Genomic DNA, 69,388 nt, shown 5'->3' with positions numbered 1-69,388 from the left:
GGTTCACCATGGCATGTTGGAACCGACGGGCAATGAGTTGAGCATCCCTGAATACTTCTAAGTGCCCGTCACATTCTTCCTCATCTGAACAGATCCTGTGTATGCGTAGGGCTTGTCCATAAGGGGATGGCTGTTTTGGGTGGAAGCTGGAGAAGTGTAGCATCGTGAGGTTATGCGTGGTTTTGAGGTTGTGTGTGGTGCTGAGTTGCTGCCCATCCTTGATGGAGATGCAGGTGTCCAAGAATGAGACAGATAGTAGAGAATAGTCCAAGATGAGTTTGACGATGGGATGGAACATGTTGATATCACTGTATAGCTTTTTCCGTGACTCCTCTCCATGCATCCAGAAGAAGAAAATGTCGTCAATGTACCTGGTGTATAGTGTTGGTTTGAGGCCCTGCGTAGAGAAGTCGTCTTGTTTGAACCAATGCGTGAAAATGTTGGCATATTGGGGTGCAAATTTGGTCCCATGGCTGTTCTGTGTGTCTGGATGAAGAACTGGTTGTCAAAGGTGAAGATGTTGAGATCGAGGATAAAGTGGATGAGTTGTAGGATGGTGGTCAGAGATTGGCAATTGTTGGTGTTAAGTAATGAGGCTGTTGCCGTGATGCTGACATTGAGACTACTGGTCTGTGGGTGCTGAGTTTCTGTAAGAAATCTGTAGTGTCGTGACAGAAGCTAGGGGTTCCATGAATGATGGGTTTCAAGATGCCTTTGACATAGTTGGAGAGATTCTCACACAGTCCTATTGTCAGGGATGTGCAAGTTAGGATGGATTAGCCATGGGAAATACAGAGTAAGGGGGTAGGTATGGGTGGGATGCAAAATAGAGGGCCAGAATGGGCCGAACGACCTGCTTCCAAGTTGTCAGGATTCTATGACGCCCCCAACGAAGGAGAATTGTATCTGCATCTATCCTGTTAAACCCCTTTCAGAATTCTACTAGTTTGAATAAGATGACTTCTGGTTCATAGAGGTATACAGCACGGTCCAACCCCTTCATGCTGACCAGGATTCCCAAATTAAACTCGTCCCATTTGCCTGCATTTGGCCCATATCGCTCTAAACCTTTCTCTTCATGTACCCATCTAAATGTCATTTAAATGTTGTAGCTGTACCTGCATCTACCATATCCTCAGCAAATTCATTCCACATGCAAGCAACATTCTGTCAAAACGTTGCCTTTCAGGTTCCTTTTAAATCTCCCTCCTCTCACGTTAAAACAATATGCCCCTCAATTTTGAGCACCCCGACGTGAAGGAACAGCCCTTTGCTATAATCCTTACCTGCACGCATCAGATTTTATAAATCTCAATGAGGTCACCCCAAAATTTCCTGTGCTCCACCCTCTCCTTATAACTCAAACCCTCCAGTCCTGGTAACTTTCTGGTAAATCTTTACCGAACCCCCTCTAATAGAGTTCTTCCTATAACAGGGTCACCAGAACTGTACTCAGTATTCTAAAATGGCCTCACCAACATTCTGTACAACCTCAACATGATGTCTCAACTTGGAAACTCAACAGCGTGAACAATGAAGGCATTTGTGCGAAATGCCTTCTTAACCACCCAACCTACCAGTGATGCAACTTTCAAAGAACTGTGTACCTGAACTCCTACTCCTCCATGTCTCTCTGTTTTACAACATGACCCAGCAATCCCTCACTTTTATTCATAACACACACACAAACACCCCAACACTCCATCACACAAACTTTACCAAGCATGTGCACATGCTTGCATGCACTCTCCACACAAATCCACACGCATACAGAGTCTCTCATGCATGCGCACACAAACTCAACTCTGTGGAGTGACTTTGTATTGGCAGAATTATATTTGCAGATTCATTCAATTTTGCTCAAAAAGCACACAATTTGCAGGCAGTCAATCCATGTAATTTTTATAAATTCCTATTTTGGAAATAGAACCACTCTGATTCAAGATTGGAATACTGACAGACTCGAGCACTTTTCATGGATTGTTTGAACTGAGATCCCACCTTTTTTTAAAATAAAACCTTATGTCATCTAGAGAACGTGACTTAAAAGAGAAGCGAGTCAAACAGTCAGGGCAGGCAGGGACAAGGTAGGACTAATAAATTAAACTGCATTTATTTTAATGCAAGGGGCCTAACAGGGAACGCAGATGAACTCCGGGCATGGTTAGGAACATGGGACTGGGATATCATAGCAATTACAGAAACATGGCTCAGGGATGGGCAGGACCAGCAGCTTAATGTTCCAGGATACAAGTGCTACAGGAAGGATAGGAGCGGAGGCAAGAGAGGAGGGGGGCGGTGGTAGGGGGTGGCATTTTTGATAAGGGATAGCATTACAGCTGTGCTGAGGGAGGATATTACCAGAAATATATCCAGGGAAGCTATTTGGGTGGAACTGAGAAATAAGAAAGGGAGTATAACCTTATTGGGATTGTATTATAGACCCTCTAATAGTCAGAGGGAAATTGAGAAACAAACTTGTAAGCAGATCTTAGTTATGTGTAAGAAAAATAGGGTGGTAATAATAGGGGATTTTAACTTTCCAAACATAGACTGGGACTGCCATCGTGTTAAGTGTTTAGATGGAGAGGAATTTGTCAAGTGTGTACAAGACAATTTTCTGGTTCAGTATGCAGATGTACCTACTAGAGAAGGTGCAAAACTTGACTTACTCTTGGGAAATAAGGCAGGGTAGATGACTGAGGTGTTAGTGGGGGAGCACTTTGGAGCCAGCGACCATAATTCTATTGGATTTAAAATAATGATGGAAAAGGATCGACCAGGTTGTAAATTGGAGAAAGGCCAATTGTGACGGTATTAGGCAAGAACTTTTGAAAGCTGGTTGGGGGCAAATGTTCGCAGGTAAAGGGATGGCTGGAAAATGGGAAGCCTTCAGAAATGTGGTAAAGAGAATCCAGAGAGAGTATATTCCTGTTAGGGTGAAAGAAAGGCTGGTAGATATAAGGAATGCTAGATGACGAAAGAAATTGAGGGTTTGGTTAAGAAAAAGGAAGCATACGTTGTGCATAGTGAATCTTTAGAGTATAAAGGAAGTAGGAATATACTTAAGTGGTAAATCAGGAGGGCAAAAAGTGGACATGAGGTAGCTTCGGCAAGTAGAATTAAGGAGAATCCAAAGAGTTTTTACATACATATTAAGGACAAAAGGGTAACTAGGGAGAGAATAGGGCCCCTCAAAGATCAGCAAGGCGGTCTTTGTGTGGAGCTGCAGAAAATGAGGGAGATACTAAATTAGTATTTTCCATCAGTATTTACTGTGGAAAAGGAAATGGAAGGTATAGATTGTAGGGAAATAGATGGTGACATCTTGCAAAATGTCCATATTACAGAGGAAGAATTTATCCTAACAGTGGATAAATTCCCAGGACCTGATCAGGTGTACCCTCAACTCTGTGGGAAGCTGGAGAAGTGATTGCTGGCCCTCTTGCTGAGATTTGTATCATTGATAGTCAACAGGTGAGGTGCTGGAAGACTGGAGGTTGGCTAACGTGTTGCCACTGTTTATGAAGGGTGGTAAGGACAAGCCAGCAAACTATAGACCAGTGAGCCTGACCTCTGAGGTGGGCAAGTTGTTGGAGGGAATCCTGAGGGACAGGATGTACATGTACTTGGAAAGGCAAGGACTGATTAGGGATAGTCAGATTGGGGTTTTTTGAGGAAGTAACAAAGAAGATTGATGAGGACAGAGTGGTAGATGTGATGTGTATGGAATTCAGTAAGGCATTCGACAAGGTTGCCCATGGGAGACTGATTAGCAAGGTTAGATCTCATGGAATACAGCGAGAACTAGCCATTTGGATACATAACTAGCTCAAAAGGTAGAAGACGGAGGGTGGTGGTGGAGGGTTGTTTTTCAGACTGGAGGCCTGTGACCAGTGGAGTGTCACAAGGATCAGTGCTGGGTCCTCTACTTTTTGTCGTTTACATAAATGGTTTGGATGTAACCATAAGAGGAACAGTTAGTAAGTTTGCAGATGCCTCCAAAATTGGGAGTGTAGTGTACAGCGGAAGAGGGTTACCTCCGATTACAATAGGATCTTGACCAGATGGGCCAATGGGCTGAGAAGTGGCAGATGTCGTTGAATTCAGATAAATCTGAGGTGCTGCATTTTGGGAAAGCAAATCTTAGTGGGACTAATACACTTCATTGTAAGGATCAACCAGGCAAAAGTGAGGACTGCAGATGCTGGAAACCAGAGTTTCGATCAGAGTGGTGCTGGAAAAGAGCTCTATTCCTGATGAAGGGCTTTTGCCCGAAATGTCGATTTTCCTGTTCCTTGGATGCTACCTGACCTGCTGTGCTTTTCCAGCACCACTCTGATCTAAAGACTTAATGGTAAGGTCCTAGGGAGTGTTGCTGAACAAAGAAACCTCGGAGTGCAGGTTCATAGCTCCTTGAAAGTGGAGTTGCAGGTAGATAGGATAGTGAAGAGAGCTTTTGGTATGCTTTCTTTTATTGGTCAGAGTATTGAGTACAGGAGTTGTGAGGTCATGTTGCGGCTGTACAGAACATTGGTAGGGCATTGTTGGAATATTATGTGCAATTCTGGTCTCCTTCCTATCGGGAAGATGTTGTGAAACTTGAAAGGGTTCAGAAAAGATTTACAAGGATGTTGCCAAAGTTGGAGGATTTGAGCTATGGGGAGAGGCTGAACAGGCTGGGGCTGTTTTCCCTGGAGAGTCGGAGGTTGAGGGGTGACCTCATAAGAGGTTGACAAATTTATGAGGGGCATGGATAGGGTAAATAGACTAAGTCTTTTCCCTGGGGTCAGGGTGTCCAAATCTAGAGGGCATAGGTTTAGGGTGAGAGGGGAAAGATATAAAAGAGACCTAAGGGGCAACTTTTTGACTCAGAGGGTGGTGCATGTATGGAATGAGCTGCCAGAGGAAGTGGTGGAGGCTGGTACAATTGCAACATTTAAGAGGCATTTGGATGGATACATGAATAGGAAGGGTTTGGTGGGATATGGGCCAGGTGCTGGCAAGTGGGACTTGATTTGGTTAGGATATCTGGTCGCTGTGGACAAGTTGGACCGAAGGGTCTGTTTCCATGCTGTACATCCCTATGACTCTATGTTCTGGGATTTACATATTAATGATCTGAAACCTGCAACCCGTTTTAAAAGAGGAAAGACTGAATAGCAACCTTAGGTTGTTCAATATATCCTATCAGTTGCATGACACTGTGATCTTTTGCTATAAAATCTCTGTCTTATGCTCATGCACCACAGCTCCCCAATGAAGGAGCAGTGCTCAAAAAGCTAGTGCTTCCAAATAAACCTGTTGGACTGTAACCTGGTGTTGTGTGATTTTTAACTTTACCCACCCCAGTCCAATACCGGCACCTCCACAACATTTTTAGTGAACACAGCCCACACCTCCTGGTGCTGCCAGGAAACATTACAATGCTGATGAAGCGAAGCACTCTGCACTCCTGAAAAACTTAGAATTTCAAATAATACTAGCTACTCATTCACTGCTTCTGCTGATACATGACATTGGAAACTCTGTGCAAGGAGGCTGAAAGAAAGGAGCAGCTTTAAAACAAATCCTCTTGGAGTTCAAATCTTTCAATGAGAGTCTAAGCCAGTTGATAAGTTCAGGTAACCTTTCTTGCGAACCAACTTTGTTACAGCTTCAAATCCCCTCAGCAAAAAGGCACAGAAAAGATAGCTGTTTTTAATCAGCTCAAGGTCAAAGCTCACACACTCCCCATTCCACTTTCTTTACTATTGGTCGCCACCGAGTTGTCCCTTTGTAATCGGATCCTTGGTACAGCCGTAACCCGGAGGAGGTGTTGCCTCATTCAGCAATTTCACCCCATACACTGCATCTAAGTCAGTTTCTTCCCACTCGTTTGCCCAAATGGGACAGTGTTGAGTCATCCATATTGCTGTGGGTTGGCAGGGCACAGGCAAGGGTAAAGCCCTTACCGCACTCTGAGCAGCTGAAGGCCTCTCCCTGGCGTGGACCCACTGGTGCCTCAGCAGAACGCATAACTCGCTGAAGGCCTTCCCACACTCTGTGCAGAGGAACAGCCTTTCCTGCAGTCTCCACACTTCCATGGTTTGTCCATAGGGCAGGATTCCTCTGGTTTCTCCATGGCCAAAGCTGTAGCCGCACACAAGTGAGTGAGTGTATAGCAACTTCGTGCCATGAATTCCTCTTTCCAGGCTGTTTCAGGTTCCACACTCCAAGGTCATGTTGCGGCTGTACAGGACATTGGTTAGGCCACTGTTGGAATATTGCATGCAGTTCTGGTCTCCTTCCTATCGGGAAGATGTTGTGAAACTTGAAAGGATCCAGAGAAGATTTACAAGGGTTGGAGGATTTGAGCTATGGGGAGAGGCTGAACAGGCTGGGGCTGTTTTCCCTGGAGCATCGGAGGTTGAGGGGTGAGGTGTACAAAATCATGAGGGGCATGGATAGAATTAATAGACAGTCTTTTCCTTGGGGTTGGGGAGTCCAAAACTAGAGGGTGTAGGTTTAGGGTGAGAGGGGAAGGATATGAACGAGACCTAAGGGGCAACCTTTTCACACAGGGTGGTACGTGTATGGAATGAACTGCCAGAGGAAGTGGTGGAGGCTGATATAATTGTAACATTTAAAAGGCATTTGGATGAATAGGAAAGGTTTGGAGGGATATGGGCCAGTGCTGGTAGGTGGGACTCGATTGTGTTGAGATATCCGGTCAGCATGGGCGGGTTGGACTGAAGGGTCTGTTTCCATGCTGTACATCTGTCTCTTATGATAATTGGTAAACAAGTTAAGTCATAAAGGTTAGGTCATCTTTATCTTGAGATACAAAGGACTTGCAGCTTGCAGAATGTGGTTAGTACTTTCTCATCGGTCTACTTCTGCATTCTAATGGTTTTAGTAGTTATTTATACAGCTATAGACACAAACAGCAGCTCGTCACGTAGCAATGCAGAAGCAATCTTGTGCAGCTCCTTCAGCCATTTTATCCTACCTTCCAGAGGCCCCATATCCTCTCACTCTCCCTCCATTCTCACTTTGTTGAACCTAATCCCATCTCATCCTGAAGTGTCTGGTTCATGCTGATTAACAGGTGTTACAAAGCTAGTACCTTTTTTTCCTGAAAGATGTTCCTTGGCTCAAGGAGACTGTGTCTTTGATTTTTTTTTCCCCCAGAGGGATAATAAACTGGGTCAATCTCCGATCAGTCTGCTTTGGTACAGAGATGAAAAGGATTTTAAGATGCCTTTTGTTTATATGTAAACTGATGAGATTTCAGGCCAAAGTGGTCATATTTTAGAAGTGGCCTGTATATTTAAAAAAAAGGGGGCGTAGTCAGCTCTTGAGCTGAGCAGTTTTAGTTCATCTTGAACTGGTTGGAAGCTGTGTGGCATTGCTCTCTCGCGCGCTCTCTACTTCAATCTGTAGGCATGTGTTCTATTTATACTGATTTTCAGATTGAGTTTGCTTATTGGGACTGTTGTATATATTCAAACAGCATAATTACTTTCTAGTTGGATAGGCTGACCTCTGTAGGTGTTCTTTATTCTGATCTTTGTGTTTAATGATGTAATTTTATGAATAATTCTCCGTTTTAAAATCTAGTCATCAACCAAGCAAACTTATTCCAGGTAATTTTTACTGTACACTTACCAAAACAAATTGCAAAGTCATGGTGTGGGGCTGCCTGCTTAAGAATGTTTTGCATGGTCTGGTTTAGTCCATAACACAGGCCCACACACAGGGAGATCTAATTGAAAAATACCGAACACTGAATGGCCTGGGCAGAGTGGACGTTGGAAGATGCTTCCACTGACAGAAGAGACTAGGAACCGAGGCCACAGCCTTCGAGTAAAGGGAAGACCTCTTAGAACAGAGATAAGGAGGAACCTTTCAGCCAGAGAGTGGCGAATCTATTGAATTCATTGCCACTGATGGCTGTGCAGGCCAGGTCACTGAGGATATTTAAGACCGAGATAGATAGGCTCTCGAGTATCAAGGGGATCGAGAGTTACGGGGAGAAAGCGGGAGAATGGGATTGAGAAACTTATCAGCCATGATTGAATGGTATGAAGATACCTGATGGCTGAATAGCCTAATTTTGTGCTCCAATGTTTCATGGTCTCTTGCTGTCCTTAGACTCATGAGGGTGAGAATTGGGAGCAGGATGCCATTTGGTCTTTCGGGCCTGCACCAGCATTGAACAGATCATAACTGGATATGAATATACCTGCATAGGTAGATATGCTGGGACATTTTTCACTGCAGCACAGGAGGTTGAGAGGTGACCTTAGTTTATAAAGTCAAGAAGGGATATTGATGAGGTGCGTGGCAGATGCTGTTTCCTTCGTGTGGGGGTTTCAGGATTAGGGAGTACATTTTTAAGGTGAGAGGAGAAAGATTTAAAAAAAAAAGACATGAAGAGTACTTTTTTCTTTTGATTCCACACACAAACCACTCTCTTTCAATGTCCTGAGGAAATGGTGGATGCAGGAATAGTGATAACATTTAAAAGACATTTGGATAAGTGCATTAATAGGAAAGGTTTGAAGGGATATAGGCCAAACTAGATGGGATTAGTTTAGTTTGTGAATATAGTCAGCATGAATTAATTGGACTGAAGGGTCTGTTTCTGTTCTGTATTACTCTGCAACTGTTCTGTACTGGTCTTCAAAACTTTTTTTTTAATTTCCCCCATCACCATACACTTTGTTGTTCAAAAATCCGATGAACTCAGCCTTGAATATATTCAATGACCCCCTAACTGCAGGAAGACATTCCTACTTCTGAACTCAACTCCACTTGCTAATATACCACTTGCCTTGCTGAATGCTTGTTTCACCTCTCTGACAATTGGCATTGACTAGTGTAGAAGGACGCTGAGCCTCCTTTGTACATCCACACATCATTCCTGTTGAAGGGCCCATGTCTGAAACGTCGACTCTCCTGGTCCTCGGATACTGTCTGACCTGCTGTGCTTTTCCAGCGCCACACTTTGACTCTTAATGTCTAGCATCTACAGTCCTCACTTCCTTCACATCCCAATGTGTCACTTTTAAACAATGCAACTCCTTTCTGATTTTTATTCCACATTAAAGGCTACATTATCACATTGTGGTAATGCAATTGCCATGTGTTTGCCAACTGAGAACAGACCTGGACCAACGTTTCCATAGTCCGTCCTGCATTCACTCCCTTTCCTTTCACTTGCTGTAAGTCAATAATTGAAGCCCAGAATGCAAAACAAGAAATGGAAATGAGAGTGTGTACCTCACAGATATTGGACAGAGGAATGAAGTTGCAGTCTGGGGTCGCAGCTCAACCATTCAGAGATGAGCAGCTTCCAAAGCTCATGGTCCGACTTCCGCATTCAGAGAATGGGGAGCTCTGACTGGCAGGAGGTCCAGTCTCTTTCCGATCCTCCAGGGCGCTCTATTGGTCCATCAAAAGAAGGTCGCAAACCGTTTGTGCGGAAATCTAGGAGTATACGCAGATTTTTGCTGACACCGAAGAGCATAAGCAGTCCTTTGCTGCCCCTGACTCTTGTCCGACATAGTTGGAACCTATATCACAAGACTAGGAATACACCACTCACCCATTACAGCCTATACCTAACTGCACATATTTCAGTGCAGATTCAGAAAAGTGCCTGCAGCTTTTTAATAAAATTGAAGATGCTTTAATGATGTTTCTGAATATATCACTGTAGCTATTCTTCATTTTAAAGATCAGCCATTTCTCATGCACCCCCATCTCTCATATAGACTCATCAACATCCATTCTCTCTCTTTCTCTTTAGAAAGTCTTGATACAGCAATCAAAGAAGTCTTGAGCCACGAGAAATAACAGGTACTAGGGGGAAAAGGGAAAGAGAATGGTTGGGGGTCTAGAGAGAGAAAATTGACAGGGGTTGGGGGGACAGGAAGAGAATGGACAGCGGGCAGCGACAGCACAAATCCCACCTTTCCCAGGACCTCAGCAGTTACTTCTCAATATACACATGGCCATGGCAGCAGAATCATATAATCCCTGCAGGCTATTTGGCCCATCTAATTCACAGGAGAAAGTGAGGTCTGCAGATGCTGGAGATCAGAGCTGAATTCCTGATGAAGGGCTTATGCCCAAAACATTGAATTTCTTGTTCCTTGGATACTGCCTGACCTGCTGCGCTTTTCCGGCAACACATTTTCAGCCATCTAATTCACACCAAACTTCCAAACAGCATCCCACCAGACCAACTCACCTACCATATAGCTCTGCAGCTCCCCATGGCTTACCCACCCTAAACTGCAGATTGTTGGACTGTGGGTAGAAACCGCAGCACCCAGAGCTAAACCATGCACAAAGTCCACACAGACAGTCCCCAAAGGCTGGAATCAAACCCAGGTCCCTGGCGATGTGAGGCAGCAGCACTAGCCACAGAGTCACTGTGCTGCCCATAGCTTTGGGGTTCTGCTTTGTCTTTGTAGCTTCTGACTGGCTGTCTCCTCCTGACATTGTTGGACCACACCCACTGCAGCCTCCCTTTCCCACCTCTCCAGCCCTAAGCATGTTGGTTCCTGAATCCTGGTGCCATCTGGCCTCCTGCTGCCAACTGCAGAGAACAGAGACGATTGTCACTATTCTGTCCCTTACCGTCACCTTTCTCTCCTCCCCCCCCCCCCCCCCCAACTTTGTTCTTCCTCCCACCACCCAGCCAGTTAACTTCTCCCCCCCCCCCCCTGCAGCCCTCTCTCAAATCCCCTTTACCTGCGTGATTCACACTCACACCCACCTGATCCTGTCCACTGACCCAATGAGAAGGCTCTGTCTGGAGATGAATGACCATTACCCGGAATAAAATGCTGGTTAACTTTTCCCCCTGATGTGTATGCAGCCTGGCTTCCAGCTCCAATTCTGAGCCGAAGGTCCTCCAGCATGTGTTTGCTCTCATCCAGAGCCTCCCACCTTCTGCAAAACAAAACACAAGTCCCACCCTGTACTGTCCAATGCGTGTTGTGTAACTGCTCAATTGTTTTTAGTGGCTGAGCAGAGGCTGATAGCCAAGTTCGGAACCCATGAGGATGGTCTCAACAGGGACTTTGGGTGACCCCACTACATTATACACACTCTCTCTCACACAGTCACACAGACCCTCTCATATACACATGGTCTCTCAGACACACACATACAAACACACCCCACTCACACCCATGCACACGCCTTCTCAGAGGCTTATACTCCATCACACAGACAAACTTTACCAAGCATGCACACATGCAAACACATACACATGGGTCTATGGGGTGAATTTACATTTGCAGATACATTCAATGTGCACTTTCTGAGCAGAAATCGGCAGGTAGTCAATCCATGTATTATTTTCTAAATTCCTACTTTGATAATAGAACCAGTCTGATTCAAGATTCGGATACAGACACACTCAAACTTCACACCTTTCATACATTGTGAGAGCTGAGCTGTCACCTATTTTTATAAAACCTTAAGTCATCTCGAGACTGTGACTTAAAAAGTGCTCTGGGATTTATACATTAATGAATCAAAACCTGCAACCCATTCTAAAAGATGAAAGACTTAACAGCAATCCAGGTTTTTTTCAATATATACTTTCTGTTCTATGACACTGATCTTTCGCTATAAATTCTGTGTCTTATGATCCTGCTCCACAGCTACCCGATGAAGGAGCAGCGCTCTGAAAGCTAGTGCGTCCAAATAAACCTATTGGACTATAACCTGGTGCTTTTTAACTTAACTATGATTTTTAATTTTACCCACCCCAGTCCAACACCGGCTCCTCCACATCGTTTTTAGTGAACACGGCCCACACCCTTTACTGCTGCCAGTAAACTTTACAATGCTGATGAAATGGTGCAGTAGCTGCACTCCTGAAAAATTTACAATTTTTAACGATAGTAGCTACTCATTCACTGCTCCATCTGATACACAACATTGGAAACTTAGTGCAGGAGGCTGAAAGAAATGAGCAGCTTTAAAACAAAAACCATTTGGAGCTCAAAGCTGGTGCTTCAGCAGGTCAGAGGATTTGCTGAAGGCCTTCCCGCAGTCGGGACAGCTGAAGGGCCTTTCCCCTGTATGGACCCGCCGGTGGGTCAGCAGGGCAGAGGAATCACCGAAGGCCTGCCCGCAGTCAGGGCAGGAGAATGGCCTCTCCCCTGTGTGGACCCGCTGGTGCTTCAGCAGGTCGGAGGAATTGCTGAAGGCCTTCCCACACTCTGAGCAGCTGAAGGGCCTCTCCCCCGCCCGGACCCGCTTGCGGGTCAACAGAGTGGTGGAATTGCTGAAGGCCTTGCCGCACTCGGGGCAGCTGAATGGCCTCTCCCCAGTGTGGCTGCGCCGATAAGTCTCCAGGACAGACGGGGCATGAAAGCCTTTCCCACAATTATCACACTTCCATGGTTTCTCCACAGGGCAGGATTCCTCCGGTTTCTCCATGGCTGAAGCTTCAGCTGTACACAAATACGTGTACAACCCCCTTCCCGCTGTGAATTCCTGTTTTCAGGCCATATAGCTGTTACACACTCCACGCTCAGTGCGCTGCGACACTAGGGTCTCTCATCTAGTCCCACTGATGCTGAAATAGTACTCAAACAAGAACCAAAAAGCTTGTTTCCTTCTCACAGAATCATAGTTGAAAATTGTTGTGGTCCTGATGGATTGGGTGACTGTCAGACATTGATGTCAAAGTGAGGACTGCAGTCGCTGGAGAGTCAGAGTCAAAAAGTGCAGCGCTGGAAAGGCACAGCAGGTCAGGCAGCATCCGAGGAGCAGGAGAGTCAATGTTTCCGGCATAACACTTACACCTGTTCATTTTGAAACTTCTGTCTTCAGATCTGCAAAAAGAAATTATAAAATTCATCACTGTCAGTGCAGGGTAGAAATTCAGAACAAGCAATTCTACTTTCTGCAGAATATTCTTTTCTTATTCCACAAAATTGAAAACACCATCCCACTCTGTCTCCCCCTCTGTTCTCACTCCGCTCTAACTAATTCTTACGGGGCAACCAACAAGGTGACTTTGTCACTGTATGAGTTCAAAATTAATATGAAAGAAGTCTTCGATAAGTTGTTGGCACTGAGAAGATGACAAGGCACTGGGACTCAATGAAATGTATCCAAGGATCTTGAAGAAAAGGACGACAGAAATTGTGGGAGCACTCACCATAATTCAACAGTCTTCCATGGAATTGGAGGAAGTGACTGGAAAACTGCAAACATTATAGCCTTATTTAAGGAAGGTTGTAAAGATATACTCAGCAATTATAGGGCAGCCAGTTTAAATTTGGTGGAAAAGCAGAAATAGTTATTCTGGTCAAAATTAGTAGTCACATGGAGAAAGGTGGATTGATTAGGAAGAGTCAGCTTGGGATTGCTGAAGGGAACATTGCATTTCACTAACATGATGGTGTTTTTTGCAAAGTTACAGGCTTGACGAGGATAACACTTCAGCTCTCCTCTTTGTTATCTATCCTGGCTGTCCTAGTGAGTCTGGTACCCCTACAGCCTTGACGTTAGGCTGAATTTGAGGGGTTTAAAGCACCAAAGTGTGACTTCAAATTACTTGGCTGCACGGGTGTCTCAGTTTTGCTATCGTATCTCTCCCATAAAGGCTGACAGAACAGGCTGTGTACAGGAGTCTGCTGCGCACCACCTTCATTAATCAAAAGGGAAAGAGCTAATGATTCAGCACCTCAGTAAATCTTGAGGCAGTCTTAGCTCCTATGCACATGTTGGGATGCATGTAAGGAGATGTTTATATTTTGCTTCTGTACTGAGAATTCATAAATTGAAGCCAGTGTACATTTTAAAAATATTCAAGATTAAAAGAGGAGATCAACATTATACAACAATCCAACAACCCCGTCCCAAGACAACATGTGCCTGACTCTCACAAAGCTGGCGGCCGGTTGCCCGGGAAACCCGAGAGCTCCTTCGCCGGTGAAGTAAACACTGGGCCTGTGGGGCTTTTATTCGCGGCCTGCGGCCTCCCCCTAGGAGTTTATAAACTCCCCAGTCTCCCTCCTCCCGCGGTTCCCAATCCTACCCTGTCTCACTGTCTCCTCTCCCCGGGGGCAGGAGCCAGGTCTTGGCGCTCGGGCCTGGCGACCTCCCCGGGATGTTTCTGAAACCCGGTCCTGTTCTGAAGAAGGATCCCCGGACCCGAAACACGTCCTCACATTTCTCTCAACACGAGCTGCCGGACCTGCTCAGCTTTTCCAGCGGTTTCTGTTCTTGTTCCTTCAGCCGCCGGCGCCATTCCTCTCCCACACTCAGTAACACTGTCTTTGTCCCATTGCACATGCGCCAACTGACAGGGGAAGGGCGTCCCATCTGGTGACGTCATCACCCGCCGAGGGGGCGCGGTTGGAGGAATCCTCCAAGAATTCGGAGACAATGGGGGCGGGGCGATCATTTTCCCCGCCCCCAGCCACTTGAAAGGTGGGTTTCTTTAAAGTTTGAATGTAGTTTTCTTTCAATTTTCAGAAATGTTATTCCAGACCTCTGGAAGGCTGAAGCATTGAGAAACTTGCAAACATAAACAAAAGGATACGAATAAAATTCATAAAAATAGGTAAGGCAAATTACGAAATAATTCCAGCACAAAATATCAAACAGAATAGCAAGAGCTTCTATTGGTGTGCTGAAGGGAACAAAATCGCTGAAACCGCTGAGTTAATAGGGGAACACTGAAATAGCAGAGCTGCTAAATCAAAACTTTCATCAGCTTTCACATTGGAGGACAGCAATACTATCCTTATTGGAACAGGCAAGTCAGAGGCTGTAGAAAGGGTAGAACTTAAACAACCAACGTTGACATGTACACTATCAGGATTGAGGGCGGACAGGTCCCCTGAGCCTAATGGCCCACATTCTAATGTACTAAAGCAAGTGGCGGCAGAGATAGTGGCTTCGTTAGTTACAATATTCCAAAATTCCTTGGACATAAGAAAGATTAATTGACTTTATTTAAGACTGAGATGGGTAGATTCTTGATTGTCAAGGTGATCAATGGTTACGGGGAGAAAGCGCCAGACAGGAGTTGACTTCAGCCGTGATTGGATGATGGAGCAGACTTGCTGGGCTGAATGGCCTCATTTCTGCTCTGATATCTTATGATTCCACTGGAGTGGAAAAATGCTAATGTAACACCTGTATTCAAAAAGGGAGCGAGGCAATATGTGAGAAATTGCAGACCAGTTAGTTCAACATGTGTTGATGGGAAGTTGTTAGGATCAATTATCAAGGAAGCAATATCAGGATGTTTGGAAAGTCAAAACTCTTCAGATAGCTCCTTTCAAACTACTACCGTTAAGAAGGTCAAGAGCAGCAGTTACATGGCAGACCATTACCTGCAAGTTCTCTTCAAAGACACTCACCGTTGGAGCAGCACACACATTTCAACACATGGAGATTACAAAGATAAAGATGGGAGAAACCATTGGAGAGATTTGAAGACTAAAATGAGAATTTTAAAATTTGGTTGTTGCTTGAATGAGCCACAATGACCACCACCACACTCCCGCCCCGCCACACCCACCCTTCCCCCCCCCCCCGGAGCTTGACATCTTAACATGTGCGCCTTGCTATTTTTGCTAATCACTTTACTCCACCTCTCATGATTTTATATATCTCATTAAGGTCACCCCTCAACCTCCTCTGCTCTAGTGAAAGAAGTCTCAGCCTCTCCTTATAACTCAAACCCTCCAGTCCTGGCAAATCTTTTCCGAACCCTCTCCAATAGTATTCTTCCTATAACAGGACAAACTGTACTCAGTACTCCAATAGTGGCCTCACCATCATCCTGTATAACCTCAACATTATGTCCCAACTCCTATACTCAATGGTGTGAACAATGAAGGCAAGTGTGCTAAATGCCTTCTTAGCCACCCAGTCTACCAATGGTGCAACTTTCAAACTACGATGTACCTGAACACCCCCAGATCTCTCTGTTCCACAATACAACCCAGGGCTCTCCCATTAACTGTACAAGTCCTGCACTGCTTTGTTTTAGCAAAATGCAAACTCACTTTTATCCATACCTCTCAAACACACACTGTCAGACATACACACACCCCAACACTCTCCACTCCTGAGGCTTATACTCCAACACACCCACACTTTACGAAGCATGGTACACGCACTCTGATGCACAAGGTCACATGCATGCATACACAGATATATATAAAATCTATGGGGTGAATTTGCATTTGCAGAATTACATTTGCAGATACATGCAATTTTGCTCAAAAAGCACATAATTTGCAGACAGTTAATGCAGGCAGCCAATCCATGTAGTATTTTATAAATTCCTACTTTAGAAATGATACCACTCTGATTCAAGATTGGGATACAGACAGACTCAAACCTCACATCTGACATGCATTGTCTGAGCTGAGAAGTCACCTATTTTTATAAAACCTTATGTCATCATGAGATTGTAACTTAAAAGAAATTCTGGAATTTATACATTAAGGAAACCTGCAACCCATTCGAAAAGATGAAAGACTTAACAGCAATCTATGTTTGTTCAATATAGCCTATCAGTTGCATGACTCTGTGATCCTTTCCTATAAAATCTGTGTGTTATGATCCTGCTCCACAGCTACCTGATGATGGAGCAGCGCTCCGAAAGCTAGTGCTTTCAAATAAATGTGTTGGACTATAACCTGGTGTTGCGTGATTTTTAACTTTATCCACCCCAGTCCAAGACCGGCTCCTCAAAACAGTTTCTAGCGAACGCATCCCACACCTCCCAGTGCTGCCAGTAAACGTTACAATGCTGATGAAATGATACAGTACCTGCACTCCTGAAAAATTTACAATTTTTAATGATACAAGCTCCTCATTCACTGCTCCATCTGATACACAACATTGGAAACTTAGTGAAGCTGAAAGAAATGAGCAGCTTTAAAACAAAAATCACTTGGAGCTCACAGCTTTCAATGTGAGTCTGAGCCCGATGGTAAGTTCAGGTAACCTTTATTGTGACCCAAGTTTGTTACAGCTTCAGATCCCCTCAGCAAAATGGCATAGAAAAAAGTAACTGATATGTTTTTAAACAGCTCAAGGTCAAAACCCACACACTTCCTCCCACGTTCTTTACTATTGGTCAGCACCTAGTTATCCCTTTGTAACTGGAAAAAGTGAGGACTGCAGATGCTGGAGACCAGAGCTGAAAACATGTTGCTGGAAAAGCGCAACAGTTCAGGCAGCATCCAAGGAGCAGGAGAGTCGACATTTCGGACATGAGTCCTTCTTCAGGAATTCCTGAGTTTTGGTTTTCTTCACCACCAAAAATGGTTTCATCGTTAAATACTGAACTCCAGGTTTCTGACCGAATTCCAATTCCGCCATCTTCCGTGGCAGGATTTGCCGGAACTCGGTTGTGAGTCCAGTTGATAATGGCACTAGGCCATCGTTCCTTCAAACCCCTGCGATGACAAATGAACTCGCTGGTGCCTCCGCAGGAGGGAGGAGCAGGTAAAGGCCTTCCTGCACTTGAGGCAACTGAAGGGCCTCTCCCCCGTGTGAACCCGCCGGTGGGTCTGAAGATTAGAGGAATCGCTGAAGGCCTTCCCGCACTCGGGACAACTGAAGGGTCTCTCCCCCGTGTGGACCCGCCGGTGGGTCTGGAGATTAGAGGAATCGCTAAAGCCCTTCCCGCACTCGGGGGACCTGAAAGGCCACTCCCCGGTATGGACTAGCTGATGCCTCAGCAGGGCAGAGGAATCGCTGAAAGCTTTCCAGCACTCGGGGCAGCTGAAGGGCCTCTCCCCAGCATGGAGCAGCTGGTGCTTCCGCAAGGTGCCCACTTGACTGAATCTCTTCCCACACTCGGGACAGCTGAAGGGCCTCTCCCGCGTGTGGACACGCCGGTGGATCAGAAGGTGGGAGGAATTGCTGAAGGCCTTCCCGCATTCTGGGCAGGGGAATGGCCTCTCTCCAGTGTGGACCCGCTGGTGAGTCAGCAGGATGGAGGCCCGGGTAAAGCCCTTCCCACACTCAGGGCACCTGAATGGCCTCTCCCCCGTATGGCGCCGCTGGTGCCTCAGCATGGAGGAAGCCTGGGTAAAACCCTTCCTGCACTCGGGGCAGGAGAATGGCCTCTCCCCCGTGTGGACCTGCTGGTGCCTCAGCAGGGTGGAGGCCTGGGTAAAACCCTTTCTGCACTCTGTGCAGGAGAATGGCCTCTCCCTGGTGTGACTGCGCTGATGAGTCTCCAGGGCAGACGGGACACGGAAGCCTTTTCCACAGTCGCCACACTTCCACGGTTTCTCCACAGGGCGAGATTCCTCGGGATTCTCCATGGCCAAAGCTTCACCTGCACACAAACATGTGTATAGCCCCTCCCCGCCGTGAATTCCTCGTTCCAGGCCGTATCACTCATCCATGCTCCACACTCAGTGCGGTTCAACAGTCGGGTCTCTCATCCAGTCCCACTGATGCTGAAAATGTACTGAAACAGGAACCAAAAAGCTTTGCTCCTTCTCACAGAATCTAAGTTGAAAATTGCTGAGGTCCTGATGGATTGAGTGACTGTCAGATATTGATGTCAAAGCAAGGATTGCAGATGCTGTACAGTGAGTCGAGAAGTGTGCTGGAAAAGCACATCAGGTCAGGCAGCATCTGAGGAGCAGGAGTGTTGATGTTTTGGGCAGAAGTCCTTCATTTGTTGATTTGAAACTTCTATCTTCAAATACTCTGTGAAAAGATTATAAATGTCATCACTGTCAGTCCAGAGTAGAAACTCAGAACAAGCAATTCTACTTTCTGCAGAATATTATTTTCTTTTACTATTCCACAAAATTGAAAGCACCATCCCACTCTCTCCCTCTGTTCTCACTCCATTCTAACTAATTCTCCTGAAGGTACTGATTCAGGATCTTACAGGGGCAGAGAAGCAAAAATATCAAGACTGACATCTCTCTGAAGTTTGGATGACTCCAGCTGAAAGCTAATATCTTCCACGACATTGGGATGCTGCTGAGAGCGAGCAGGTCTAATTTTGGGAAGCAAATAAAAATGTTAATTCAGGGTTAACCCGCCATGCAGCTTCTTGAGGAACAACCAGACACGAAATGGTTAACGCCCCCAGGAAGAGGGGAACAAAATGAGACATCAAGGCATTAACACTGACACCAGAGAGAAACTGAACATACAGATGTGGCAAACATTAGTGGCAAGCCAGAGTCATAGAGATATACAGCACAGAAACAGACCCTTCAGCCAAACTCTTCCAGATATCCTAAATTAATTGAGTTGCATTTGCCAGCACTTGGCCCATAAGCCTCTGAACCCTTTCTATTCATACACCCATCCAGATGTCTTTTACATGCTGTAATTGTACCAACCTCCATCACTTCCTCTAGCAACTCATTCCAAACATGACCAGGCTCTGTGTGAAAAATTTGCCCCTTCTTATGCTTTTAAATGTCCACCCCACCCTCACCCTAAACCTTGGTACTATCTAGTCCTGGACTCCCCGTCCCACGTAAAAGACCTTGTCTATTTACCCGATCCACATCACTGATGATTTTATACAAGTCTATAAGGTCACCCCTCAGACTCTGCCGCACTAGGGAAAACAACCCCATCCTATACTTCCATCTTCACTCACCCGAGCAATTAAGATTCACACTTGAGTTTGCTCCCTCCCTGGATTCACTCCAGTTGCTCAAGTGAACAAAGGTTCTCTCTCTCGCCCCCAGGATGAAGAGTTGCCCAGACGGAAAGAGTTTCACTCTGAAACTGACAGGGCCACTTCCGCGTTGTGACATCAATAGTGATTCACAAGGACGGACCCAGGCCAACACTCAGCCCCCGCACTGCACCGGCTCCGGACGCCGGCGTGGGACTGACCTGCATTACGCCTGCTCCGGAGGGACGGCAGCATCCGGCTGACCCTTACTGCGCCTGCTCCGGATGGACAGCATCCGGCTGGCCCTCACTGCGCCTACTCCAGACAGCCGGCGTCCGGCTGACCCTCACTGCGCCTACTCCAGACAGCCAGCGTCCGGCTGGCCCTCACTGCGCCTGCTGCGGTCGGACGGCATGCGGCTGGCCCTCACTGCGCCTGCTGCGGTCGGTGTCAGACTGATCCGCATTACGCCCGCTCCAGACGGCCGCCGCAGGACCTGCGCTGCCCTGCACAGTTGGGAAAATCTCTTCCCTTCAACAAATCCCCATAGTGTGGAATCAGGCAATTCGGCCCAACGAGTCCACACCCATTCCTCTACATTCACCCTCTGACTAATCCACCCGAACCGGAGGGCAGAACTAGAAGGCATAGGTTTAGGGTGAGAGGGGAAAGATATAAAAGAGACCTAAGGGCAACCTTTTCACAAAGAGGGTGGTATGTGTATGGAATGAGCTGCAAGAGGAAGAGGTGGAGGCTAGTACAATTGCAACTTTTGAAAGGGATCTGGATGGAATATATGAATAGCAAGGGTTTGGAGGGATATGGGCTGGGTGTGGGAAGGTGGGATTAGATAGATTGGGATATCTAGTCAGCATGGACAAGTTGGATCGCAGGGTCTGTTTCTGTGCTGTACATCTCTATGACTCTATTTCAGCTCAGACAATACATGAAAGGTGTGAGATCAGAGCCTGTCTATCCTAACCTTGAGTCAGGCTGGTTCTATTTTCAAAGTTGAATTTACATAATACTACATGTATTGATTGCCTGGAGATTGTTCATTTTAGGAGCAAAATAGAATGTATCGGCAAATATAATGCTGCAAACACAAATTCACTGCCATGGACTTGTGTCTACACACACACGCACGAGAGAAATAAAAAGTCTATTTCTGTGCTGCATATCACACAGACATTGAGATAACAGATGCTTTATTTCTGTGGTTGTAAATGTTGTTGTAATTTATAGCTGGGTACTAATAGTATATGTAAGGGACAGAATTCCTCAAAATAGGGCACTATAAGAAACCTGGGAGAACCCTATTCTGGTTTACTTACTAGTGAAAAACATTAAGCACAAGTATCTATTTATTTCTAATTTTGTTTCGTTTTTCTTGTTTGATTCCCTGCTCTGACAACACTGTATCTGAATGGTTGACAGGTTGAGATGGTGGGTTGGGTCTCGATTGACTTCAATGTTTTGTTGTTCCAAATGGTGTAAAATGGGTGTCAAAGCTTCAGCAGAAATCCAGCAGAGCTGACAGACCGACATCTTATTCTTAGCGAACAGGGAGATCAACAGAGGAGAGAGAAATCAGGACCTGAAATCTGAGCTGACACCAGACTACCCTGGGATCAATGCTTTGATTAGCAGTGCCAACCCTCAACCTTTACCTAGCTTCCCATTTGACTAACCCCTCAATATTAAGGATACAATCCTTGTCATCCTGAAGCTGGGTTAGCCATGGGAAATGCAGGGTTATAGTTCCATAGTAATAAAAGCAGGAGTAGACCATTTGTCCTGTCAGGCCTGCTCTGCCATTCATTAAGATCATGGCTGATCGGTTCACCATCGCTATTCCTCCTCCCTGCATTGTCAAAGCTACCCTTAATTCACCAGCCATGCAAAAACCCATCCAACTGTGTCTTGAATATACTGAAGTGGCCTCTACTGCTTCACTGGGCAGAGAATTCCATAGATTTGCTACTCTCCAGGAAAAATAGTTCCTCCTCATCTTTGTTTGAAAGCTACTCCCCCTAATCTTGAGGTCTAGTCTCACCCAATAGCAACGAATTCCCACTTTCCACCAAAATCTGGGATAGACAGACTCACTCAGTTGTTTGCTCTTAAATGAAAGATTTCACTGTTACAACTTCTGCTCCCAGTCAGGGCAAAACATCTTTGACAGCTGCTCTGAAAGTCCAGTCTTCACAACCACACTTGTGAATCATTCTTCTCTCACCTCAAATATGCACCGTCTAGTTTTGGACCGCACCATCCTGGGGTAAAGATCTTGGGTATTCAGCCTATTCATGCCCGTTACAAACGTCAATAAGGTCACCCCTCAGTCTCAGATGCTCCAGGGAAAATATCCCTGGCCTATTCTGCCTCTCCCAGTAGGTCAAACCCTCCAACTCTGGCAACAGCCTTGTAAATCTTTTCAAACCTCTTTCAAAGTTTCACAACATCTTTCCTATATCAAGGAGACCAGAATTGAATGCAGTGTTCCAAAAGTGGCCCAACCAATTTCGTGTACAGCGGCCACATGACCTCCCAACTCCCATACTCAATGTTCTGACCAATAAAGGAAAGCATACCGAACGCCTTCTTTACTATCCTAGCTACCCAAGACTCCACTTTCAAGGAATTATGAACCTGCACTCCAAGGTGTTTGTTCAGCAACACTCCCCTTAACTGTGTCAGTTCTGCCTGGATTGCTTGACCAAAATGCAACTCCTCACATTTGTCTGAATTAAACTCCATCTCCCACTCCTCGGCCCAATGACCCATCTGCTCAATTCCCATTTATAGCAAACTCTCTTTCCTCTCTTATTGCCTCGAAGCTGAAAATCTCCATCTCACACACTCCCTCCATTCTCACTTTGCTGAACCTAATTCCTGCTGCATCTCATCCTGAAGGATCTGGTTCATGCTGATACACAGACCCACACTCTAATTGAAACATACAGAATACTGAATGGCCTGGACAGACTGGACATTGGGAAGATGTTTCCATTGGTAGGAGAGACAAGAACCTGAAGGCACAGCCTTAGAGTAAAGGGAAGGCCTATTGGAACAGAGATAAGGAGAAACTTCTTCAACCAGAAAGTGGTGAATCTTTGGAATTCATTGTCACAGCAGCCTGTAAAGGACAGGTCATTGAAAATATTTAAGATGGAGATAGACAGGTTCTTGAGTATCAAGGGGATCAAGGGTTATGGGGAGAAAGCGGGAGAATGGGGCTGAGAAACTTATCAGCTGCGATTGTGTGCTATCAGCAGACCTGATGGGCTGAATGGTCTAATATCAGCTCCTATGTCTTATGGTCTCTTGCTGTCCTGGACACAGAGGGTGAGAATTGGAGCAGGACTAGGACATTTGGTCTTTCGAGCCTGAACCAGTATTGCACCGATCATAACTGGATATGAAAATACCTACATTTTGGTGGATAGGCTGGGACATTTTTCAGTGGAATATAGGAGGTTAAGAGGTGACCTTACTGAGGTTGATTAAATCATGACAGATATAGCTAACGTGAATGGCAGGTGTCCTTTCCCTTGGGTGGGTGTTTCAAGATGAGGGAGCAAATTTTGAAGGAGAGAGGAGAAAGATTTGAAAGACATGAGGGACACTATTTTTCATTTTACACAGAGAGTGGTTCATGTGTGGAATCAATGTTCAGAGGAAGTGGTGGATGCAGGTGCAATTATAGCATTTAAAGGACATTTGGATCAGTATCTGAATAGGAAAAATTCAGAGGATATGGACCAAATACTGGCAGTTGGGACTAGTTTAGTTTGAGAACATAGTCAGCATGGACTAGTTGGACTGAAGGGGCTGTTTCTGTGCTGTCTGACACTATAACAGTTCTATACTGGTCTTGAAACCATTTTCTTGACATTCCCCATAAACATCCATTTCATTGTTGTTCAAAATATCAGATGAACTCAGCAGTGAATACGTTCAATGACCCCCTAACTGCAGGAAGACATCCCCACTTCTGAACTCAATTCCTCTTGCTAATATACCACTTGCCTTGCTGATTGCTTGCTGCACCTGTCTGACAACTGGCAGTGACTGGTGCAGAAGGACACTGAGGTCCCATTGTACATCTACACATCATCCTTCATGAAGGGCTCGTGCCCAAAACATCAACTCTCATGCTGCCTGACTAGCTGTACTTTTCCGATGCCACACTGCGACTCTGATCTTCAGATTCTGCAATCCTCACCTTCTCCACATCCCAATGTATCACATTTAAAAACGCACCTCCCTTCTGCTTTTTTTTTGCCACAACAAAGGCTATAGCTTCACATTGAGGTACTGCATTTGCCATGTGTTTGCCAACTGTGACACTGACCCTGTCCAACATTTCCAAAGTCTGTCTGCACCCCAGAGAATCACTCCCTTTCCTTTCAGCTGCTGCAAATCGACACTACATGAACAGGGATATCGGCTGGGTGCTGGCAAGCAGGACTAGATTCGGTTGCAATATCTGACCGACATGGACGAGTTGGACCGAAGGGTCTGTTTCCGTACTGTCCATCTCTTTGACTATAAATGAACACCAAAATGAAAACTAAATGGAAAAGGGGGTGAGAAAAGAAAGTGCTGTACTCACAGATATTAAACACAAGGAAGTTACAGTCTGGGGTGAAGCTCAATCTTCACAGCAGCGACAAAAGCTTATGCTCCTCCTTCTGCATTCAGACAATAGGGCTGCTCTAACTGGCAGGAGGACCAATCTCCATCCGGTCCTCCAGGCTTTACCATTGGTCCATCTACAGGAAGTCGCGTGCCATTCTTCGGACTTCGAGGAGCATGCGTACTACTTTGCTGACACCGGTGAGCATGCGCCTTTCTCGCTGACACCTCGGAGCATGCGCAGTGTGCGCTTTGGTGTCTACAGTAACTGACAGATGTCAAGAATGTAAAGGCCAAAAGGAGAAAAAACGGCTGGAGCCACAATTTTATTTTTCCCTGTGGCTCGATGTTGTATTCTTTTTGCATTTTGTCTGGCTGCTCAACTTTTGTAAGTCTATTCACCAGGGCAGATGAAGTTGTAAACTGGAGGGCATCGGTTTAAGGTGAGGTGACAAAGATTTAAAATGGTCTGAAGAGGCAACTTTTTCGCACAGAGGGTGGTGTGTGTACGGAATGAACTGCCAGGCGAAGTGGTGGAGGCTGGTGCATTTACAATGTTTAATAGGAATCTGGATAGGTATATGAACAGGAAGGGTTTAGAGGAATATGGTTAAGTTCGGATATGGTTAGATTAGTTAAATTCCCTACAGTGTGTAAACAGGCCCTTCAGCGCAACCAGTCCACACCAACCCTCCGAAGAGTAACCCACCCAGACCCATTTCTGTCTGACTAATGCACCTAACACAATAGGCAACTTAACACGGACAATTCACCTGACCTGCACATTCTTGTACTGTGGGAGGAAACCGGAGCACTCTGAGGAAACCCACGCAGACATGGAGAACGTGCAAATTCCACACTGACAGTCACCTGAGGCTGGAATCGAACCTGAAAACTTTGGTGCTGTGAAGCAGCAGTGGTAACTACTGAGCCACCGTGCTGTCATTCAAGTACATTTCTCCCCAGGGGGAGGAGGGACAATCAAGAGTCAACCATACTGCTGTGGGTCTGAAGTCACATGTAGGCCAGACTGGGTAAAGAATGCAGCTAGGACAACTGAGTGAATCCTTTCCCACAACGGCAATTTCCTTCCCTAAAAAGGATATGAGTGAATCAGATGTCTTTTACCCCCACCAATTCAAAAGATCACATTTAGTTTTGATTCCTTCATATGTAAATCCCACAACTTTTTAAAAGTTACATTCTCAAGATAGCTTTAACAATAGGTGCCATCTCAGCTCAGATAATGCATTGAAAGTATGAGGTTAAAGTCCGTGTTCCAATATTTCTATCCTACCCATGCCCCTTATTTTATAATCCCCTATAAGGTCACCCCACAGCCTCCTACGCTGCAGGGAAAACAGCCCCAGACATTTCAGCCTTTCAATATAGCTCAAATCCTCCAACCTTGGCAACATTCTTGTAAACCTTTTCTGCACCCTTTCAATTTTTATAACATTCTTCCAATAGGAAGGAGACCAGAATTGCATGCAATATTCCAAAAGTGGCCTAACCAACGTCCTTTACAGCCGCAACACGACCTCCCGACCCCTACACTGAATGCTCTGACCAAAAAAGGAAGGCATACCAAACGTGTTCTTCACTATCTTATCTACCTGTTTCAAAGGGAGACTCCCTCCCTCTGGGCAAGATCTGGGAACAAAGCAATGTCTCCCTCTTTCCATTCCTTATCTGGGGGCGGGGGGGGGGGGGTGGGTTTGGACTTGCCCAACACTGGGGAAACAACATCAGTATTCACCCTATCCATACCATTCATGATTTTTTAACCTCTATAAGGTCACCCCTCAACTTTTGATGCTTCAGAGAAAACCAGTCCCAGCCTATTCATCCTCTCTCTTTACCTCAAACCCTTCAACCCTGGCAACAGCCTTGTAACTTTTTCTGAATCGTTTAAGTGTTAAATCCTTCCCAAAGCAGAGAGACTCGAGCTGAACATAGTGTTCCAGAAATGGCCTCATCAATTTGGGACATCTGGTCAGCATGGACGTGTTGGTCTGAAAGGTCTGTTTCTGTGCAGTGGAGTTTTATGGCTCTATGGTCGCGACATAACCCATGTCTACATTCCCCCCTCCATCCTGCCACTTGTTGTGTGGTTCAAACCATGGATCTCAGTTGGTCACCAGACTCTGACAATGTCCAAATACCTTGAGGCATTTCTCACATACGCTACCAGGATTGTAGCCGCAGTAAGAAACTTTATTTTTCCTAATTTTAATTTTGCAAACTTCAATACTGGAAGAGCTCTCTCTTTTACCCATGTAATCATCCTGACAGCCTCACTGGGAATGGAGAAAGTGGAGCCAATCTTTACACGGGGCAGATTTTGTCACAGACTCAGAGGAGGCGAGGACTGCAGATACTAGAAAGTCAGTGTCAAAAAGTATGGCACTGGAATGTGATGAAGGGCTTATGCTCGAAACATCAACTCTCCTGCCCCTCGGATGCTGCGTGACCTGCTGTACTTCTTATAGTGCCACGCTTTCCAACTCAGATTTCTTCAAAGAGTCAAACATTTCCTCCTGATGTCACTGAATGTTCCAAATCGTTAAGAGTCTCTTAATAGATGCTCAACTGACCAGTGAACGTGTGCTATCTTGAATACTAATACAAGTCACACCTACATAAAGAGTTTAAAAACTCTCTACTCGGTGTGGCTGAAGAGGTGTCTCATTAGATGGGACGGCCGACTGAAGGCCTTCCCACACACTGAGCAGGTAAATGGTTTTTCCCCGGTGTGAACACACTGGTGTATCTGCGGGGCAGAGGAATTCTGTGCTCCCTGAAGGTGGAGCAGGAGAACGGCTTCTCGCTGGTGTGAATGTACTGGTGAGTTAGCAGAGAAGTCGCATGGGTGAAGTCCTTCTCACACATTGAGCAAATGAATGGCTTCTCCCCGGTGTGAACCCACCGGTGAGTCACTAGGTGGATAGGTGAACGAATGCCTTCCCAATACACTAAGCAGGTGAATGGCTTCTCCCCGGTGTGACCACGATGATGGGTATCAAGCAGACACAGGAATTTGAATTCTTTCCTGCAATCCTCACATTTCCATGGTTTCTCCATCACGTGGAAGTCCTGGTCTCTCTCCAGGTTTGACAATCAGTTAAAAGACCACTCACACACGGAATGTGTCCTGTCTCTTGTCACTGCAAATGGGATGTTGCTATTTCAGGCTGTGTATCCGCTTACAGCTCTTCCCACAGTCAGTTCACTGGGACACTCTCACTCAGGTCTGTGTGCCTCAGTCTCACTGATGTTTGAAACCTTTTGAAGCAGACAGGGCAACAGAGAAATAATAAATCCTGAGAGATTCAAAGGCTGATGATGATTGTCTCTATCAGATCTTGTTTTGATATTTCTGGCTGCAATTCCTTCCCTTTCTCATATCCTGTAAAAGGAGATTACAGGAAGCATCACCATCTGCACAGGATAGAAATTCAAAACAGACAATTCAGCCCATTGAATCTGCTCCACCATTTATTACCATAATGTCTAATATTATAATCCAAAAATCCACATTCATGCCTTATTATTGATTCACTTATTGACTAAAATTCTGCCCACCATCTGCCTTGACTATACTTAGTGATAGAAATTCAATAGCCCTGTCATTCATTGCCCTCTGAGAGAAGATATCCACCTCATCTCCATCATATGTATGTGGACACTTAAGATTAGAGGCTATTCCTTCTGGTCTGAGACTCTCCCAAAAATGAACACTACCTTTTTGGCAACTAACCTTTCAGGCCCACTAAGATTCTGATCTTTATTCAAGATCTCCTCTCATTCTTCCAAACTCGAACGAATGCTCAACTAAGCTTCTCAACATTGCATCATTTGCAAACACGTCAATTCCCAGGATTAATTTTGTGAACGCTCTCTCAGCAGCTTCCAATGTTTCGGTCATCTCCTCTACTTCGAGGGACCAGAAGTAGAAAACACACAAGTTACAGCATAATAAAAGAATGATAAAGAATAGACATTTTTCTAGCAGCAATTCGAAGTTGTGCAAAAAATTTCAGATAGAAAAAGAGTCCAATCATACAGTGTTAAGGAGTCAGATGGCTTGGGGGAAGAAACTGTTGCACAATCTGGTCGTGAGGGACTGAATTGGGAGGTGGGTTGGGGGGGGCGGAGAAGTTGGAGTTCCTCGCTGCCACATAATTTTGTGCCTCAAACTATGCATAAAAAGTTGTTCAACTCATCCAGCAGTGGGGAGGCACCACCAGCGCAACCAGACAATGCTGTTCGGTGGGTCATGATGCCCTGGATGGCCTTCCACACGCTCAGTTTATCACTGCTGTCCTGAAAGTGGCTGTGTATTTTTTGTGTGTATGCACATTTTGACTCTTTGATACCCGGGTCAGGTTGGCCCTCACTGTTGTTAGGCCCGCCTTGTCATCTGCTATGAAGGTAGAATCGCAGGTCCTCAGCACTGCACACACCTTTGCAGTCATTCATGGCTTCTGGTTGGGGCAAGAAGTGATGGTCTTGGACAAAATGACACCGTCAATACACTTGCTAACGTAGGAAATAGCCGACACCATGTACTCCTCTAAATTGATGGAATTGCTATCATTTGTCATCTCCCTGAACACCCACCAGTCAGTGCGCTCAAAACAGTCTTGAAGAGCAGAAATGGCTCCACCTGGCCTGGTTTTACCTGCTTCAGAACCGGTCTGACACGCCTGTATACTGGGATTAGCATAACAGAGATGTGCTCTGAGGAGCTGAGGTAGGGCAGGGATATCAGTTTAACCCCAGAATGAGAAAAGAAATTGAAAAGGATGGGAAGGGTGTAGAAAGAAAGTGCCGTACTCACAGATGTTGGACAGAGGAAGGAAGTTGCAGTCTGGGCTGAAGCTCTATCTTCATTCAGAGAAGTAGTAGCAACTTCCCGAGCTCATTTAGACAATAGGTGAGCTCTGATTGGCAGGAGGACCAGACTCCTTTCTGGTTCTCCAGGGTTTGCAATTGGTCAGTCGACAAGTATGGTTCATGTCATTGTGCGACGTACGGGCCGTTCTCCAAAAGGACCTAGAACACAGCGACATCACCGGTCGGCGCTGCAATTCCTATTGGCTCCTTCAGGACGCCCCGCCCTCCATCGTGAACGTCACAACGCGGGTCGAGGCCAGTTTCAGAGGGAAACTCCCTCCCTCTGGGAAACATCTGCGAACAAATCAATGTCTCCCCTTTCCATTCGTCATCCTGGCTTGGAGACGGGGAATGAGAGGGGGAGGGGTAAAACTATTCAATATAGCAGCTGGAAAAAGAGGAAGTTAATCAAATAGAAGGGGTTTCAGATTCTCTCAGTCTCTCAAGGCTTTCAGATCCGCAAGGCATTTATCAGGACTGGAACTTGAGAAGGGACAGAGATCTATCGAGTGTTATTAAATGGTGATATATTCAATGTGCTAGCCTCTGAGATTCAAATACAATTATCTGTTGTATTTTTGTCCTTTAGTTTTGTCATATACTTCCAATTATAGAATTATTGAAGGGAACAGTAAGTGACCATTGGACAGAGACCTCCCAATTCATATACTCAATGCTCTGACCAATATAGGGCTAATTTCTCTGGAGTGTCAGAGGGTGAGGGGTGACATTATACGCGTTTATAAAATCATGAAGGGCATGGATAGGGGAAATAGACAATGTTTCTTTCCCTGGATGTGGGAGTCCAGAACTAGCAGGCATAAGTTTACGGTGAGAAAAGGGACCTAAGGGGCAACTTTTTCACGCAGAGGGTGGCACATGTATGGAATGCGCTATTAAAGGAAGTGGTGGAGGCTGCTACAATGACAACATTCAAAATGGCAACTGGATGGGTATATGAATAGGAAGGGATCGAGGGATATGGACCAAGTGCTGGCAAATGGGACTAGTTAAGGTTTGGATGTCTAGTCAGCATGGACAATTTGGAATGAATGGTCTGTTTCTGTATGTACGTCTCTATGATTCTAAGGCTCTATGACTCTCCCTCGAGCTCAAAGCCTCCAAGCCTGGCAACATCCTTGCACATCTTTTCTGAAACCTTTCAACTTTAACATTCTTCTGATAGCAAGAAGGCCAGAATTGAACACAATATTTCAGAAGTGGCCTCACCAATTTGGGATAACTGGTCAACATGGATGAGTTGGATGGAAAGGTCTGTTTCCATGCGGTCAAGTTCTATGACTCTATAGTAGGGATATAACCCATGTCTGCATTCCCTTCTCCATCCTGCCATTTGTGGTGTGGCCCGGCCCCGGGAACATCAGTGGGTCACACAGACCATGACAATTTCAAAAATACCTCCAAAAGCCACCAGGATTGTAAGACATTATCAGAAACTCTCATTTTTCCAATTTGTTCAACCTTCAGTAATGGACAAGCATTCTCTGTTTCCCATGTTATCGTCCTGACAGCTTCCTGGGGAAGGGACAAACTGGAGCCAATCTTTCCATGGGATTGATTTCTTCACAGAGTCAAACATGACAGGTCTACATCTCCCGACTCCACTGCATGTTCCAACACAGTAAGTGTGTCTTAATAGGTGCTCAACTGACCAGTAAATGTCAGCACTCTTGAGTATTAATAGTCGAGAGTGTATTGCTGGAAAAGGACAGCAGGTCAGGCAGCATCCCAGGAGCAGGAGAATCGATGTTTTGGGCATAAGCCCTTTATCAGGATCGATGTTCAGGCAGAAGCCCTTCATCAGGATCAGCTATTCCTCAGAACTGCCTATGGAACCATCTGATCTCACATGGACTCCGGACCACATTCAGCCCAACACAGTTTGAACCTGATCAGGATACCCAGTGCACCTACAAATTCAAAACCTTCAGCAACAATTCTCTTTCCGGATCCTATGCTCCATGCTATCAGCCATGCACCGCCACCTACTTTACCTGCAGTCAGTCCAGCCTCAGCAATACTCCCCTTCCTCTTGAATACTAATACAAGTCACACCCACAAAGATTCCAAACGTGCTCTGCTTGGTGTGACTGGATTGGTGTCTGAGCAGACGGGATGACTGACTAAATCCCTTTCCGCACTTGGAGCAGGTGAAAGGCCTTTACCCAATGTGAACCTGCTGGTTTCTCTGCAACTGGAATAATCTGTGAATCCCTTACCATACACAGACCAGGAGAACGGTCTATCCTCAGTGTGGATGCGCCTGTGCGCCAGCAGAATGGATGAATGGCTAAACCCTTTCCCACAGACGACGCAGGTGAACACCCTCTCCCTGGTGTGAATGTGCCGGTTTGTCTGCAGGTCAGAGGAGTTAGTGGATCCCTTCCCACACTTGGACCGAGTGAATGACCTCTCCCCAGTGTGAACCTGCTGGTGGTTCACCAGGGTGGATAAATGAATGAACGCCTTCCTGCACATGGAGCAGGAGAACAGTCTCTTCCTGGTGTAAACTCGAAGATGCATAAGCAGGGCAGACAAATTAATGAATACCTTCATGCAGACACAGCAGCAGGATGGTCTCTTCCCTGGTATGGACCTATTGGTGGATCAGCAAGGCGGATGACTGGGTGAATCCGTTCATGCACTTAGAGCAGGCGAACGGCCTCTCTCCGGTGTGAGCCGGCTGGTGGGTCACCAGGGTGATAAATAAAAGAACTCCTTCCCACACACGAAGCAGATGAAAGGTCTTTTCCTCGTGAAACTCTACCAGTGGATCACCAGGGTGGATAAATGAATGAAGCCCTTGCTGCACATGGAATAGGTAAATGGCTGCTCCCCGGTGTGACCATGGCAATGACGTTCAAGCAAAGATGGAATTTTGAATTCCTTCCCACAGTCCTCACATTTCCACGGTTTCTCTATGATGTGGGAATCCATGTCTCTGTCCAGCTTTGACAACTGTTTGAAGCACCACTCACACATGGAACGTGTTAAATCTCTTGCCACTGCCATTCATCAGGCTTACTTTCCAATTAAGAAGATCATGCATGTCCTGCTGTAGTGTTAACTTCATTTGCTACCTGTACTCAATAACCTTTCATTCCCTGTCACTCAAAATTCAGTTCAGTTCAGCCTTAAATACATTCAAAGAGCCTGTCTCTATTACTCTCTGTGTGGGAGCATTGCAATAAAGAAGAGAGAATAAATTCCTCACTCTGCCTGATATGGGAAAGCCCTTATTAATAATCTGTGTCATCGAGTTCTAGATTCTCTGACAAGGAAGCATTTTATTGGCATCTATCCTGACAAGCCTCCCCTCCTCAGAAAGTGCCGTACTCACATGTTGGACAATGGAAGGAAGTTGCAGTCCGGAATGAAGCTCTATCTTCATTCAATTTCAGAGTAAAACTCCCTCCTCTAGACAACACCGAGGAGCAAAGCAATGTCTCCCCTTTTCCATTCTTCATCTTGGGAGGGAGAGATGGGGGAAAACTGTTCACTGATTGCAACTGCAGTGAATCCAGGGAGGGACAAGACTCTGCAAAGGTGCTCAGATGCTCTCTGTCCCTCTTAAATGTATTTTCACTTTTTTCCTTAATTTGGCACATTCATTTGAATACAATTTGCACCCTAGAAATGGATAGCTTCTTTCCTCACGTACACAAATAAAGGGGTAGTTTCTCATGGAACTGAGCAGCATTTAAGGGATTAGCACATTGTTATAAACAGTACATATGTGTTGCTTCACTTTGAGTATATCTATTATTATTCACTGTTGTAAAAGTTTAATGGCTAATATGTTTCACCTTCTAATAACATTCTATATTTCTTGTCATCTTTTTCATTTAATAGAATAGAAGGAAGTTATTCAGCAACTTAAATGGCTTTCTTTTCTCAAGCGGCCTTGATATTTTATTTTCATGTCCTTGATTCAGCTCCCTTTGCAGCATCTTTGACAGCATTTTGTTCTATGTCATTGTGTATGGAGGAAAGCTTCACTTAGGTGATTCTTAAGGCTGGCTGACTGCATGACAGTTTTCAGTTTTGGTGTCCTGGATAACGTGTGATCAGAAGGCATCTGGCAGTTTATAGGAATTTGGTGCCGATGCTATGTTCATTTAACAGCACACTTACTTTGTTAATTTTTCTGAAGGATATCAATTGAAAGACCAGGGTTGAACAAGGGAACCACATTTGCTATCCTCCAGTCTTCTGGCACTATTCCTGTAGACAACAAGGACATAAAAATCAAGGCCAATTGCTCTGCAATCTCCTCCCTTGCTTTCCAGAGAATCCTAGGATAAATGCCATCAGGCCCAGGGGACCTATATATTTTCACCCTTTCCAGAATTTCCAATACCTCTTCCCTACATACTTCAAAGCTATCCATTCTAATTAATTGTGACTCAATATTCACATCCGCAACAATGTCCTGTTCCTCAGTGAATACTGACAAAAAGTATTCATTCAGTGTCTCCCCAATCTCTTCAGCCTCCACGCGCAACTTCCCACATCTATGCATGATTGGACCTTTTCCTACCCTAGTCATTCTTTTATTCCTAACATACCTATAGAAAGCCTTTGGGTTTTCCCTAATCCTACCAACCAAGGACTTTTCATGTCCCCTCCTTGCTGCTCTTAACTCTCTCTTTAGATCCTCCCTGGCTACCTTATAAACTTCAATCACCCCAATTGAACCTTCACGCCTCATCTTTACATAGGCCACCCTCTTCACTTTAACAAGGGATTCCAATTCATTATTAAACCACAGCTCCCTTACACTACCCTTTACTCCCTGCCTGACAGGTACATACTTATCAAGGACACTCAATAGTTGCTCCTTGAACAAGCTCCACATATCGATTGTGCCCTTCCCTTGAAGCCTACTTTTCCAAGCCACGCATCCTAAGTCATGCCTCACCGCATCATAATTTCCCTGCCCCCAGCTATAACTCTTGCCCTGCAGTGCACACTTATCCCTCTCCATCACCAGAGTAAAAATCACCGAATTGTGGTCACTGTCCCCAAAGTGCCCACCTACCTCCAATTCTAATACCTGGCCTGATTCGTTACCCAGAACCAAATCCAGTACGGCCTCACCTCTTGTTGGCCTGTCAACATATTGTGTCAGGAAACCCTCCTGAACCCATTAGACAAACACCGACCTAGCTAACGTACTCGAGCTATAGCTTTCCCAGTCAATATCTGGAAAGTTAAAGTCCCCCATAACAACCATCCTATTACTCTCACTCTTCTCCTGAATCATCCTCGCAATCCTTTCTTCTATGTCTCTCGGACTATTAGTAGGTCTGTAGAAAACTCCTAACAGGGTGACCTCACCTTTACTATTTCTAACCTCAGCCCAAACTTCCTCAAATGGCGAGTCTTCATCCATCGTCCTTTTACCGCTGTAATACTATCCTTGACAAGCAATGCCACACCTCCCCCTCTTTTACCCCAACCTCTGACCCTACTAAAGCATTTAAACCCTGGAACCTGCAACAGTCAGTCCTACCCATGTCTCCGTAATAGCCACAACATCGAAATCCCAGGTACCAACCCACGCTGCAAGTTCACCTACATTATTTCGTATACTTCTCGCATTGAAGTATATACACTTCAAGTCACATTCCTGTTTAGAGGCACCCTCCTTCGAGATTGATGCCATGTTCCTAACCTCCCTACACTCAAGGTCCTGCACCCTAAAGCTACAGTCTAGGTACCCATACCCCTGCAGAGTTAGTTTAAACCCCCCAAAAGAGCACTAGCAAACATCCCCCCAAGGATACTGGTGCCCCTCAGGTTCAGGTGTAGACTATCCTGTTTATATAGTTCCCACCTTCCCCAGAAAGAAGCCCAGTTATCCAGATACCGGAATCCCTCGCTCCTGCACCATCACTGTAGCCAAGCATTTAACTGTTCTCTCTCACTATTCCTCGACTCGCTATCACGTGGCACGGGTAACAAACCAGAGACAACAACTCTGTTTGTTCTAACTCTGAGCTTCCAACCTAGCTCCCTGAAAGCCTGCCTACCATCCTCATCCTTCTACCTACCTATGTCTTTGGGGCCAACGTGGACTACGACTTCAGGCTGCTCCCCCACCCCCTTCAGGACCCGGAAAACACGATCAGAGACGTCACTTGCCCTTGCACCTGGGAGGCAACATACCAGTCGTGAGTCTCTCTCGCCCCCACAAAACCGCCTATCTGTGCACCAAACTATCGAGTCCCCAATAACTATTGGTCTGCTCTTCTCCAAACTTCCCTTCTGAGCAACAGGAATAGGCTCCGTGCCAGAGGCCTGAACCCCATTGCTTACCGCTGGTAAGTCACCACCCCCCCCACAATTATCCAAAATGGTATACTTGTTCATGAGTGGAACGACCGCAGGGGGTTGCTGCACTGGCTGCTTTCTCCAAGTTCCCCTCACTGTCACCCATCTGTCTGCAATCTTTGGAATTACTGGTTCCCTAAAGTTCTGATCTATGACCCCCTCCGCACACAAATGATTCGAAGTTCATCCAACTCCAGCTCAAGTTCCCGAACACAGTCTTGGAGGAGCTGGAGATGAGTACACTTCCTGCAAGTGTAATCAGCAGGGACGACCATGGCATCCCTCACCTCAAACATGTCGCAAGAGGAACATTGCACTGCCTTCACTACCATCCCACTAAAAGTAACCTTTAAAAAATGCTAGGTCTAAAGAATAGAACCAGCAAAACGCAGCACTTACCTGCTTACCACAACGGGTCTTATTATCAGGTTAGAGGAGGAGGGCGGGTGGGAGGCACTACCCCTGTAGTGCCTGGGGTTCCTCTCCTGCGCGCCTTTACAGGGAAAAAAAACCTACCCAGGTAAGCTTGCGCTACACCAGCTTCTGGGTCCACTCCGCGCTTTTTTCCCTATAAAGGCGCGCAGGAGAGTCGCGGAGATGTGACTTGACTCTCTAGTCTCCCCAATGTTCTCGAGATCGGTGGAAGTCTTCTTACTGCCGCAGCCCGGGTACGATTCCCGGGCAGAGAGGAAATTTTCAGCAGAGCTACAGGAATGAATCTACGTCTCCCTGGTGGTCTAGTGGTTAGGATTTGGCGCTTTCACCGCCGCGGCCCGGGTTCGATTCCCGGTCAGGGAAGCAGTTTTCAGCGGGTCGACGGGCTATCCAATCGTCTGAAATGCGCTGTACGGTTGTTTATTGATCTTCGTCGTTCCTGGGTGCTGCAGAGTGAAGTAGCTCGTTGTAATAGCATCCTGATGCGGATTTGTTTGCATGTGTTGGGATGATTGTTTCTGCAGCTATAAACGAGTGAACAATCCTCACTCTCTCGGCGGAGCAGGACAGTGCCTGTTTGTAGACGCGGTTACGTTTGTTTAACAGTTTAAATGTAATTTTTTGTATCCATTGCTCCCGATGTGATCTCTATAACATTGGGGAGACTGGAGAGGCAAGTCACTTCTCTGGGACTCTCCTCTGCGCGCCTTTACAGGGAAAAAAAAACCTACCCAGGTAAGCTTGCGCTACACCAGCTTCTGGGTCCACTCCGCGCTTTTTTCCCTATAAAGGCGCGCAGGAGAGTCGCGGAGATGTGACTTGACTCTCTAGTCTCCCCAATGTTCTCGAGATCGGTGGAAGTCTTCTTACTGCCGCAGCCCGGGTACGATTCCCGGGCAGAGAGGAAATTTTCAGCAGAGCTACAGGAATGAATCTACGTCTCCCTGGTGGTCTAGTGGTTAGGATTTGGCGCTTTCACCGCCGCGGCCCGGGTTCGATTCCCGGTCAGGGAAGCAGTTTTCAGCGGGTCGACGGGCTATCCAATCGTCTGAAATGCGCTGTACGGTTGTTTATTGATCTTCGTCGTTCCTGGGTGCTGCAGAGTGAAGTAGCTCGTTGTAATAGCATCCTGATGCGGATTTGTTTGCATGTGTTGGGATGATTGTTTCTGCAGCTATAAACGAGTGAACAATCCTCACTCTCTCGGCGGAGCAGGACAGTGCCTGTTTGTAGACGCGGTTACGTTTGTTTAACAGTTTAAATGTAATTTTTTGTATCCATTGCTCCCGATGTGATCTCTATAACATTGGGGAGACTGGAGAGGCAAGTCACTTCTCTGGGACTCTCCTCTGCGCGCCTTTACAGGGAAAAAAAAACCTACCCAGGTAAGCTTGCGCTACACCAGCTTCTGGGTCCACTCCGCGCTTTTTTCCCTATAAAGGCGCGCAGGAGAGTCGCGGAGATGTGACTTGACTCTCTAGTCTCCCCAATGTTCTCGAGATCGGTGGAAGTCTTCTTACTGCCGCAGCCCGGGTACGATTCCCGGGCAGAGAGGAAATTTTCAGCAGAGCTACAGGAATGAATCTACGTCTCCCTGGTGGTCTAGTGGTTAGGATTTGGCGCTTTCACCGCCGCGGCCCGGGTTCGATTCCCGGTCAGGGAAGCAGTTTTCAGCGGGTCGACGGGCTATCCAATCGTCTGAAATGCGCTGTACGGTTGTTTATTGATCTTCGTCGTTCCTGGGTGCTGCAGAGTGAAGTAGCTCGTTGTAATAGCATCCTGATGCGGATTTGTTTGCATGTGTTGGGATGATTGTTTCTGCAGCTATAAACGAGTGAACAATCCTCACTCTCTCGGCGGAGCAGGACAGTGCCTGTTTGTAGACGCGGTTACGTTTGTTTAACAGTTTAAATGTAATTTTTTGTATCCATTGCTCCCGATGTGATCTCTATAACATTGGGGAGACTGGAGAGGCAAGTCACTTCTCTGGGACTCTCCTCTGCGCGCCTTTACAGGGAAAAAAAAACCTACCCAGGTAAGCTTGCGCTACACCAGCTTCTGGGTCCACTCCGCGCTTTTTTCCCTATAAAGGCGCGCAGGAGAGTCGCGGAGATGTGACTTGACTCTCTAGTCTCCCCAATGTTCTCGAGATCGGTGGAAGTCTTCTTACTGCCGCAGCCCGGGTACGATTCCCGGGCAGAGAGGAAATTTTCAGCAGAGCTACAGGAATGAATCTACGTCTCCCTGGTGGTCTAGTGGTTAGGATTTGGCGCTTTCACCGCCGCGGCCCGGGTTCGATTCCCGGTCAGGGAAGCAGTTTTCAGCGGGTCGACGGGCTATCCAATCGTCTGAAATGCGCTGTACGGTTGTTTATTGATCTTCGTCGTTCCTGGGTGCTGCAGAGTGAAGTAGCTCGTTGTAATAGCATCCTGATGCGGATTTGTTTGCATGTGTTGGGATGATTGTTTCTGCAGCTATAAACGAGTGAACAATCCTCACTCTCTCGGCGGAGCAGGACAGTGCCTGTTTGTAGACGCGGTTACGTTTGTTTAACAGTTTAAATGTAATTTTTTGTATCCATTGCTCCCGATGTGATCTCTATAACATTGGGGAGACTGGAGAGGCAAGTCACTTCTCTGGGACTCTCCTCTGCGCGCCTTTACAGGGAAAAAAAAACCTACCCAGGTAAGCTTGCGCTACACCAGCTTCTGGGTCCACTCCGCGCTTTTTTCCCTATAAAGGCGCGCAGGAGAGTCGCGGAGATGTGACTTGACTCTCTAGTCTCCCCAATGTTCTCGAGATCGGTGGAAGTCTTCTTACTGCCGCAGCCCGGGTACGATTCCCGGGCAGAGAGGAAATTTTCAGCAGAGCTACAGGAATGAATCTACGTCTCCCTGGTGGTCTAGTGGTTAGGATTTGGCGCTTTCACCGCCGCGGCCCGGGTTCGATTCCCGGTCAGGGAAGCAGTTTTCAGCGGGTCGACGGGCTATCCAATCGTCTGAAATGCGCTGTACGGTTGTTTATTGATCTTCGTCGTTCCTGGGTGCTGCAGAGTGAAGTAGCTCGTTGTAATAGCATCCTGATGCGGATTTGTTTGCATGTGTTGGGATGATTGTTTCTGCAGCTATAAACGAGTGAACAATCCTCACTCTCTCGGCGGAGCAGGACAGTGCCTGTTTGTAGACGCGGTTACGTTTGTTTAACAGTTTAAATGTAATTTTTTGTATCCATTGCTCCCGATGTGATCTCTATAACATTGGGGAGACTGGAGAGGCAAGTCACTTCTCTGGGACTCTCCTCTGCGCGCCTTTACAGGGAAAAAAAAACCTACCCAGGTAAGCTTGCGCTACACCAGCTTCTGGGTCCACTCCGCGCTTTTTTCCCTATAAAGGCGCGCAGGAGAGTCGCGGAGATGTGACTTGACTCTCTAGTCTCCCCAATGTTCTCGAGATCGGTGGAAGTCTTCTTACTGCCGCAGCCCGGGTACGATTCCCGGGCAGAGAGGAAATTTTCAGCAGAGCTACAGGAATGAATCTACGTCTCCCTGGTGGTCTAGTGGTTAGGATTTGGCGCTTTCACCGCCGCGGCCCGGGTTCGATTCCCGGTCAGGGAAGCAGTTTTCAGCGGGTCGACGGGCTATCCAATCGTCTGAAATGCGCTGTACGGTTGTTTATTGATCTTCGTCGTTCCTGGGTGCTGCAGAGTGAAGTAGCTCGTTGTAATAGCATCCTGATGCGGATTTGTTTGCATGTGTTGGGATGATTGTTTCTGCAGCTATAAACGAGTGAACAATCCTCACTCTCTCGGCGGAGCAGGACAGTGCCTGTTTGTAGACGCGGTTACGTTTGTTTAACAGTTTAAATGTAATTTTTTGTATCCATTGCTCCCGATGTGATCTCTATAACATTGGGGAGACTGGAGAGGCAAGTCACTTCTCTGGGACTCTCCTCTGCGCGCCTTTACAGGGAAAAAAAAACCTACCCAGGTAAGCTTGCGCTACACCAGCTTCTGGGTCCACTCCGCGCTTTTTTCCCTATAAAGGCGCGCAGGAGAGTCGCGGAGATGTGACTTGACTCTCTAGTCTCCCCAATGTTCTCGAGATCGGTGGAAGTCTTCTTACTGCCGCAGCCCGGGTACGATTCCCGGGCAGAGAGGAAATTTTCAGCAGAGCTACAGGAATGAATCTACGTCTCCCTGGTGGTCTAGTGGTTAGGATTTGGCGCTTTCACCGCCGCGGCCCGGGTTCGATTCCCGGTCAGGGAAGCAGTTTTCAGCGGGTCGACGGGCTATCCAATCGTCTGAAATGCGCTGTACGGTTGTTTATTGATCTTCGTCGTTCCTGGGTGCTGCAGAGTGAAGTAGCTCGTTGTAATAGCATCCTGATGCGGATTTGTTTGCATGTGTTGGGATGATTGTTTCTGCAGCTATAAACGAGTGAACAATCCTCACTCTCTCGGCGGAGCAGGACAGTGCCTGTTTGTAGACGCGGTTACGTTTGTTTAACAGTTTAAATGTAATTTTTTGTATCCATTGCTCCCGATGTGATCTCTATAACATTGGGGAGACTGGAGAGGCAAGTCACTTCTCTGGGACTCTCCTCTGCGCGCCTTTACAGGGAAAAAAAAACCTACCCAGGTAAGCTTGCGCTACACCAGCTTCTGGGTCCACTCCGCGCTTTTTTCCCTATAAAGGCGCGCAGGAGAGTCGCGGAGATGTGACTTGACTCTCTAGTCTCCCCAATGTTCTCGAGATCGGTGGAAGTCTTCTTACTGCCGCAGCCCGGGTACGATTCCCGGGCAGAGAGGAAATTTTCAGCAGAGCTACAGGAATGAATCTACGTCTCCCTGGTGGTCTAGTGGTTAGGATTTGGCGCTTTCACCGCCGCGGCCCGGGTTCGATTCCCGGTCAGGGAAGCAGTTTTCAGCGGGTCGACGGGCTATCCAATCGTCTGAAATGCGCTGTACGGTTGTTTATTGATCTTCGTCGTTCCTGGGTGCTGCAGAGTGAAGTAGCTCGTTGTAATAGCATCCTGATGCGGATTTGTTTGCATGTGTTGGGATGATTGTTTCTGCAGCTATAAACGAGTGAACAATCCTCACTCTCTCGGCGGAGCAGGACAGTGCCTGTTTGTAGACGCGGTTACGTTTGTTTAACAGTTTAAATGTAATTTTTTGTATCCATTGCTCCCGATGTGATCTCTATAACATTGGGGAGACTGGAGAGGCAAGTCACTTCTCTGGGACTCTCCTCTGCGCGCCTTTACAGGGAAAAAAAAACCTACCCAGGTAAGCTTGCGCTACACCAGCTTCTGGGTCCACTCCGCGCTTTTTTCCCTATAAAGGCGCGCAGGAGAGTCGCGGAGATGTGACTTGACTCTCTAGTCTCCCCAATGTTCTCGAGATCGGTGGAAGTCTTCTTACTGCCGCAGCCCGGGTACGATTCCCGGGCAGAGAGGAAATTTTCAGCAGAGCTACAGGAATGAATCTACGTCTCCCTGGTGGTCTAGTGGTTAGGATTTGGCGCTTTCACCGCCGCGGCCCGGGTTCGATTCCCGGTCAGGGAAGCAGTTTTCAGCGGGTCGACGGGCTATCCAATCGTCTGAAATGCGCTGTACGGTTGTTTATTGATCTTCGTCGTTCCTGGGTGCTGCAGAGTGTAGTAGCTCGTTGTAATAGCATCCTGATGCGGATTTGTTTGCATGTGTTGGGATGATTGTTTCTGCAGCTATAAACGAGTGAACAATCCTCACTCTCTCGGCGGAGCAGGACAGTGCCTGTTTGTAGACGCGGTTACGTTTGTTTAACAGTTTAAATGTAATTTTTTGTATCCATTGCTCCCGATGTGATCTCTATAACATTGGGGAGACTGGAGAGGCAAGTCACTTCTCTGGGACTCTCCTCTGCGCGCCTTTACAGGGAAAAAAAAACCTACCCAGGTAAGCTTGCGCTACACCAGCTTCTGGGTCCACTCCGCGCTTTTTTCCCTATAAAGGCGCGCAGGAGAGTCGCGGAGATGTGACTTGACTCTCTAGTCTCCCCAATGTTCTCGAGATCGGTGGAAGTCTTCTTACTGCCGCAGCCCGGGTACGATTCCCGGGCAGAGAGGAAATTTTCAGCAGAGCTACAGGAATGAATCTACGTCTCCCTGGTGGTCTAGTGGTTAGGATTTGGCGCTTTCACCGCCGCGGCCCGGGTTCGATTCCCGGTCAGGGAAGCAGTTTTCAGCGGGTCGACGGGCTATCCAATCGTCTGAAATGCGCTGTACGGTGGTTTATTGATCTTCGTCGTTCCTGGGTGCTGCAGAGTGAAGTAGCTCGTTGTAATAGCATCCTGATGCGGATTTGTTTGCATGTGTTGGGATGATTGTTTCTGCAGCTATAAACGAGTGAACAATCCTCACTCTCTCGGCGGAGCAGGACAGTGCCTGTTTGTAGACGCGGTTACGTTTGTTTAACAGTTTAAATGTAATTTTTTGTATCCATTGCTCCCGATGTGATCTCTATAACATTGGGGAGACTGGAGAGGCAAGTCACTTCTCTGGGACTCTCCTCTGCGCGCCTTTACAGGGAAAAAAAAACCTACCCAGGTAAGCTTGCGCTACACCAGCTTCTGGGTCCACTCCGCGCTTTTTTCCCTATAAAGGCGCGCAGGAGAGTCGCGGAGATGTGACTTGACTCTCTAGTCTCCCCAATGTTCTCGAGATCGGTGGAAGTCTTCTTACTGCCGCAGCCCGGGTACGATTCCCGGGCAGAGAGGAAATTTTCAGCAGAGCTACAGGGATGAATCTACGTCTCCCTGGTGGTCTAGTGGTTAGGATTTGGCGCTTTCACCGCCGCGGCCCGGGTTCGATTCCCGGTCAGGGAAGCAGTTTTCAGCGGGTCGACGGGCTATCCAATCGTCTGAAATGCGCTGTACGGTTGTTTATTGATCTTCGTCGTTCCTGGGTGCTGCAGAGTGAAGTAGCTCGTTGTAATAGCATCCTGATGCGGATTTGTTTGCATGTGTTGGGATGATTGTTTCTGCAGCTATAAACGAGTGAACAATCCTCACTCTCTCGGCGGAGCAGGACAGTGCCTGTTTGTAGACGCGGTTACGTTTGTTTAACAGTTTAAATGTAATTTTTTGTATCCATTGCTCCCGATGTGATCTCTATAACATTGGGGAGACTGGAGAGGCAAGTCACTTCTCTGGGACTCTCCTCTGCGCGCCTTTACAGGGAAAAAAAAACCTACCCAGGTAAGCTTGCGCTACACCAGCTTCTGGGTCCACTCCGCGCTTTTTTCCCTATAAAGGCGCGCAGGAGAGTCGCGGAGATGTGACTTGACTCTCTAGTCTCCCCAATGTTCCCGAGATCGGTGGAAGTCTTCTTACTGCCGCAGCCCGGGTACGATTCCCGGGCAGAGAGGAAATTTTCAGCAGAGCTACAGGAATGAATCTACGTCTCCCTGGTGGTCTAGTGGTTAGGATTTGGCGCTTTCACCGCCGCGGCCCGGGTTCGATTCCCGGTCAGGGAAGCAGTTTTCAGCGGGTCGACGGGCTATCCAATCGTCTGAAATGCGCTGTACGGTTGTTTATTGATCTTCGTCGTTCCTGGGTGCTGCAGAGTGAAGTAGCTCGTTGTAATAGCATCCTGATGCGGATTTGTTTGCATGTGTTGGGATGATTGTTTCTGCAGCTATAAACGAGTGAACAATCCTCACTCTCTCGGCGGAGCAGGACAGTGCCTGTTTGTAGACGCGGTTACGTTTGTTTAACAGTTTAAATGTAATTTTTTGTATCCATTGCTCCCGATGTGATCTCTATAACATTGGGGAGACTGGAGAGGCAAGTCACTTCTCTGGGACTCTCCTCTGCGCGCCTTTACAGGGAAAAAAAAACCTACCCAGGTAAGCTTGCGCTACACCAGCTTCTGGGTCCACTCCGCGCTTTTTACCCTATAAAGGCGCGCAGGAGAGTCGCGGAGATGTGACTTGACTCTCTAGTCTCCCCAATGTTCTCGAGATCAGTGGAAGTCTTCTTACTGCCGCAGCCCGGGTACGATTCCCGGGCAGAGAGGAAATTTTCAGCAGAGCTACAGGAATGAATCTACGTCTCCCTGGTGGTCTAGTGGTTAGGATTTGGCGCTTTCACCGCCGCGGCCCGGGTTCGATTCCCGGTCAGGGAAGCAGTTTTCAGCGGGTCGACGGGCTATCCAATCGTCTGAAATGCGCTGTACGGTTGTTTATTGATCTTCGTCGTTCCTGGGTGCTGCAGAGTGAAGTAGCTCGTTGTAATAGCATCCTGATGCGGATTTGTTTGCATGTGTTGGGATGATTGTTTCTGCAGCTATAAACGAGTGAACAATCCTCACTCTCTCGGCGGAGCAGGACAGTGCCTGTTTGTAGACGCGGTTACGTTTGTTTAACAGTTTAAATGTAATTTTTTGTATCCATTGCTCCCGATGTGATCTCTATAACATTGGGGAGACTGGAGAGGCAAGTCACTTCTCTGGGACTCTCCTCTGCGCGCCTTTACAGGGAAAAAAAAACCTACCCAGGTAAGCTTGCGCTACACCAGCTTCTGGGTCCACTCCGCGCTTTTTTCCCTATAAAGGCGCGCAGGAGAGTCGCGGAGATGTGACTTGACTCTCTAGTCTCCCCAATGTTCTCGAGATCGGTGGAAGTCTTCTTACTGCCGCAGCCCGGGTACGATTCCCGGGCAGAGAGGAAATTTTCAGCAGAGCTACAGGAATGAATCTACGTCTCCCTGGTGGTCTAGTGGTTAGGATTTGGCGCTTTCACCGCCGCGGCCCGGGTTCGATTCCCGGTCAGGGAAGCAGTTTTCAGCGGGTCGACGGGCTATCCAATCGTCTGAAATGCGCTGTACGGTTGTTTATTGATCTTCGTCGTTGCTGGGTGCTGCAGAGTGAAGTAGCTCGTTGTAATAGCATCCTGATGCGGATTTGTTTGCATGTGTTGGGATGATTGTTTCTGCAGCTATAAACGAGTGAACAATCCTCACTCTCTCGGCGGAGCAGGACAGTGCCTGTTTGTAGACGCGGTTACGTTTGTTTAACAGTTTAAATGTAATTTTTTGTATCCATTGCTCCCGATGTGATCTCTATAACATTGGGGAGACTGGAGAGGCAAGTCACTTCTCTGGGACTCTCCTCTGCGCGCCTTTACAGGGAAAAAAAAACCTACCCAGGTAAGCTTGCGCTACACCAGCTTCTGGGTCCACTCCGCGCTTTTTTCCCTATAAAGGCGCGCAGGAGAGTCGCGGAGATGTGACTTGACTCTCTAGTCTCCCCAATGTTCTCGAGATCGGTGGAAGTCTTCTTACTGCCGCAGCCCGGGTACGATTCCCGGGCAGAGAGGAAATTTTCAGCAGAGCTACAGGAATGAATCTACGTCTCCCTGGTGGTCTAGTGGTTAGGATTTGGCGCTTTCACCGCCGCGGCCCGGGTTCGATTCCCGGTCAGGGAAGCAGTTTTCAGCGGGTCGACGGGCTATCCAATCGTCTGAAATGCGCTGTACGGTTGTTTATTGATCTTCGTCGTTCCTGGGTGCTGCAGAGTGAAGTAGCTCGTTGTAATAGCATCCTGATGCGGATTTGTTTGCATGTGTTGGGATGATTGTTTCTGCAGCTATAAACGAGTGAACAATCCTCACTCTCTCGGCGGAGCAGGACAGTGCCTGTTTGTAGACGCGGTTACGTTTGTTTAACAGTTTAAATGTAATTTTTTGTATCCATTGCTCCCGATGTGATCTCTATAACATTGGGGAGACTGGAGAGGCAAGTCACTTCTCTGGGACTCTCCTCTGCGCGCCTTTACAGGGAAAAATAAACCTACCCAGGTAAGCTTGCGCTACACCAGCTTCTGGGTCCACTCCGCGCTTTTTTCCCTATAAAGGCGCGCAGGAGAGTCGCGGAGATGTGACTTGACTCTCTAGTCTCCCCAATGTTCTCGAGATCGGTGGAAGTCTTCTTACTGCCGCAGCCCGGGTACGATTCCCGGGCAGAGAGGAAATGTTCAGCAGAGCTACAGGAATGAATCTACGTCTCCCTGGTGGTCTAGTGGTTAGGATTTGGCGCTTTCACCGCCGCGGCCCGGGTTCGATTCCCGGTCAGGGAAGCAGTTTTCAGCGGGTCGACGGGCTATCCAATCGTCTGAAATGCGCTGTACGGTTGTTTATTGATCTTCGTCGTTCCTGGGTGCTGCAGAGTGAAGTAGCTCGTTGTAATAGCATCCTGATGCGGATTTGTTTGCATGTGTTGGGATGATTGTTTCTGCAGCTATAAACGAGTGAACAATCCTCACTCTCTCGGCGGAGCAGGACAGTGCCTGTTTGTAGACGCGGTTACGTTTGTTTAACAGTTTAAATGTAATTTTTTGTATCCATTGCTCCCGATGTGATCTCTATAACATTGGGGAGACTGGAGAGGCAAGTCACTTCTCTGGGACTCTCCTCTGCGCGCCTTTACAGGGAAAAAAAAACCTACCCAGGTAAGCTTGCGCTACACCAGCTTCTGGGTCCACTCCGCGCTTTTTTCCCTATAAAGGCGCGCAGGAGAGTCGCGGAGATGTGACTTGACTCTCTAGTCTCCCCAATGTTCTCGAGATCGCATCAGGAGCAATGGATACTAAAAAAATTAAATTGTAACTGTTAAACAAACGTAACCGCGTCTACAAACAGACACTGCCAAATAGCCCTGTCCTGCTCCGCCGAGAGAGTGAGCATTGCTCACTCGTTTGTAGCTGCAGAAGTAATCACCCCAACATATGTGAACAAATCTGCATCAGGATGCTATTTCAACGAGCTACTTCACACTGCAGCACCCAGGAACGACGAAGATCAATCAATAATCTAATGTACAGCGTATTTCAGACGAATGGATAGCCCGCAGAAAACTGCTTCCCTGACCGGGAATCGAACCCGGGTCGCGGCGGTGAAGGCGCCAAATCCTAACCACAAGACTACCAGGGAGACATCGGCCCCTTCTTGTAGCTCTGCTGAAAATTGCCTCGCTGCCCGGGGATCGAACCCGGGCTGCGGCAGGAAGAAGACTTTCACCGGTACATCCATCAATGTAATTTTTTTAGTATCCATTGCTCCCGATGCGATCTCTATAACGTTGGGGAGACTAGAGAGTCAAGTCACATCTCCGGGACTCGCCTGCGCGCCTTTCTTGGAAAAAAGCGCGGAGCGGACCCGGAAGCTGGTGTAGCTCAAGCTTCCATGGGTAGGTTTTCTTTCCTATAAAGGCGCGCAGGAGAGGAACCCCAGGCACAACATGGGTAGTGCCTCCCACCCGCCCTCCTCGTCTAACCTGATAGTAAGACCCGTTGTGGTAAGCAGGTAAGAGCTGCGTTTTGCTGGTTCTATTCTTTAGACCTAGCATTTTTTAAAAGTTACTTTTAGTGGGATGGTAGTGAAGACAGTGCAATGTTCCTCTTGCGACATGTTTGAGGTGTGGGATGCCATGGTCGTCCCTGCTGATTACACTTGCAGGAAGAGCTCCTCCAAGACTGTGTTCGTGAACTGGAGCTGTAGTTGGAAGAACTTCGAATCATTCGGTAGGCAGAGGGGGTCATAGATCAGAACTTTAGGGAAGTAGTAATTCCAAAGATTGCAGACAGATGGGTGACAGTGAGGGGAACTTGGAGAAAGCAGCCAGTGCAGCGACCCCCTGCGGTCGTTCCCCTCAAGAACAAGTACACCATTTTGGATACTTGTGTGTTGGAAGACTTACCAGCGGTAAGCAATGGTGTTCAGGCCACGGCACGGAGCCTGTTCCCGTTGCTCAGAAGGGAAGGTTGGAGAAGAGCAGAGCAATAGTTATTGGGGACTCGATATTTTGTGGCCCAGAGAGGCGGTTTTGTGGGGGCGAGAGAGACTCACGATTGGTATGTTGCCTCCCAGGTGCAAGGGTAAGTGACGTCTCTGATCGTGTTTTCCGAGTCCTTAAGGGGGTGGGGGAGCAGCCCGAAGTCGTGGTCCACATTGGCCCCAACGACATAGGTAGGTAGAGGGATGAGGATGTTAGACAGGCTTTCAGGGAGCTAGGTTGGAAGCTCAGAGTTAGAACAAACAGAGTTGTTGTCTCTGGTTTGTTACCCGTGCCACGTGATAGTGAGTCGAGGAATAGTGAGAGAGAACAGTTAAATGCGTGGCTACAGGGATGGTGCAGGAGAGGGGGGATTCTGGTATCTGGATAACTGGGGTTCTTTCTGGGGAAGGTGGGACCTCTATAAACAGGATAGTCTACACCTGAACCTGAGGGGCACCAGTATCCTTGGGGGGATGTTTGCTAGGTATCTTTGGGGGAGGGGGTTTAAACTAACTCTGCAGGCGCATGGGAACCTAGACTGTAGCTTTAGGGTGCAGGACCTTGAGTGTAGGGAGATTAGGAGCTTGGCATCAATCTTGAAGGAGGGTGCCTCTAAACAGCAATGTGACATTGAAGTATGCTTCAATGCGAGAAGTATACGAAATAAGATAGGTGGACTTGCAGCGTGGGTTGGTACCTGGGATTTTGATGTTGTGGCTATTACTGCGACATGGGTAGAACCGGGACAGGATTGGGCTGTTGCAGGTTCCAGGGTTTAAATGTTTTAGTAGGGTCAGAGGTGGGGGTAAGAGAAGGGGAGGTGTGGCATTGCTTGTCAAGGATGGTATTACAGCGGTGGAAAGGACGATGGATGAACACTCGCCATCTGAGGTACGTTGGGCTAAAGTTAGAAATAGGAAAGGGGAGGACACCCTGTTAGGAGTTTTCTATAGGCGTCCTAATAGTCCTAGTGACGTAGAAGAAAGGATTGCGAGGGTGATTCAGGAGAAGAGTGAGAGTAATAGGATGGTTGTTATGGGGGACTTTAACTTTCCAGATATTGACTGGGAAAGCTATAGCTCGAGTACGTTAGATGGGTCGGTGTTTATCTATTGTGTGCAGGAGGGTTTCCTGACACAATATGTTGACAGGCCAACAAGAGGTGAGGCCGTACTGGATTTGGTTCTGGGTAACGAATCAGGCCAGGTATTAGAATTGGAGGTAGGTGGGCACTTTGGGGACAGTGACCACAATTCGGTGATTTTTACTCTGGTGATGGAGAGGGATACGTGTGCACTGCAGGGCAAGAGTTATAGCTGGGGGCAGGGAAATTATGATGCGGTGAGGCATGACTTAGGATGCGTGGCTTGGAAAAGTATGCTTCAATGGAAGGGTGCAATCGATATGTGGAGCTTGTTCAAGGAGCAACTATTGAGTGGTCCTTGATAAGTATGTACCTGTCAGGCAGGGAGGAAAACGTCGTGTGAGGGAGCCGTGGTTTAATAATGAATTGGAATCCCTTGTTAGAGCGAAGAGGGCGGCCTATGTAAAGATTAGGCGTGAAGGTTCAATTGGGGCGATTGAGAGTTATAAAGTAGCCAGGGAGGATTCAAAGAGAGAGTTAAGAGCAGCAAGGAGGGGACATGAAAAGTCCTTGGTTGGTAGGACAAGGGACAACCCAAGGGCTTTCTATAGGTATGTCAGGAATAAAAGAATGGCTCAGGTTGGAATAGGTACAGTAAAGGATAGTAGTGGGAAGTTGCACATGGAGGCCAAAGAGATTGGGGAGACACTGAATGAATACTTTTCATCAGTATTCACTCAGGAACAGGACATTGTTGCCGATGTGAATATTGAGTCACAATTAATTTTAATGGATGGCTTTGAGGTATGTAGGGAAGAGGTATTGGAAATTCTGGAAAGGATGAAAATAGATAAGTCCCCTGGGCCTGATGGCATATATCCTAGCATTCTCTGGGAAGCAAGGGAGGAGATTGCAGACCCATTGGCCTTGATTTTTATAACCTCGTTGTCTACAGGAATAGTGCCAGAAGACTGGAGGATAGTAAATGTGGTTCCCTTGTTCAAGAAGGGGAGTAGGGATAACACTAGTTCCTATAGCCGGTGAGTCTCACTTCTGTTGTGGGCAAAGTCTTAGAGAGAATTGTAAGGGATAGGATTTATGAACATCTGGATAGGAATAATGTGATCAAGGATAGTCAGCATGGTTTTGTGAAGGGCAGGTCTTGTCTCACAAACCTTATTGAATTCTTTGAGAAGGTGACTAAGGAGGTGGACGAGGGTAAAGCGGTAGATGTGGTGTATATGGATTTTAGTAAGGCGTTTGATAAGGTTCCCCATGGTTGGCGACTGCAAAAAATACGGAGGTATGGCATTGAGGGTGCGTTGGAGGTTTGTATTAGGAATTGGCTGGCTGGAAGAAGACAGAGGGTAATAGCTGATGGTAAAGGTTCATCTTGGAGTGCAGTTACTAGTGGTGTTCCGGAAGGATCTGTTTTGGGACCATTGCTGTTTGCCATTTTTATAAATGACCTGGAGGAGGGGCTAGAAGGTTGGGTGAGCAAGTTTGCGGATGATACGAAAGTCAGTGGAGTTGTTGACAGTGAGGAAGGATGTGGCAGGTTACAGTGAGATATAGTTAAGCTGCAGAGCTGGGCAGAAAGGTGGCAAATGGAGTTCAATTTTGGTTAAGAGTAACAAGAAGATGGATTACTGGGCTAATGGTTGGATACTTGGTAGTGTGGATGAGCAGAGGGATCTTGGTGGCCATGTATACAGATCTCTGAAAGTTGCCACCCATGTAAATAGTGCTGTGAAGAAGGCATATGGCGTACTAGCTTTTATTGGTAGAGGAATTGAGTTCCGGAGTCCTGAGGTCATGTTGCAGTTGTATAAGACTCTGGTGCGGCCGCATCTGGAGTATTGTGTGCAGTTTTGGTTGCCATACTATAGGAAGGGTGTGGAGGCACTGGAACGGGTGCAGAGGAGGTTTACCAGGATGTTACCTGGTATGGTAGGAAGATCGTATGAGGAAACGCTGAGGCACTTGGGGCTTTTTTCATTGGAGACAAGAAGGTTTAGGGGTGACTTGATAGAGGTGTACAAGATGATTAGGGGTTTAGATCGGGTTGGCAATGAGAACCTTTTTCCACCTAAGGAGTCAGCTATTACGAGGGGGCATAGCTTTAAATTAAGGGGTGGTAGGTATAGGACAGATGTTAGGGGTAACTTCTTGACTCAGCGAGTCATGAGTTCATGGAATGTCCTGCCAGTAGCAGTGGTGGACTCTCCCTCTTTATGGGCATTTAAACGGACATTGGATAGGCATATGGAGGATAGTAGGCTAGTGTAGGTTAGGTGGGCTTGGATCAGCGCAACATCGAGGGCCAAAGGGCCTGTACTGCGCTGTAATTTTCTATGTTCTATGTTCTATTAAGCTGCATCAGGACATTATTTCAACGAGCCACTACACACTGCAGCACAGAGAAACTGCGAAGAGCAGAAGAAAAAGATGTTTATAGTGTATTTAAGGAGAACAGGTACCTAATAAACCCAGTCCGCCGATTTCTCAATGATGCTTCCAAGTTGACTTCAAAAATTCGGTTTGTCCTTCCATTTTTTGCTATTTTATTTTGTGAGTTTTAAAAATTCCGCAATCCTCTGACTTGAGTATTGGAGTTGGTGAGTTACGTTGTGGCTGGAAAGGACACTGGAATATTGTGGAATACTTTTGGAATATTGTGTGCAATTCTGGTCTCCCTCCTATCAGAAGGATATTGTGAAATTTGAAAGGGTTCTGAAGCACCAATGAGTCCGCAGAGAGGAAAGGCCCTTCTGCTGCCGTGAGTGCGGGAAGGCCTTTAGTGATTCCTCTGCCATGCGGACGCACCAATTGGTCCACACCCGGGACGGCTGTTCTCATGCCCTGAGTGCGAGATGGCTTTCAGCAGTTCTTCCCACCTGCTGAGACACCAGTGTGTCCATACCGAGGAGAGGCCGTTCTTCTGCCCCGAATGCAGGATGGGCTTTGCTCTTTCTTCTGACCTGCTGGCCCACTGGTGGGTCCACAGGGGGGAGAGGTTGCTCAGTTGCTCTAAGTGCAGGAAGGCCTTCATCAAACCTCAGACCTGCATATGTTTGGACAGGACCACCCAGAGAAAACACACGCAGACACTGGGAGAATGTACAAACTCCTCACTGGCTGGAATCAAACCTGGGTCCCTGGTGCTGTGAGGCTGCAGTGGTAACCACTGAGGCACTACATATTGCAACCTGAAGTAGGCAAGCAGGAGGTCGGGAGAATACAGCAAGCCAGGCAGCACCAGGATGTGGAGTAGTCAGCATTTTGGGTATTAACCCTTCTTCAGGACTGAAACGTTGACTTCTCTATGAGAAACGATTTACGGACTGTTGCTGGGGGTTGGAGGGTTTGAGCTACAGGGAGAGTCTGAATAGGCTGGGGCTATTTTCACTGGAGCATCGGAGGTAGAGGAGTGACCTAATAGAGGTTACAAATTCATGAGAGGGATGGACAGGGTAAAAGACAAGGTATTTTCCCTGGGATGGAGGAGTCCAGAACTAGAGGGCATAGGTTCAGGGTGAGAGGCGAAATATATTAAAGGGACAACGTCTTCATGCAGAGGGTGGTACATATATGAAATGAGCTGCCAGAGTATATGGGTCAGGTGCTGTCAAATGAGACTAGACTAATTTAGGATATCAGGTCAGCATGGAAAAGTTGGACTGAAGGCTCTGTTTCCATGTTGTATGTGTCTCTGACTACTGGTCCTGATGTAAGTTTAAAAAAGAGTCCAAGTAACTTTGAATAGTTCAATCTTGTTGAACTCACCTCCTCAAATGTTTCAAATGACTCCCTCCGAGCGATACTGTTTAAACATGCTGAGTTGGACAAAGTATCCCATCAAGTTCAACACAAACCCAGAGTTGAAGATGTCAGAAGTCACACGATACCAAGGGGACCAAAACTGATCACAATATTCCAGGTGCAGCCTCATCAACGTTCTGTATAACTACACTATATCTTGCCAACATCTATACTCAATTTGCTAACTGATGAAGGTTTGTGTGCCTAAACCTTTCTTCACTGCCTTGTGTACCGATATTATCAGAGATATAGGATCGACTTTAAACTGATCCACAATCCTGCGACTGGGAGCACCGAAGCAGAGTAGTGCAGCGTGAGTGTGCTGGGCACATAACCCAGAGGTCGATTGGTCAAAACCATGTGATGCTATTGCTGAATGTCTCCATAAGCTGCTTTCCTTGGCAAAGGTACTCTGTTCTGTATCTTACCTTTGCATCTGCTTCCCAAAGCTTCTTCAGTGGAGGAGTGACAGTGGCAGCTGGAGCTCAGGAGCTCAACAACCCCCTGGAGCTGGAGGAAGCTCCGAGCTCCAAAAGGGGGGCCCAACTGGAGGCTGGATTTGCTCAAGGCTTGTCTCTATTAACTTATTTGAATGGTACCTACTGTATGGGGCTTTGGGTCACATTAAAACCGGAGGATCATGTCAGAGTGTTTGTTTATATTTAGCAGTTGTAGTTCGTAAAATACACTCCCTGGAGGAGCACCTTCTATGATGCCGCATTTCTTGCCTTCTGCCCTTCCCCCATTTCTTATCTCCCATCTTGATTGTATATTTTTTTGGTCAAATCTGATTTCATATTTATCAGACTTGGTATTCACTGTGTGCTATTAATTTGTTTGTTCGAATATTTTAAGTCAAAATTAATGCTGTAATTTCATTTCTGATGTCAGAGTTTGACATTGAATGTGCAGGTGTGAATACCAGTAAGTTGTGAAAATAAATCAAGAACTTGTGATTTTACAGCAAAAAGAGCAGTTTACCGCTATCAATGTCATTGTCTCATTTGAAGGGGATGAGTTGAGCCTGACCAGCAAACCGTTTCAAACAGTCACCGAATTTTATTAATATTTTCGTTATCTTCATTAAAGATAATAACTCCAGCATGCTAAAATTTAAACAATTTGTTTATAAGATTTATTTATATGTCCATTGCTCTGCCACATTGGGGAGACTGGATGCCAACTTGCAGAACATTTCAGGAAACAGCTCTAGGACTCCAAACCTAAACGACCCCACCGCCCTGTGGCTGAATACTTTAACTTCCCCTCCCACTCCGTCAAGGGCATGCAAGTCCTGTGCCGCATTCCCCTCCAAGCTCTAGCTACCTGACACTTGTAGGAAGAACACTTCATCTTCCGCCTTGGGACCCACCAACTACATGGGATCAATGTCGATTTCACCAGTTACCATATTTCTCCTCACCCTTACTCCCACATCACGCGCCTTGTCCCAGATCCAACCTTCCAAATCATCATTGGCCTCTTGAGCTGTCCTACATTTTCATCTTGCTTCCCACCTATTCGCTCCACCCTCCTGTCTTACCTCTCATGATAAATCAGCACCTCCATCGACCTATTTCATACACAGCTACCTCCCCTCCATCCCCATCCCCTTCCCAATTATCTCTCAGCCCCGTTGGACCAACCTTCATTCCTGATGAAGAACGTTTGCACTAAACTAAGACTGTGGTGAAGGAACATCCTTCATAAGAAAGAGCTCCCAATTCAGATTTATTCCCCATTTGTTCCCTCGTTCTTCTAGAAATAAGAAATGCCTTTTTCTTCCACTAGAAAGTGGTCTTACACTTTGCGGTGTCTGAAGTGTTATACCACTCCACCTTTTTACCTACCTTTTGAGAATCCTTTCAATATGTTTTTCGGACAATGGTGGCGGTGACCAAAAGCAATCATTTCACTCCTCTTCAATGCCCCATTTCTCCTCCTATGAACCACTTTTACATGTTGTCTGTGTGTATTTGGTTTTCAAAATGTAATTTGGCCATTGAAGTGAACAGGGTTAGTCTTTATCGATCGCTAGCTTTGTTTGCACTAACTGTAATTATCCACCAATTTGCTGTTTTTTTGTTCCACCAAAGCTGGAAACAATGATCTGTATTTATTTTGCACTCAGGTGTGAAAAATCATCCCAAGAATCGTCATATTATTATCGTTGATTGAAGCTATAACAGGAGGAATTGTGTGGCAGTTTGAAACTAAAATCTTGGCGGGAAAGAATGTAGATTGATGATGAAAGTCGAAAAGCAGAATCTCTGGCCACAATCTATCAGTCTGGATTAATTAAGTGGTGGCTCTTCAAAGCCATCACCTCAACCACCAAGAGCAGGTAAGTGTGAACACAGCATTCCAACTGTGAAATATATCGCATTGCTTCTTTGTTTTTGATCAAAAACCTGGAACTCGCTCCTGAACATTATTGCAGACCAAATCATAATGTGAAGCAATTTAAGTGGCAGCTCAGCGCCACATTTTCAAGGACAGTTTGGGAAGGGTTGTTGGCAGACCCAATGATATTCACATCTCGTGAAATAATAAGCAAAGAGGCATGGATAGAGAATTGGTTAACCAATGATACAATTGGGATAAGGGGCATGTTCAGGATAGTAATTGTAACAAGTTGTGTGCCACAGGGATCAGTGATGGGGCCAAAAGTATTTACAAAAGAAATATGAATTACTTGGATAAGTAAAGTGAATGCACTATTGCCAAGATTGCAGAAGAGATGGGTGGTGAGAAGACATGAAATATCTGCAGAGGGATATAGACTGGTTAAGGAAATGAGCAAATCCTTGGCAGATGGAATAGAATGTGGGGAAATGTGGTTGCGCACTTTGGCAGGAGGAAAAGTGTTGAATGTTAAATGGAGAAAGCTGGTGAATAGAGAGATTTGAAAGCCCATATCCATGCATCTCTTCAGCCACGTTCAGTGAGTAATAGGGAAGGCAAATGGGAGGTTGGCTTTTAAATTGGGTATAAAAGTAGGGAGGTTATAGTGAACCTATGTCAGGCACCAGTCACGCCACAACTGAACACTCGAAGGGTCCTTTACGTAAGGAAAGATTCCAGAGAAGGTTGACAAGGATGACATCAGGGATGGAAAGAATATCATATGAAGAGAAGTGAATAGGTTGGGCCTGTACTTATTCGAAGTTAGAAGATTTAAAGGTAACCTTATTTTCACATAAAAGATTCTGAGGAGACTTGACAGGCTTGATGTGGAAAAGTTTACCTTTGTGGGTGAATATAGCACCAGAGGGAAAAACCTGCAAATGAGGGATTGCATGTTGAAGACACATAGGAATTTTTACTGAGGGCAGTAAATCTGTGGAACATGTTACTCCAGAGGCCTGTTGAGCATGGGTCGTTAAGTACATTCAAGGCTGTCAGATTTTGTTTAACTAGTGAGGGAATTGAGGATTATGGGGAAATGGCAGGAAAGTGGAGTTGATGTTTACCACAGCTAACGTGATCCGAATAAATGGCAGAATTGATTCAAGTAATAAAGGAGAAAAGGATACAACTGGCAACTACAGGTCAGTGTTGGAAAATTAGAGATTGTACGGAGTTGGTGGAATTATGGCATTGTTACTGGATTTAACACCGGGAGTTTCAAATTGATGCTGCTATGTCCCCAATGCACTTTGGAATCAATTAATATATCTGGAATATAAAGTTTATCGCTGTTTTTGTGATCTTGCATTTGATATAAGGACCTATCTTGTTAAGGAAGGAAATCTTTTGTCCTTACCCAGTTAGGAGATTGTGTTACTCTGATCCACAGTAATGTGATTAACTCGTAACTGCTCTTTGAAATGGCAATTCATTTTTCTGGGAGGTAAAGTGCCACATCCCATGAATGAATAAAGGAAAATATTCAGCAGAAAATTGTCACTGAAGTGGAGATTGTGATCTAGTGATAATGGTTGAGTAAACCAGAGATCTTGGTCTTCTGAGAACAAAAAAATCAAATCCCATCATGGCAGCTAATGGAATTTATGTCCAACTAATAAAAAGTTCTGAAAGTGAGAGTTTGTCTCAGTACTGGACACCAGGGAACCATTATTGATAAAAACAATGAACTGCTGATTTTGGAGATTGGAAACAAAAGGCACAATTCCTGGGGCATCGAAGCAGATCTGGACCATCTGTGGAGAGAAAACAGTTAGTGTTTTGAATCCAGTCACTTTTGAAGGGCCACTGTACACAAAACATTACCACGAATCTCTTTCGAGAGACTGACAGAACTGTTCTGTGTCACCAGCCATTATTGATTGAATGTTGTGAAATTATTCCTTTCTGGAGGAAAATCTACCATTCATCAACCCTGTGCGTGCACAGGGACCATGTGATTCCAGACCTACTACAGTGTGGGGCTGACTCTCAGTTGCCTTCTAGTATGTAGTCAATTACTCGGACCAAGGGACATGAGGGACGGTGAGAAAATGTTGCACATACTTGCAACAATCACATGCCACAATTTCTTTTTACAAGAAAAGCATCGGTTAATGAAGGACGGCCAAGACAAGTTGCTATGGGAAGGTCATGCCCAACTGATTTGATTTCCTTGTAGTAATACCATAATTGTAAGTATTTTTAAAAATCTTCTTCAGAGGTTACACCACTGTAGGAATACTGTATGCATTTCTGGCTGTCTGCTAGGGGAAGGATGTTGTGAAATTTGAAAGGGTTCAGAAAAGATTTACAAGGACGCTACCAAGGTTGCAGAGTTTGAGCGAGGAAAGGGCTGAACAGACTGGGGCTATTTTTCCTGGAGCTTTGGAGGCTAAGGGGTGACTTGATAGAAGTTCATAAACATCGAAACTTAGAAAAATGCAGCCCAGTACAGGCCCTTTGGCCCTCGATATTGCGCCGATCCAAGCCCACCTAACCTACACTAGCCCACTATTCTCCATATGCCTATCCAATGCCCGTTTAAATACTCATAAAGAGGGAGAGTCCACCACTGCTACTGCCAGGGCATTCCATGAACTCACGATTCACTGAGTAAATAATCTACCCCTAACATTTCTCCTATACCTACCTCCCCTTAATTTAAAGCTATGCCCCCTCGTAATAGCTGACTCCATACGTAGAAAAATGTTCTCATTGTCAACCCTATCTAAACTCCTAATCATCTTGTACACCTCTATCAAGTCACCCTTAAATCTTCTTTTCTCCAATGAAAACAGCCCCAAGTGCCTCAGCCTTTCCTCATACGATCTTCCTACCATACTAGGCAACATTATGACAAACCTCCTCTGCACCCGTTCCAGTGTCTCCACATCCTTCCTCTAGTATGGCGATCCAAACTGCACACAATACTCCAGATGCTGCCGCACCAGAGTCTTATACGACTGCATCATGACCTCAGGACTCCGGAACTCAATTCCTCTACCAATAAAAGCCAGTACGCCATATGCCTTCTTCACAGGACTATTTACCTGGGTGGCAACTTTCAGAGATCTGTGTACGTGGACACCAAGATCCCTCTGCTCATCCACACGACCAAGTATCCCACCATTAGCCCAGTACTCCATCTTCTTGTTACTCTTACCAAAGTGAATCACTTCACACTTACCTACATTGAACTCCATTTGCCACCTTTCTGGCCAGCTCTGCAGCTTATCTATATCCCGCTGTAACATTCCACATCCTTCCTCACTGTCAACAACTGCACCGACTTTCGTATCATCTGCAAACCTGCTCACTCAACCTTTTAGCCCCTCCTCCAGGTCATTTATGAAAATGACAAACAGCAATGGTCCCAAAACAGATCCTTGCGGAACACCGCTAGTAACTGCACTCCAAGATGACCCTTTACCATCAATTACTGCCCTCTGTCTTCGTCCAGCCAGCCAATTCCTAATCCAAACCTCTAACACACCCTCAATGCCATACCTCTGTATTTTTTGCAGTAACCTACCATGGGGAACCTTATCAAATGCCTTACTAAAATCCATATACGCCACATTTACCGCTTTACCCTCGTCCACTCCTTCGTCACCTTCTCAAAGAATTCAATAAGGTTTGTGAGGCACGATCTGCCCTTCACAAAACCATGCTGACTATCCTTGATCACATTATTCCTATCCAGATGTTCATAAATCCTATCCCTTACAATTCTCTCTAAGATTTTGCCCACAACAGAAGTGAGAGTCACAGGCCGATAGTTAGTAGGGTTATCCCTGCTCCTCTTCTTGAACAAGGGTACCACATTTGCTATCCTCCAATCTTCTGGCACAATTCCTGTAAACAACGAGGACATAAAAATCAAGGCCAATGGCACTGTAATCTCCTCCCTTGCTTCCCAGAGAATCCTAGGGTAAACGCCATCAGGCCCAGGGGACTTATCTATTTTCACCCTTTCCAGAATTTCCAACACCTCTTCCCTACATACCTCAAAGCCATCCATTCTAATTAATTGTGACTCAATATTCACGTCGGCAGCAATGTCCTGTTCCTGAGTGAATACTGACGAAAAGTATTCATTCAGTGTCTCTCCAACAGTGAATACTGACGAAAAGTATTCATTCCCTATCATGCCCCTCATAAAATTATGAGGGCATGGATTGGGTAAACAGGAATGGTCTTTTCCTGGGGGTGGGGGAGATTCAAAACGTAGAGTGCATAGATTAAGTTTAATAGCAAATGGAATTTATTATAGATAACCGTGAGGTCTCTCAGTTTGGATAGTCTAATCAAGGTAGGAGTTTTATGGTGAATGGTTGGACCTGTAGTGGAACAGAGGGATCTTGGAGTAGGTTCACTGAAAGTGGAATCATAGGTAAAAATATTTCGGCTCACTGGTCTTCATCAGTTAGAACGCTGAGTATAGAAGTTGGGAATTTATGTTGCAGCTATACAGAATGTTGGTGAGGCTGCACTTGGAGTATGAAATAGATTCCGTACTATATTGAAGGCAGGAAAGAATAACAAACATATACTGATTAGAGAGCCTTAAATTATGTATCTAAGTAAGATAGTGAATTAGAGTAGATATAAGTACCAAACCATAATGTTCTTCCAACAAGCTCCGAATCTGTTTCATTTGCAGTATTTCGAACCAAGAGATCTAGGGGAGCACGTTCATAGTTCCAAGAAAGTGGAGTTACAGGTTGACAGGGTGGTGAAGAAGTCTTTCAGCCTGCTTCCATTCATCAGCGAAAGTATTCAGCATAGGAGTTGGGACATCTTGTTTCAGCTGTCACACATGCCACACAACACAAGGTGTGACCCTGCCCTTCTCTGACTGACCATCCCTTTGAATATCAGGGGGAAGACACTCCTATAATTGTGATGTTCAGGAAATATGCCTTACTTCAACAAAAATGTGCTGGACTCACAGATGTTTGGACAGAGAAAGGAAGTTGCAATCTGGGGTGAAGCTCAGTCTTCATTCAGAAAGAAAGGAACGGCAATAGCTTCAGAAGCTCATAGTCCAACTTGCGCATTCAGACAATGGAGGAGCTCTGATTGGCAAGAGGACCCGGAAAATTCTAGTCCTTCAGGACTCCCCATTGTTCAATCCCCAGTCACGGCACTGCCTGGACTGGGTGACGCGAGCGATGGGAGACGGTTAGCCTGGAAATGCAGGAATGTCACTGCCAAACACCGCGAATCCAATTGGCTACCTAAGGTGTGGCACGCGCACGTGCACAAACACACACACACACACACACACACATACACACATTGTGGACATCACAATGTAAACGTCATCCAATGAGCTTCAGAGGGAAATTGTCTCTTCTGGACAACATCTGTCAGCAAAGCAATGTTTTCCCCTTTCCATTCCTCATCCTGGGAGGGAGAGAGAAGGGGGGAAGCACTGTTCACTTGCAGCAACTGGAGGCAGAGAGTATGAATCCAAACAGGGCGCAGACTCTCAAACGTCAGTTTCAGTCGGCTTCTTCTGGAATATTGTGTGCAATTCTGGTCTCCCTCTAATAGGAAGAATGTTGTGAAACTTGAAAGGATTCTGAAAAGGTTCATAAGGATGTTGCCAAGGTAAAAGGGTTTGAACCACAGTGAGAGGCTGAATAGGATGGGGCTGTTTTCCTTAGAGCGTCGCAGGCTGAGTGATTTTTTTAAAGAAGAGGTTTATAAAAACATGAGGGGCGCGGATGGGGTGAATAGACAAAGATTTTTCCCTGGGATAGGGGGAGTGCAGAACTAGAGGGCATAGGTTGAGGGCGAGAGCGGAAACATTTTAAAGGGACCTTGCAGTCAACCTTTTCATGCAGAGGGTTGTGCGTGTATGGAATGAGATGCCAGATGAAATGGTGGAGCCTTGTGGAGGCATCTGGATGGATATTTGAATAGGAAGGATTTAAAGGGATATGGGCCAAATGCTGGCAAACGGGACAAGATTAATTTTGGATATATGGTCGGCTTCGACAATTTAAATTGAAGGGTCTGTTTCTGTGCTTTACGTCTCTGACTCTATGAATGGTGAAAAATATTGGTGTTCGTCGAAACATTTAAGCAACAGAAAATTATAAGCAGGTAAAGACAAGCCTCATGTCATTGATCCATGAATCCTGGTGTAGTATTAATGTGGTCAGTATGACATGGAAGGAGTCCAAAACGACGGCTCTTTTACAAAAATTCACACATAAGTCCGAGTCTTCTGGGAATCTAAGACAACCGTGCATTAATATAAGATAGATAAGTCTGGCGTACATGGTACATATTTGATGGAATGTTTGTGGTTCTAAAAGCCTGATTTGCAGTTGTTTCTGGGCTCGTAATGTTATACTGCAGCATATTGTATATCTTCAATAAGAACGTGAATACCGCATGATAGATGTCCATGCAGCAACTCTTCATGGAGTATGCAATCCACCACATTACCCAGTTGGTAGACATTTACATAAAGATCAGCCCAAAGAACTTGGTTATTAAGAGAGGAAAGAATGTTTAGGGTGTAGGTTTGCTCGTTGAACTGTAGGTTTGATATCCAGGAAAGAATGTTCCAAAGAAACTAGAATTATTTGTTCTGATTATTTGTGGGCGGCACGGTGGCACAGTGGTTAGCACTGCTGCCTCACAGCGCCTGAGACCCGGGTTCAGTTCCCGACTCAGGCGACTGACTGTGTGGAGTTTGCACGTTCTCCCCGTGTCAGCGTGGGTTTCCTCCGGGTGCTCCGGTTTCATCCCACAGTCCAAAGATGTGCGGGTTAGGTGAATTGGCCATGCTAAATTGCCCGTAGTGTTAGGTAAGGAGTAAATGTAGGGGTATGTAGGGGTATGGGTGGGTTTCGCTTCGGCGGGTCGGTGTGGACTTGTTGGGCCGAAGGACCTGTTTCCACACTGTAAGTCTAATCTAATCTAATCTCTTGTGGACTGACAGCAATGGACGTTGCAATCTCTTTTCACGGGAATATTATAAGAGAAGAATTTGGAGGTAGAAATCTCAGACCAAACATCACATCAAAGTCTGACAGTACTTTGACTCGCCAGGACTTGGATATTGATGGCCTTGGCAACAAGGATGAGGCGGTCTGTCTGTTTAGTAAGGTTGTAAATGTCCGTGTGACTGGAAACTCAGAGTCTCACATACTCAGAGTCCCACACACCAGAGTAGTGACTGGATCATGCTCTACTGGCTGAATGAGAGTGTTCCAATTATCAGAGGGTTCACCAGTAATATCATACACATGCTGTAAGTGTGAGCGAGTTTTCAACTGATCGTTGAACCTGGAGAAAGACGAGGACACCTGCACCATGGAGAAACCGTGGAAATGCAGGGAGTGTAAAGACGGTTTCCCTTCCCCGCCTGCACTGGACATTCATCAGTATTTGCACACCATGCAGCGGCCATTCACCTGCACTCAGTGCTGGAAAGGCTTCACTCAGTCGCATCACCTCCTGGTCCACACCAGGGAGAAACCGTTCATCTGCCCCATATGCTGAAGCAGAGGAATGACATTTTTTTTAAAAATCCTGGATTGAGCTGCAGGTATACCTGAAATAGATACATTTGTCTCTGTCCCATTGAGTCTCCAGCACAGGGCCAGGCCGGGCAGCACAACTGGACTCTGTCAGTGTTTATTCTCCACCTGAGCCTCCACCCACCCCTCTTCATTGCCTCCCATCTCCACTCCATCAGCATAAAGGTATCCCCCACTTTTCGAAAATTAACTTTACACTACTTGACTTTTACAAAAGACCTACATTTATACCTGTTCTCACAAACCGAAAGAAATCCCAAGAGGATTTTTGCTTTTACAAAGAAAGGCAAAATCTAAATTAATTCATGGTAATTGTTTCTTCACTTTACTCCATGGCAGCTTATGAAAGTTTTCATAGGAATGCTCTACGTTCAGATAGTGGGGGAAACCTGTAGTGGGATGGCCTGGTGGCTCAGTGGTTAGCACTGCTGCCTCACAGCACCAAGGGCCCAGGATCAATTTCTGTGGAGTTTGCGCACTCTCCCCGTGTTTGCGTAGGTTTCCCCTCACAATCCAAAGAAGTGCAGATCAGGTGAATTGGTCATGCTTAATTGCCCATAGTATGAGATGCATTAGTCAGGGATAAACATAGAATAGGGGAATTAGTCTGGCTGGGTTACTCTTCCAAGGGTTGGTGTAGACTTGGTGGGCCGAAGAGTTTGTTTCCATACTGTAGGGAATCTAACACAGTGAACCTGCTGTTTATTTCCCATGTGTGGTTTCTGTTCCTCTGCAACCAGAAGCTCAAGGCCTTTTGTTTCGAGCAGAACAGAGATGCTCAGCGAAGCAGAAATCCAGTGTATGCTTCATGCTACTTTGGGGAAACCACACTGTGAGCAGCGAATGCAGTAACGAGGTTGTGGCAAATGTGCAGGTTTGAGCCCTTGGATATTCAGGAGGGAGCAGGTAACGGGGCAAATGTTACACATTCGGCGGTTGCAGGGGAAAGTGCCTTGGGGCAAGGGGAGGTGGGTGTGGGGTATTGAGAGTGAAGGAAGGGTGGACCCGAGGTGTAACCCTGCCCATTTACCTCCTCATATATAAATCCGTGAAGTTGAAAGAACATTCCATAGAATGATTCAGTACCACGTGACTCATGAACTAATTCGTATTCATGTTCCGGGGCCAGCATCATTATTGTGTCACAGCAGCTGCAGGCCATCACCGCGGGCTCGCCCTATGACGTCATGGTGCGGCTGGAAGCCCCGGGACAGTTTGTCAAAGAAACCTCCCTGTGGGTCAGGGCAGCCCTGCATCGGGAAGCACTGGGATAGCCAACCACTATCAGTTAACATGGGGAACACATCTCCACATTACGCAAGCTCGAGGCAAATGTCCCTTCCTTCTACTTAAAGTTCAAGAGCCCTCAAACCGAAATTCCCCAGGTAAGTTTGGAAGAATTTCTTCCAGGTGTTCGCTAAATATATCTATGAGCACTTTGTAAAGTTTGAACATTGTGAGTGTTGACATTTTGTACTTTTGAGCGAAATCAGTTTATGTTAAATATTTCACATTGATGTACTGACCCAATGTGCACAACTGAGATGACACACTCGTGGAGGTCTGAGTGGTCTTCTGTTGTTCTCTGTACCCTATGTTGAGGAGGGCAATTCTTATCACGGGTCACTCCGGTGTCAGAGAAATGTTTAGAAGGGAGCCCGGTTTCTGGGTCCGGGACAAACGGCAGTCGGGAGACTGAATGAGAAGCAGCTGTTCCAGTAACTCTTTGCCGCTTGCAATTCTCAGAGCAATGTCAAACGTATTTCACACTGAGCAAGACTCAGCTGGTCAAAGAGGAGGATCAGGGGTACTTGTGTGCTCTCGATGTGGCTCTTTGGTCTCGGGGTATGATTCTCACTTTGGGTCTTCTACTACTACGTAGACTTGCGCGAAATCCCAGACAAGCCGGCATTTCCTGACTTGTGCAAGAGTGCCTGGTTAACTTTCTCAAAAAGCACCTTCGCTGAAGTCGGGGCTTTTGCCTGAAACGTCGATTTTACTGCTCCTCGGATGCTGCCTGAACTGCTGTGCTTTTCCAGCACCACTAATCCAGAATCTGGTTTCCAGCATCTGCAGTCATTGATTTTACCGCTTGGAGTAGGATTGGGCAGAAAGCAAGGAAGTGAAATGATGGAATATTGCGTTGACGTCAGTGGTGCCGTGTTCAAGGAATGTCAACACTGAAGGAAGATTGAAAATTTGGGACAGCTCTCCTCGGAGAACAGAAGTTTTGAAATCTGGCCTGGTTGAAGCTTCACAAGTCATGCGGGGTCCAGACAGGGAAAGTAAGGTAGTCAAAATGCTCCCACACCTGAAAGGATTGGCAACGATTCGGCAGAGTTTTAAAGTCATGAAGAAAAGAACTAAAAGTGACATTGGGAAGAACACTTTCATACAGGGAGTGGTTGGGGTCAGTAAATCCCTAACTGACACTGACAAAGAGGCAGATTCAATAGACGCAAACGGGAATTCGGTGGTCATGTTTAAAGTAACAATGTGCAGAATTACATGAAGAAGGCAAGAGAATGATACGAATAGAGACTCACGTTTACTGGCTGTGTAGAACCAGCAGAGCGAAGGTGGATCGCATGGCCTCCGTCTGCGCTGTGACACATGTTGCGATTCAGAATGGAATCACAGTTCGACCAACAGAATGTGGGAAGTTAGAAAAAAGTTTATATTTACACAACCTCCATACGTCTGCGCAACAGCATATGATCCGACAGATGTGAAGATCTTTTGACATCAATCTCGAACGTGCATGCCACAGTCCAGATGCAAAGCTCAATACTTCTTTGGGAAAACTGCCATTGGCATAGCAGAGTGGTATAGCAGGAGCGTGCTGGGCCCATCGACCCGAAGTCGGTGGGTCGAAGCCATCCTCCACTCTCCTCTCGATGTTGTCTTTAGCAGTTTTCCCCTACACTGGTGCTATGTTCTGTATCTTGCCTTTGAGGATGTGAACTAAATATCTTACACTGATATACTGGCCCAACATAGGTAATTGAGGTGATGCACCTGTGGTGCACTCCTGTTCCCTGTTCCCTTTGTTGAGGAGGATAATGCTTGTACCAGTCCGCTTGGGTGTGAGAGAACAATTTATAAACAGAATGGTGTAATTATCTGCTAGTGGAGATAGCCCGGGTCCTGGGAGACAGAATGAGAAGCAGATGTTTTGGAAACTCTTGCTGTATGCAATTCTTGGAGGAATGTGGAATGTATTCCATATTGAGCAAGTCCCATTTGCTTCGGGAGGTGAGAGGGCCCACGGTGTATGGTGTAGTGGTCTAGGCGTATGATTCCCGCTTTGGTGAAAATGCTCCCGCGCCTGAAAGGATCGAAAGCGAATAGGCAGAGACTAAAAGTCATTAGAAAAAGTAGGAAAAGTGACATTAAGAAGAACGTTTTCGCACAGGGAGTGGTTGGGATCAGGAAAACCTGCCTTTCAGTGACAGAGAGGCAGATTCAATGGACACAAAAGGGAATTCGGGGTGGTCATTGTTCAAAGGAACAATGCAGAGATTTTCAGGGAGAAGTCAAGATTACGATACGAATTAAGGCACTAATTTGCTCATTGCGTAGAAGCAGCAGAGCTAAGGTGGGCTGCGATGCATTCTGCGATTCTGAGTGAACTGACAGTTGGACCAACAGAAGGTGGCACTTTAGTCAAAGGTCATATTTATACAGCCTCCACATGTCTGCGCAACAGCACATTGACATCCAGTTTCTTGATTTGAGACAGCAGAAATTGAGCTCTCATGTAGCACACTGAGCCTGACTCGATTTGAGCATGCAATCTTCTAATCTAATCAGACGCGCTCCCCTTGCGCCACAAGCACACAGGCCCTCACTCTGCAGTATTAGGGGAAGTAATCGTACTGCAATGATTTTACGTTATGATTGAGAACTGGGGCCAACAGTTCATGGATGTTCTGTCTCACTCACTGTCTCTCGAACCAATTTGCAACTGTTTCTCAATAAAACTGAAAAAACTGTGGATGCTGTATATCAGAAACAGAAACAGTAGTTGCTGGAAAAGCTCAGCAGGTCTGTCAGCTTCTGTGAAGAAGAATTCGGTGACCCTTCCACAGAGCTAGTGATGATTAGGAAAATGTCGGTTAATATGCAGATGGGAGGGTGATAGATAGGGATAGAGCCCAAACTGAGACAAGAATAGTTGGACAGTCAAAGGAGTTGATAACGATCTGTCTGGGAGAGTGAATAGCTGTTAAAGGAAACTGTTAGTGGCTAACCATAGGTGGTGTGTAATGGCAGACTACGTGATAACATGGCCTAGTATGCGTGGTAGGGGGCTAAGATGTGGGGAAGTTCAGGCCATAAATTTATTGAATTCAAAACAGACATGTGGAGGCTGTATAAATATGACCTTTGACTAAAGTGCCACCTTCTGTTGGTCCAACTGTCAATATGGACTGTAGGGGTCCCCAAGTGCAAAATTGTTCTGCTGGAACACTGCAACAAGCCTGAGACAGAGATGCTGGACAGGGAACAGGGTAGTGTGGTGAAGTGGCAGGCAACTGGAAGCTCAGGGTCTTTGTGTGGGCAGAACCGAGATGTTCTGCGAAGCAGTCACCCAGTCTCTGCTTCGTTTCTCCAATGTTGACGAGACCACATTGTGAGCAGCGAATGCATTAGTCTTGGCTATGGAAAGTGCAGGTAAAGTGCTGCTTCACTTTGAAGGTATGTTCGCGCCCTTGAATACTGAGGAGGGTGGGGGAAATGGGCAGGTGTTACAACTTCGGCGGTTGCAGCACAAAGTGCCATGGGGCTATGGGCGGGTGACGGGAGTGAAGGAAGAGTGAACCCCAGGTGTAACTCCTGCCCATTTACCTCATCCCTGAAATGAAATAACATTCGTTTGAATGATTCACTACCACGTGACCCACGACTAATTCATATTCATGTTCCCGGGGCCTGCATCATTATTGTGTCACAATAGCTGCAGCCCATCACTGTGCATGTCCGATGACGTGCGGCTGGAATGCTAGGACACAGTTTATCAAAGAAACCTTCCTGAGAGTCAGGCAGCCACGCACTGGGAAACATTGGGACTGCTAATTCTTTCTGTGGGCACTGTGTTCACGTTTGAACATGGCGATTTTTGAAATTGTGTAGTTCTGAGCGAAATCACAGTTCGAAAAGCAGAATGTTCGAATTTATACAACGTTTATATTGACACAACAGCTATACATCTTCGCAACAGCATATTTCACGAGAGTAATGAAGATCTTTTGACATCAATCTCGAACGTGCATGTCACACGCCAGATGAAAAGCTGAAAACTTGTCAGGAAAGGCTGTAGCGTAACGTAACAGAGTAGTGCAGGGGGACCGTGTTGGGCCCATAACCGGAGGCTGATGGATAGAAGCTATCCTCTGCCAACCGCTCAGTGTCATCTATTGCAGCTTTCCCTCCTCACTCGCTTCCCCAAAAAATCTTTGAAGATGTGAACTAAGTATCATCACAGTGATACACTGGTCCAATGTCGAAAGATGAGGTTACACATTTGTGGATTTCAGCGTGGTGTTCTTCTGTTCTCTGTCTCCTTTGTTGAGGAGGGTAATGCTTGTCCCTGGTCACTCGGGTGTTCGAGCTAAATTTAAAAACAGAATGGCGTAATTATCTGCCGGTGGAGACCCGCCCGGGTCCTGGGAGACAGACTGAGAAGCAGATGTTCTGAAAACTATTTTTTGGATTCATTACCGCGTGACCCATGCCGAATTCATATTCATGTTCCGGGACCAGCATCATTATTGTGTCGTAGCAGCTGCAGGCCATCACTGTGCATGTCCTATGACGTCGTGTTGCAGTTGGAATTTCTGGTGACAGTTTTTTAAAGAGGGTCAGGCAGCCCTGCATCGGGGCTTCCCTTCCTTCCACTTGAGTTCAAGACCAATCAAACCGAAATTCCTCACGTATGTTTAAAAGCACTTTTTCCCGATGTTGGCTAATGATTTCTGAAGACATTTGGTAAAGTTTGAATATGGTGAGGGCCATCGGCTTCTAAACTTCGTTCCCGAATGCAATGATAGTGCTATAAAACCATCGTATGATTACGGCGGAGAAAAATTCTATTCTGCTCAGTCAGTTCGTGTTTCTAAACAGAGACGAAAATGACAATGCAAGTGAAACTAAGGAAATGTCAGACAGGCTGCCATACTACTTTGTTTGTATCCCCACACAGGGGTGGTTTCTGTCTGCTGTGTCTGTGGTCAGACCGTTTACACTAAATGTCCCAGCCTTTATTTTGGTAAAGTCACACTGACAGAGGACAATTGCTATTTCAGTGATTGTAGTCTGAAGCTCGAATTCGCTAACATTCGGGTTTCGTGATCATACTTTTCTTTTTACATCTCAGACTCTTTGGTGCATTTAGTCAGCAAGTCCGGCTGTTCACCAAAATAGTTGTACGTCGAAATGGAGCAAAGTTATAGAATTAAGGCCAGGCTTTTAAGGGTAGATGTTCAGAAGCACTTCTACACATTGAGTTTGTCAGATGTTTGGAAATATCCAACATAAACGCCAGAGAATACAGGATCATTTGTCAACTTTAAATCTGAAATAGATTTTTTTTTGTTCAGGAAAGGTATTAAGGGAGGTGGGCCAAAGAGAGATAAATGGAGTCAGACAGATAAATGAAATCAGCCTTGATTTCTTTGAAAGTTGGAACACGCTTGAGGGGCTAAATGGCCTA

General features: G+C 46.3%; 2 protein-coding genes and 16 non-coding genes across 22 annotated transcripts; 16 read left to right on the top strand and 2 right to left on the bottom strand.

The window, feature by feature from the left end:
* Nucleotides 1–10,727: 10,727 nt before the first annotated feature.
* Nucleotides 10,728–14,318, bottom strand: LOC132807187 (zinc finger protein 664-like). 3 transcript variants are annotated; one of them, XM_060821480.1, is made up of 2 exons: nt 14,060–14,318; nt 10,728–12,848 (listed from the first exon to the last, which is right to left on the bottom strand). In XM_060821480.1, exon 2 carries the CDS (start codon nt 12,448–12,450, stop codon nt 12,010–12,012), a length of 441 nt encoding a protein of 146 aa, XP_060677463.1. In that variant the 5' UTR covers nt 12,451–12,848; nt 14,060–14,318; the 3' UTR covers nt 10,728–12,009. The 3 variants fall into 3 exon arrangements, with proteins under 3 accessions (XP_060677463.1, XP_060677464.1, XP_060677465.1); XM_060821481.1 differs by having other exon boundaries at nt 14,193–14,318; XM_060821482.1 differs by having other exon boundaries at nt 14,219–14,318.
* A 2,508-nt stretch (nt 14,319–16,826) lies between these two features.
* Nucleotides 16,827–24,355, bottom strand: LOC132807196 (zinc finger protein 239-like). 3 transcript variants are annotated; one of them, XM_060821489.1, is made up of 2 exons: nt 24,273–24,355; nt 16,827–18,717 (listed from the first exon to the last, which is right to left on the bottom strand). In XM_060821489.1, the coding sequence occupies exon 2, from the start codon at nt 18,321–18,323 to the stop codon at nt 17,424–17,426; it is 900 nt and encodes a 299-aa protein (XP_060677472.1). In that variant the 5' UTR covers nt 18,324–18,717; nt 24,273–24,355; the 3' UTR covers nt 16,827–17,423. The 3 variants fall into 3 exon arrangements, with proteins under 3 accessions (XP_060677472.1, XP_060677473.1, XP_060677474.1); XM_060821490.1 differs by lacking the exon at nt 24,273–24,355 and adding an exon at nt 19,876–19,930; XM_060821491.1 differs by lacking the exon at nt 24,273–24,355 and adding an exon at nt 19,634–19,652.
* Nucleotides 24,356–36,277: 11,922 nt separating this feature from the next.
* On the top strand, nt 36,278–36,349 carry trnae-uuc (transfer RNA glutamic acid (anticodon UUC)). Its single transcript has one exon. It is a non-coding gene; the product is annotated as a tRNA-Glu (tRNA).
* Nucleotides 36,350–36,927: 578 nt separating this feature from the next.
* trnae-uuc (transfer RNA glutamic acid (anticodon UUC)) lies at nt 36,928–36,999 on the top strand. The gene has a single exon. It is a non-coding gene; the product is annotated as a tRNA-Glu (tRNA).
* A 578-nt stretch (nt 37,000–37,577) lies between these two features.
* trnae-uuc (transfer RNA glutamic acid (anticodon UUC)) lies at nt 37,578–37,649 on the top strand. Its single transcript has one exon. It is a non-coding gene; the product is annotated as a tRNA-Glu (tRNA).
* Nucleotides 37,650–38,227: 578 nt separating this feature from the next.
* Nucleotides 38,228–38,299, top strand: trnae-uuc (transfer RNA glutamic acid (anticodon UUC)). The gene has a single exon. It is a non-coding gene; the product is annotated as a tRNA-Glu (tRNA).
* Nucleotides 38,300–38,877: 578 nt separating this feature from the next.
* trnae-uuc (transfer RNA glutamic acid (anticodon UUC)) lies at nt 38,878–38,949 on the top strand. Its single transcript has one exon. It is a non-coding gene; the product is annotated as a tRNA-Glu (tRNA).
* Nucleotides 38,950–39,527: 578 nt separating this feature from the next.
* trnae-uuc (transfer RNA glutamic acid (anticodon UUC)) lies at nt 39,528–39,599 on the top strand. The gene has a single exon. It is a non-coding gene; the product is annotated as a tRNA-Glu (tRNA).
* Nucleotides 39,600–40,177: 578 nt separating this feature from the next.
* On the top strand, nt 40,178–40,249 carry trnae-uuc (transfer RNA glutamic acid (anticodon UUC)). Its single transcript has one exon. It is a non-coding gene; the product is annotated as a tRNA-Glu (tRNA).
* A 578-nt stretch (nt 40,250–40,827) lies between these two features.
* trnae-uuc (transfer RNA glutamic acid (anticodon UUC)) lies at nt 40,828–40,899 on the top strand. Its single transcript has one exon. It is a non-coding gene; the product is annotated as a tRNA-Glu (tRNA).
* Nucleotides 40,900–41,477: 578 nt separating this feature from the next.
* trnae-uuc (transfer RNA glutamic acid (anticodon UUC)) lies at nt 41,478–41,549 on the top strand. The gene has a single exon. It is a non-coding gene; the product is annotated as a tRNA-Glu (tRNA).
* A 578-nt stretch (nt 41,550–42,127) lies between these two features.
* On the top strand, nt 42,128–42,199 carry trnae-uuc (transfer RNA glutamic acid (anticodon UUC)). The gene has a single exon. It is a non-coding gene; the product is annotated as a tRNA-Glu (tRNA).
* A 578-nt stretch (nt 42,200–42,777) lies between these two features.
* On the top strand, nt 42,778–42,849 carry trnae-uuc (transfer RNA glutamic acid (anticodon UUC)). Its single transcript has one exon. It is a non-coding gene; the product is annotated as a tRNA-Glu (tRNA).
* Nucleotides 42,850–43,427: 578 nt separating this feature from the next.
* On the top strand, nt 43,428–43,499 carry trnae-uuc (transfer RNA glutamic acid (anticodon UUC)). Its single transcript has one exon. It is a non-coding gene; the product is annotated as a tRNA-Glu (tRNA).
* Nucleotides 43,500–44,077: 578 nt separating this feature from the next.
* On the top strand, nt 44,078–44,149 carry trnae-uuc (transfer RNA glutamic acid (anticodon UUC)). Its single transcript has one exon. It is a non-coding gene; the product is annotated as a tRNA-Glu (tRNA).
* Nucleotides 44,150–44,727: 578 nt separating this feature from the next.
* trnae-uuc (transfer RNA glutamic acid (anticodon UUC)) lies at nt 44,728–44,799 on the top strand. The gene has a single exon. It is a non-coding gene; the product is annotated as a tRNA-Glu (tRNA).
* Nucleotides 44,800–45,377: 578 nt separating this feature from the next.
* On the top strand, nt 45,378–45,449 carry trnae-uuc (transfer RNA glutamic acid (anticodon UUC)). Its single transcript has one exon. It is a non-coding gene; the product is annotated as a tRNA-Glu (tRNA).
* A 578-nt stretch (nt 45,450–46,027) lies between these two features.
* On the top strand, nt 46,028–46,099 carry trnae-uuc (transfer RNA glutamic acid (anticodon UUC)). Its single transcript has one exon. It is a non-coding gene; the product is annotated as a tRNA-Glu (tRNA).
* Nucleotides 46,100–69,388: the final 23,289 nt, after the last annotated feature.

This window comes from Hemiscyllium ocellatum (assembly GCF_020745735.1).
Source record: "Hemiscyllium ocellatum isolate sHemOce1 chromosome 27 unlocalized genomic scaffold, sHemOce1.pat.X.cur. SUPER_27_unloc_10, whole genome shotgun sequence".
Lineage (NCBI taxonomy): Eukaryota > Metazoa > Chordata > Chondrichthyes > Orectolobiformes > Hemiscylliidae > Hemiscyllium > Hemiscyllium ocellatum.
This window is presented reverse-complemented; position numbering and strand designations above follow the sequence as displayed.

Bases quoted from the DNA above. Each gene is read 5' to 3' on its own strand.
- LOC132807187 (XM_060821480.1), bottom strand. From the start codon at position 12,450: ATGGAGAAACCGGAGGAATCCTGCCCTGTGGAGAAACCATGGAAGTGT.
- LOC132807196 (XM_060821489.1), bottom strand. From the start codon at position 18,323: ATGGAGAATCCCGAGGAATCTCGCCCTGTGGAGAAACCGTGGAAGTGT.